This window comes from Vidua macroura, chromosome 6 (assembly GCF_024509145.1).
Source record: "Vidua macroura isolate BioBank_ID:100142 chromosome 6, ASM2450914v1, whole genome shotgun sequence".
In the NCBI taxonomy this organism is placed as follows: domain Eukaryota; kingdom Metazoa; phylum Chordata; class Aves; order Passeriformes; family Viduidae; genus Vidua; species Vidua macroura.
The window spans coordinates 42,421,082-42,493,170 of NC_071576.1; the positions used below are offsets into that span (position 1 = coordinate 42,421,082).

The 72,089-nt window shown below is 36.2% G+C and overlaps 1 long non-coding RNA gene across 1 annotated transcript; it reads left to right on the forward strand.

Annotated features, from left to right (window-relative positions):
- Positions 1-12,271: 12,271 nt before the first annotated feature.
- On the forward strand, positions 12,272-42,240 carry LOC128809610 (uncharacterized). Its single transcript, XR_008437789.1, has 3 exons — positions 12,272-12,350; positions 41,569-41,633; positions 42,123-42,240. It is a non-coding gene; the product is annotated as an uncharacterized LOC128809610 (long non-coding RNA).
- The last annotated feature ends 29,849 nt before the right edge of the window (positions 42,241-72,089 follow it).

Genomic DNA, 72,089 nt, shown 5'->3' on the forward strand with positions numbered 1-72,089 from the left:
AATAGTTGGTTTTTGTTGTTGAGGTTGTTGTTCTCTGCTCTTCTTAGTACCTTGTTCACATGTAGATTATGCATTAGTGTGCGTTATGCAATTACAGGCAAATAAATAGTGACATATATATGTAAAAAAAATGAATCAAACAATTTTTAGTAGTTATTGGCCTGACAAAGCAACTAAAACTAGCAAAAATTTGTACTAAATATAGGAAAATATTAACTGCTTTCATTCTATATAGTTATAAGTAACACCAAGAAAGGAAAATGAACTTTTATATATATGACATGCTAAACCAAACTAGGCAGGGTACCAAAGTGTGTGTTGTAAAGAAAAAGTGAGATGAAAAAAATCATACTGAAAGCATGTGAAAAAGTATGCTCAAAATAAACTCCTAATCTTTTCTTACAGAAAAACTTTGGATCTGAAATGCATGCTTTTTGCCTCCAAAAGCTGAGATTTAGTTTTCTGTACTGATCTCCTATATAAATAATCGTCTCAAAAATAGTAATAGGACAAAATCCAAAAGTGCAAACAATTGAGGGAGAATAAGCTTTAGAAGGAAAATTTTGGAAATTTCTGGAAAGAAGATATAGATACAATTTTTGGACTAATCTCTTTTCTGCTAAGTCAAAAGCAGAAGAAAAAATAATTGAAAGATCACTATTTATTCCTCCTTTGTTCTAAAAGTGTTCAATTTCTCTAAAGAGGAAGATTTGCTGATTCATATGGCATAAAGAACAGAAATGTCCTCAATTTCTGCAGAGTGAAAACATCAGCAATTTTTCAGCATGAAGAGACAGAAAGCTTGACTAAAACTACATAAAAGCACATTTGGAATAAGAGGAAAAACAAGCTAAAAATATTACTTGGATGAGCATAACCTATTTAGGTACTGTACAACCACTGCTAGATTATATGGTCCCATATTTCCAGTACTTTTACAAGGTCATCCATTAACCCTGATTTCTTTTCAAAATGTCTCAATCCAACTGTATTCAGCAGAGCTGTTGTTTAGATGCACACATTTACCTTTAGCTCTTCAGTTCACTTCATCCCTTGATTGCAACCCTCCTCTCAAATGAGTGACTCATCTATGGTGATTGAAATTACCAGTCCAGGAATAGAGTAAAACTCAGCACAAACATTTGAGTTAACATCAGAGAAGTCATGCTGATTTTTAATTTTTTTCTTTCCACTCCTTACATGGTAAGGAGATTGTGGACTTAAACCTGTGTGAGCACTGAGACTGCAGTTTTTGGTACTGAATATCCATATTGTGTGAACAGTTATTTAGATTTTTCTCCTATTTCTTCTCTCCATCATCTCTAATACCAATAGGCAGCTATTTTACAAACATAGCAGATGAAGTGTTGCAGGGGAAAGTCAATATATTCGTGTTTGATTTTTTTTCAGTAAGAAATAAGCCCCATCACAGCTGGTATCACTTCTAATCTTCTGCTGCATTATAGTAAGCTACACAAACCTCCTGGGGTGCACAAACCTTCAGAATACTTTTAGGATATTCAGAAAAATGAAGAACAAAATAAGGTAACAATTCTGGAAATCCAGATCAGAAGGTCCTAGAAAGTGGAGAGAATTTCTATGAGGGAAAGGAATTCTTAAAGGTCTGAGACTGTTTTTCTGAGTTGGAGGAGCAGGAGCATCTGCTCCTGCATGTAAAAAGCACCTGGTCAGAAACTCGGATGCAGAAAAATGGATGTTCCTTGTCTGTCTCCAAGTAAAAAGGCTCCTATTTTGAACTAGCTCATGCTCAAGCAGCTGTTAAAAATCATCTACTCCCTGGTACCCCTCTTGATGTTACTGTCCCAAAAAATGGTAGAATCCCATGCTTCCTAGAAGTCCAGGCCTAAAAGCATGAAGATTTAAAGTAGTTTTCAGAGGCAGATCATCAAATAGGAGATATTTGTTATCAAAAAGTGGTTGTATATTAAAATAATTTTTGATCTTAAAAAATATTATTTCCTTGCAAAATTACAACAGCTACCCTCTGGTCAGCTGATGCTTTCACTGGCTGAAGTGTTACAAGCAGTCTAGGAAGCAGGTGTGTTGATGAATCATGAAACACAGAGGCAAAACTCAATCATTTGAGGCAAATCTACCAGTTTTCTCCTCATTAATTTATCTCCATTTATAGAGAGGATACAGCTTTTTTTTTTTTTTTTTTTAAAGGAAAAAAAGAGAAAACAAACCAGATTGTCTGTGTCCAAGAGAAGGAGTGAATTCTAGATTGTGGAAGATAAGTTATCATTATCATTAAGAATAGTGAAGTTTTATAAGATTGACCCCACCTTGTTGTTGTCTGGCTCTAAAGTGAAAGAAAACAAATGCAGGCTTAAAAAGACTGAAAACTGCTTTACTCCCAGGGCTTTGGTATTTTAGATGTGTTTTTGGGGGGGTTTTGTGGTCTTTTTATTTTCTTTTGTTTTGTTTGGTTTTTTGGGGGGTTTGTTTGTTTTGGTTTTTTTTTTTTTTTATTTGTGGGTGTTTTGGTGTTTCAATTTTTTTGTTGTCGTTGTATTTTGTGGGTATGAAAATGCAGAATTTTCTTACCTGGGAAGGGCAAATTATGAAAGATGTCAAAATCAAAATAGATAAATGCATTTAATCCCTTCCAACACTTAATAGTTCCTGTCTTACTGAGATAGGACCAATCATAGAGACATGCTTTCAATCTTCACACAGCGCCAAGAGATTTTTGCTTGGGAGATTGCCAGCTTCTCAGGGAAAGGGTTATTTTGCAGAATAGATGGAACAAGCCACCTTCATGGTGGTGAGGTAATGTATTCAGAAAGCAAGAGAAACTTTGAGAACTTACAAAGGCTTGAAACAAGTGATATTGTGGAGTTTGTTTGTTTGCTTGTTTTTCAGCCAGAAGCTACTGTTCAAGTTCCTCTGAGCCTATTTCACAGAGCGTCCCAAACCTTAGCTCTCCAGCCTTCAAGTTGAGAGTGCAGCAAATAGCCTCTTTGCAAAGGTAGGGTCCTTGTTCCATCTCAAGGGAATGAGTTTTCCCACTACAAAGTCAGAATGGATTCGGTTTTGTGTGGAATATGGTCTGGAGATAAAGGTCCTTCATGGAGTCTAAACTCTATCAATGCAAAGCACTTGTGCTTCTTTCTGATGAATTGTAGAAGTAACATTATCTTAGAAAGTGCAGAGACCAGTCTCCTTCATTTATCCTTCCCAGGAAATACAAGAGGAGGGATAGCATTAAAAAAAAAAAAAAAAAAAAAAAAAAAAAAAAAAAAAAAAAAAAAAGTCAAAACAAAAACAATCAAACAAAAACCACAACAAAACCAATAAAACAAACTGCTTTAGGCATTTCCCTCCAGCAAACCAGTAACAGATGCAATAATGGCAATAATGATTAGCCATGGTGAATTTCAGAAAGGTAAATGAAACCCTAACTCACAAAACCTGAGCTATTCTTCCAGCAAGTCAGTCCCAAAGGAATATCTATTTGACAGCCTACTGTGACATCTAAATTTCTATACATTCAGGAGTAAAGAAGGGGAAAGAAGCTGAATTAAGATAGGAAGTAATAGAACTGGTGCACACTGACCCCTTAGAGGAGTTTGTAATGCCCAGCATGTAAATCCCCAGATGCTTTTGAGACTTTGGCATCAAATAAAGTACCCCTGACATGTTTCTGGATTGCCATGTTTTTTGCTAAAAATATGTGCCTAAAGTTTTATGCCTGAGTGTCCTGACACAAACAGAAAAAATGAAAAAAAGCAAATACAACAGAAGCAAGAGATTGTTGAGAAATTTTCAGTGGAGATGTTATCTTCATGATGAAATCCTGGCTTACAGGAGTTGGACAGTAATGTTAAGTGGCAAACCATGATGGCTGAATCCACTTCTGATTGTCAGTTGCCAACAGATTTTTGGGTGACAAGAAGAATTCAATCTGACACTTTCAGAAGCATGACTGCCAATTTTGTGAGAAGTATGTTTTGCCTCCTAATCCTCAGCTTTATTCACCGCCCTTCCCAGATAGGCCAGTTTCCATAAAAAGCTGGAAGGATCTCCTTCACTGTCCCAGTGATATTCACCTGTAATCTCCAGCAGATTTTTCTGGTTTGCTGGGTATATATCCATAAACATCAAGCAGATTGCACTTATTTTTTTCTCTCAGTAGTATTAGAAGCATTGGAATGGTTTGTAGAATATTCTCTTGCAACTGTTAGATCAAATTGGTAAGGAGGTAAAGAGATTAGTCTCTGTATTTTTAATCCCTAAGATGAAGGGAGGTATTCCAAAACATACATACAAAAATACAGTAACAAACAGCAATATATAAAGAGGTATATTTTGGATTTTGATTGTTAATACTGCACACTACTGGCATACATTTTTCCCCAAATCAGATATTGTCTTCAGGTCACTTATAGTCTGTGAAATCCTGAAAGTGGAAGATGGATGAGTCAAAATACATCCACAGATTTCCATTTTGCAGCCTGCTTAGCTGATACTCAGCTGCCACTGACAAAAGAAATTCTATAACATTTTGAGCCAAACCATTGACATAAGGGATTATTACCACTGGCAAATTTCCTGATATCTCATTTTAATTGTGGCATCCGTTAAGGTTTTACTTTTTTAAAAAATCAGAGCATCTCTGCATGTTATTGGATAGACATTTTCAAGATTCAGCTGGTATGGATATTTACTGGAAATGCCAATAAACACCACGGAGGAGTAATGAAAACATAGGAACACACATTTCCTAATTGTTAACTCAAAATATTATCTAGTTACACATTCACAAATTGAAAATTATCAAATGATCAAAAAAAAAAAGCACATTTTGTTTATTATTACTCTAAAACCAAATTAAAATGCTTTCCCTTCTTCAGATTGTTTCATATGTAAATTTGATCGATATATTTTAGATGTTTCAATGTGTAGAATGACTAGGAGAAAGAAAAAAAGCATATGAGAATGCCAAAAGCTGTGATGCCTTGATATTTTAAAACAATTATGTCTGCAAAAAATAACACATAGGACCATGTGTAGGTCTATTTGTGGGCAAAAGCTGAAAACTATCGTGAGCCAATTTTTTTTTGGTGAGGTTTTATGGGGATAGAGGGCTTGGAGAAAGAAAAGAAAGTGTTGTGGATAAAGTCTGTTATTTGAAAAGATGAAAGTATACCTAGAAAGTTTTGAAATATGACATCACTTTTTCCCAACTTGAACTTCAGGCAGCATATTGACATTAAATCAATTTGGTAATATGAAAGGGCTTCACTTAAGAAAGGAAGAGAGAAATCTAAACTGAGATTGAAGTCTCCCCAGCCCCATCTTGCTTTATTCTCTACAGCAACAAAGTCAAAAAAGGCTATCAAGAACAAAATCCCAGAAGGGAGTAATTTTGTTTTCCTTTGAAAATTTCTATGTTTATGAAGACATTGTCTGGGTTTCTGCCTTTAGAATATTAACTAAGCTTTGTTTAGGAGGAAGGCACAGAGTGTGCCAGGAAACAGGAATTAGTCTCTTTCATAATGGAATTTATTCTCAGTTGTAGTGATGTGTGAACTTGAAGCAACTTCTCAGCTATGGTCAGCTGAGAGAGGTGAAGTACTGCATTCTCAGCCTCATAGCAAATGTCTGACAAGTAGAAATAGTTTATGAATAATAGCTAATACAGTATGCTCAGCTTTCTTATTTTATCTCCCTCCTTGTGTTATAAATCCACACTAGCATGAATATAATTTTTACTTGCTAAGCCTCCCGGGGAAAAGAAATAAATAAAAATTAGCATTTGACCAAAAGAATCTATTTGAGATCTGCATTGAACGCTTTGTGCTTACTGTGTGATGGATGCACTGCCTCTTTCTTGCTGCTTAGGAGTTATTTAAAGGTCCAGCTGATATGAGTTTCATAATGAAGGAATACATTAAAACAAATGCTGCAAAGAGCCATTGTGCTGTCCCTCTATCTGACTTACAGGAATAAATGTAGTAAAGGAAATATGAGCAGGAGGATGCTAATGAAACATTGACAGGAGATGTGATAAGTAAAGCAAGACTGCCAATAGAATCTTAAGAAAACAATGGCAGCAGGATAAGCAGCAGCACAAGCCCTTCACACTGTTTTTTGGGGGTTTTTCCAGGTTTTTTTTTTTTTTTTATTTTTTTTTTTTACAGCTGGAACTTTATATACTTGAAGGGTTTTGAACATCTTGAAATGCTGATCATTCATGACTTCTAAAAGCCAGTCCAAATAGGAGTTACGTTCATTGCATTAAAACAAAGGAGATGTCTGTTAAATTTTTTTAATATTTTCCTAAAGTAACTGCAAGTTTATTTTTTCCAAGGCACTTTCTAACTTTGCAGCTAAGTGCCAGTTCTATATGATTTTCATCTATGTTATTGGAGTTATTAGCTGAGACATCTCAAAAAGGAGAAAGAAATTAAAATCACAAAACATCTAGAGGGAAAACAATCTAATTGCAAATAAGACAAATTAATTCTTCATTCATGTGTCCTATAGGAAAAATGTGGAATTCCCTAGAAAGTATCCAGGAAAATGCAAGTAGCCTAGAAAGTATTTTTCAAACCAATTACTCAGTCTCCTAATCAAAAATAATGGTAAAATACAAAGTGAAGAATTAAAATGTATGAAATAATTAAAGAAATTAATAATTTTAATATTTCTTCCTCTTCATTAGGAGAAGCTTGTGGATAGAAATAATGATGAAATGATAGCTCACTGATAAAGTTTATTCAGAATAAAATTTTGTAAATGGACAGGGCAGGTTAATGTATGGATCTATTCCCACTGAAAAGCACTAGACCTACCTGTGCAAAAGATAGTAAATGGACTAGCACTAGAGAAAGAGATCATTTCCATCAATAATGGCAGGAGAATAAGGAAGACTAACTAAACATTCAAGTAGAGAAGGCAAGGAGGTACTGTTCTAAAGGCTGCAGGCAGAGCCAGTGGGGAGCTGCATTCTAGGAGTACATTCCCATCCTGTGCACTAATGTTGCTGAATGTCCCTGTCATGTCACATGGTGAGGAAGGAGGCTTAGTCCTGACTTGTGTTCTAGTCCATGCTGAAAGGAAGAGCAACAGAAAGCAAACCAAATACAGATTATTGAAATAAGTATGGATTTCTGAGAGCTGAAAGTGATCATGGAACAGGGAGGGGAAGAGGGAAACCAGGTATTGTCTTCCCCACCTATTTATTTCATTTTGAAACAGATGGACTGAGAAGACTCTTTAAAGATTTTGCAATATGCCCTTAAAAAGGTATTTCCAGTCTGTTTCCTTTTGGGTGCTGGTAATGTGATCAGTTCATTGCCTTTCAGCAGGCACTCAAGACAGAGGGCAAAAATCAAGATCTCATTATTCTGAGAGAGTTATTGTAATTTTTTCCAGCCCATTAGGCACGAATATATTTGTAGACAATTCCATAATTGTAGAACATCACTGAGGATTTCACTAATTAATGTAAAAACAAGACTGTGTTTTATTAATACCATGCAAGCTGTAAAGTTTCTCTTTAATCGAACATGGGGAAAGACTTGTATGTTTTGATTTACATCCATGATAAAATTTTGCAGTGTGAGGTTTTACTGGTCTACATGAGATCTATATGGATGTAAAAAAACCCCAAACTGAACTGAATCAGAGAAAGAAGTGTCTTTGTTATTCCTGTTAGAGAATTTCCTTCTAGAGGCAAATATTGACATTGTGATATCCAGGGACCAAATACAATAAAACTGCTGTCCTGATGAGTTTTCAGTCACACACTTTCCCTTCCTGCAATTCCATGAGAATCTTCATCTCCCATTTTAACTTCAGTGTCCAAGACCATGTTTAGATGTTGCCATGGTTTATTTGGTATAACCTGCCTTAGAAAATCTGTGTTAGGCATAAACTATGAATCAATTTTTTCCTAACATAGAACTTCAAAAGGCTGCACTAGGAATAATATATTAGAATCACTATTGTTTAGGCATAAAAGTAATCTTTTAGCTTGATATAAATACTTGCACGTTGTTTTCAAAATAAGGTACATAAAATTACAATTAGTTTATGGGTATCAATTTGCAATTGCTACTTCAAGTCATTAATTTAAAAAATCACATTAAAATGCACCCTACCAGTGTATAAGCCCTAGCAAATAGACATGCATATTAAATGGGGGAAATTAAAGCTTTATTTTAAAAAAGACACAGGGCTTACTTGCTCTTATGGCATCAGAGTAGGGATGTTGATGAATGAGTTTTGGTCTTCATCTCATCTGCCCAGGCCACACACTCTATGGAATATGATGCCATGGAATTACGCATGGCAGTTCTACCAGCTCCAAAAAAATACTTGTTTCTCCTTAACATGATTCCATCAAAGGAATTAATAATGATTTATCACTTCTTGTAGGGATTTATTCCTTCAGTTAAACTGAAAAGAGATGACTTGAATATGAATCACATATATTTCTCATCTGTAACTTTGACACTATTTCCATTGGTTTTCATTCTGCTGAGTTTGACTTCTTTTTTTTCTTCCTTTCCCTCCTGCTGGTTTCATTTGGCTGATGTTAATCTATCTTTTGTCTGGGTACTGCATACCTGCACTGAAATTATAACTTTGGTTATTTTTCTTTTCTTCATTATTTCACAGATGTGAAAAACTGGGGGTTTACAAATACTTCAGTGAAGCTGATCAGACATTGCAAGGTCCTGTCCTTTCCTCCAGCACCCTCACTGGGGGTGTGATTGCTGTGTTTCTTTGACACTTTGATTTTTTTTTCTTTTAAAGTTTCCAAACCCTAAATTTATCCTGGTACACAATATATTCAAATCAGTTATTTGATATTGCATTAATTTTGCAACTAAAAGAAAAGCTGCAATCCAAATATTTTGCAGGAAAATAAGGAATTGAAACTGGATATGTAGCAACTGTTAACCCTTTTGGGGTTCAAATAAAGATAGAATCCTAAACCCAAAACTTAAAGTAGGTTAAAATATGCAGCTTTCAACTGCCAGCAAACCTGTCTTTGTGCATTTGAGGTATTCTGATTTATGGTAAGAGCTGTGAAACCACAGGATCTGCAGACAGAGAACATATTTAAAGGTTAAGTCCTCACTATGTTGCACTCCTCTTACAACTGTAGCACGGTTTTTGAATGATTTCTATCCTTGCAGCACTTGCTGAACGTGCCAAAAAATCTTGTACAGATATCCTGGAAATGGAGTTGTAGCTAAACTACATTACAGTTGTATCTTCAGCTGTACTTCTATAATGTTTCTCATCAGTTCTCATCTACGTATTGGTATTCATCTTCTGTCATTGAATTTATTCTGTACTTTTAAGGCCTATGGAGCAGGAACAACATTTATTACATTTTTATAATCAGGAAATTAAATCAGATCTTATGATGTGGCCTTGTATCCAAAAATCCATTTTAGAAATATGAGAAAAAATTAAAATAGTAGTAATCACAATAAATAACCAGAATAATTATAATGAAATTCTACACTACGACTGCATGTTGAACATTTTGTGAGTTAATTGTGGCATTTCCAAGTAATAACTGACGCCCCATGTATAGCATGATATGTGCATTTGAATGCTACAGACTGAAGTGAGAAAAATTGTTCGCAAAAGTTTAACCAAAGATACACAAACATTCACAGTCAGTAAAGACAGGAACAATAGACAAGGAGATTTCAGAACATAAATTTGTGATCCTTAAATTTTTTTATAGCTTCATTATTTCTGTATGATAGTTGAAAATCTGTCTGTCTTATACCTGCCACATGGTGCTTGAACATCAAGAAGGATAATCTGGACTTACATAGTACATTTTCCTAAGACATCTTTAAATACTTTACAGGCATTAAAGCACTGAATCTCTAAGATGCTCTTGGAGGCTGAGAATCATTGTTATTCAATTATTAATACTTATTTATTTTTATTTATTTATTATAAATATTTATTTTGTAATTGTACAGTTTTCACAGAAAATCTGTAATATATTAACACTGGAATCTGATGATGTAAACTGTTAGTCCTAAACTTCTCTTCAATAAAATGTAAGTTCTATATTATTAGTATCAATAATATTGCATCTGTCTTTACTATAATTTTAATCATAATTTGTGTAATAAGTAATGTGAAGCAAACTAATGCATGAGTATTAACTCTGTTTTGAAAAGAGAGATGACCTAGTCACTGCCTTGCATTGATTTTTCACAATTCCTATAGTTGCATGTTTCTGTAGAGCTTCAATTTTGTTTAATTTTGTTTTTGTTTACTGTTAATGAATATCAAGAGGGCTTTTTAGATACAGATTCCGTCATGACATTTTCATTTAAAGACAATGATGGAAAGCTTAGAGTGGTTTTGAGAAAAAAAAGCCCTTGAATTTGATTACTGTATTAGAAAATCAATATGATTATCTAGTATTTTATGTCTACAATGGAAAACATAGAATCACTTTCAATCATTAAGATAGTTTCAGTGAAAAAATATGAAATAACACCTGTTTGTCATAGGACTTTTCTTCTGACTTTTCTTCATTTCTTTCTGTGTTTTATAAATTTAAAATATTTTGCTTTTCTTATTTAGTTTAATCCTACCTGAATGGCTTCCAGTAAGCAATGCATTTCCTAAAGACTGTTATGTGTCAGAAAGTTTTTTTCGGGACTGGGACCTGTTTTGAAAACAGTGAGATCTGCCATAAAATGAGGTTCAGCCCCTTGACCCCAACCAATACCATAAGCTTCCATGGAGAACAATCAAATAGGCTCCTTTATTTCCTAAAATTGTCTTATCTTAAACGTTTGTCTGAAAATAATAAGTCTATTCCCCATTCTACTGAAGGAAACAGAAGTGTAAAAGACTCCAAGTGGCCTCAGTGAGTACTGTGAGAGCAAAAAGTCTTGATACTTGGTGAATGCAATGCGTGCCTGCTAATGACAGCTAAATTTAAATACTCTCTCCCTGTTTGAATACCAGCCTTAGCTCCCTTACTCAGCTTGAAATCAATTAAATTAATTAAGTTCAGAACATTAATTCCTAATTTACTGCAGCCTTCCTGTGATATGAGTGAAGCCTGGATTCCTCCTCAGTAGATAATATCTTTGTGCTAACAGTCTTGGGCTTCTGGGACACCTTGACTGATTTACTGTGCTTTTTAGATGTGTTGATGTTTCATTCATTTTCACTTTCAAGCTGAAATGCACGAAGGTCCAGATCCTGTAATACCTACACCCTTGGCTTTTACCAGTCCTTTAAACTGGTAGCTTAAATAAGATTTTAAAGTCTTTGGAATCCACAGATGAAGCAGAGCAATGCTGCAGCAGGGAATGCACCTTGGCATGGTAGCTGCTGCCTGCGCTTTTCCATCCCTCTCCACAGGTGGATAACAAGTGCAAAGTCTTGTCAGGGTAGCATGACCTTTCCTGGCTATTAAGTCCAAGTAGCAATTGATGCAGTAGCTGGTAAAAGTATGGACTCTGAGAACCTTTGTAATAAAAAAGTCATGTTGCATAACCACAAATGGGCATCTTGGGACTGTTTACTATGAGATTTTACTCTTTCCAGAGCTGTAGGGTTTACTTCCTCGTATTAGTCACCAAGTTTTTTTTCTTTGACTCCTGAGGCAGGTACTGACAGTGGAATACATATCACGTTAAATAAAATGAGTCATTGAGAGAACTGGTAAATCCATTTCTTTGTCTCTAATTTTTGCATTGTCCTAGAACATCATTTAAGCACATGTAAAAAAATAGAGGAACACAAATTTGGGCATCATTGTAAATAAAATTTCAGATCATTCTGAAAAGTCTGCATGTTGAGTTCTCTGCTGTAGGCAGATAGATGTACACAGGACGATAGAAATGGGCCAGGAGACCAGCTCCTTTTTAAGGCCTTTATTAAGTGATCAGCTCTGGGTGGGGGCCCGAGGGGTCGCGCACACTGCCGCTGTTCCCTTCGGCAATGCAGAGGAGAAAGTGATCAGTTTTGTTTCACAGTAGAACTGGGACTCCCATCCTCATGGGCGTGCCTAGGAAGGCATCTTCTGGCTCGTTGGCTAGGGTCCTCATTCCAGTCCAGTTACTCTTAGCTGGTGGTGACCTTAAAACCCTGTTGATGGAATAAGGAGGCTTTCCCCCAGCAAGTCCAGTCACTTAGTTTTCCGAATTTTTAGGTTGGCTCATTGTTTCTAGGTTTTGTTTTGGATTTTCTCCTGCTTTGCTTAATTTGCATATTACCGGGACTATTTCCGGCCGCCATTTTGGGAGCAGCAGAGGCAATACCCAAGGGACTCAAGGGACTCAACAAGGGTACAGATAAAGGGGGTACAACCTGAGGTATATAAGGGTTTTTAACAGTGGGGAGGGCACAAGGGGGGTACAACCAGGGTGTGTAAGAACAAAGGGTATATGTAAGGGGATTAACAGTGAGGGGTACAACTAGAGTGTGTGTGGGGGTGTTAATGGGGGGGGACACAACAAGAGTTTTATCATTTATTAGCTTTTCTCAACTGTGTTTCAACAACTTTAACTATACTGAACTTGTTCATAACACAGGACATCTGTCAAAATGGTGTTACAGTGCTTAAAGTGTTAATGTTTTTGTAGTCTTTGGAAGCAGAATTATGTTTTATAACAATGTTATGAGGAAATCCAGTGCCATCATTGGTTTTGATGCTTTAATCTCAAAGAGATAAAACAGCAGTTTCCAAACTTTATTTTTTTTTTTTTTTAATCACATCTTGCATTTGTTCTGTAACTATTATTTTAACAGCCTAAGGACTAAAGGCTGGAATTGCTTCTGTGTCTCTTCCTTTGGTACCTGTTGCAGGGGTTTAGTCAGCATTGTTTGTGCCAGCATCATCAGAGGGTGCCAGATTTACTTCTCAAAAGACACTTAGATGGATAATTTTTAATTTGGTAGGCCAACATGTATTTCCTGCAGCTTTTGTCTTCTGTACGTAGAGGATCAGACAGGTATAGAAACACTGATTCCTGTTTTTACCGGTGGGAGGTTTCAACAGGTTCAGGCTTCTGACTTTAGCCAAAATGTTCTTTGATATGAAAATTGCATTGGCTCTAAGATCCTTCAAGCAGTCCCATTCTGCAGCTTTACTGGTTCCCACCTGGCCTTGATTCAGTTTCTGACTCCCAGGTTGCCTTCAATTTTGCGAAATACAGCCAAAGTTTTTATCATTCCAAGGGACTTTAGGATCATCAACATGCAGATCTTCCTGTCTGTACCTTCTTCTATTTGACAACTGTCTATAATGCCATATTGAAGGAGATGCCATCACACCCACTCTTGTGATCCTGTGACATCTATTGATTCCCTGTTGCCAATTAAGAGAGCCTTGAATTGTCTTTGAGTGCTACAGCTTTGCAACCCTACATTCTGCAGCAAAGTATCTCACCTTCAGGTTACAAACCACATGAGGATTACAGACATTGAATAAAAATGTATGTAAATTGCTAACAAAGTGGGCAAAACTTGTTTGCAAAAATATTTGTGAATCCAGAGAAGAAATTCCAATATTATTCATGTCCTTTTACTTGTAAAACAGTATAATTAAGACAAGAAATACAATTTTCACTAATTTCTATAAAATATTTTAATGTTTTGAGTTTTGTCTCCATTTTATATTCAGACATTGCTCTATGATGTACTTGAAGGCACATTATTTTTTAGAAACGTGGTGATTACTATCCAAATCCAGCAACTGTTATTCACTTGAGCAACTATTTACATGAAAATTATTTGTTAAAGACAGCAAAAGCTATTGGTTTGAATTTATTTTAAGGAGCTGTTTGATGAAGAAAAGCTTGTAGCCATAAGTCCAAATGTACAACTAGATGAGCAGTATCTTCATTAAAATATTTGGTAGTTTGAATGCAGATGTTTAGAAAAGCCATGTGATACTTTATGTAAAGTCACTTGTGTTGTTCTGGAAATTCTTTAGAGTAGTCATATTTTAAATGGTCTTTATGGGGAAAAAGTTAATTTCAAATAATTGCTGTAATTTTTGTACATGTCTAGGCTAGCATGAGGTCAGGATATTGACATATTTTATGTGTATGTAAAATATAAGAGAGACTAAGGCACAGTACTAGCAAGCTATTTAGTATTTATTAGTGTCTATTTACTATTTATTAGTGTCTTCTCTATTTAGCTTTGCTGTGTGTGAATGGAACTCTTCAAGGCAGTATCTTTGTATGGCTGAGAGGACAAAGCATTCTGAACAGGCAGTATGAACAGGTCTACTGCAAGTTTTACTCACTTTGTTACTAATTTGCTTATATTTTATTCAATATTATTGGAAATTTTCGCCCCAGCTAACATTATAAGCCTTCACACCACAACCAGTGGCAAGCAGCACTTTCCCTTAGGCTCATGCTATTAAAAATGTGTTAATGCACAGTGACAGTGCCCTTATATCGCTACACCTACAGGACTAAGAGAGTAAAATAGGACTAACAATAACTTAAAGCCAGAGCAGACGCAGGGATAACTTCTGTCATGAACAGGAACAGCCTGTGCCACTTGGACTTCGGGAAATAGTGCCTGGCCCTGTTCTATTTGTCACTGTAGATATATTCTCACCTTTGCACTATTAATCCCATACTTATAGGCTTGTGGTTACTTGTGGACTACTGTTTTGCTGCATTATGAGGTGGAGAAATAGGAAACAGACTCTTGAAATGAGTATACAGCTACTATCTAAGGGACAAAGTATGCAAGCTCCATCTGCTTTTAATAGGGTTGTTAAAGAAATCACTTGCTCGCTTATGAAAAACATAGAAAAATAGTCTGTTAGAGGAAATAAATAAATATAGCCAATTTTACTTCTGAGCCAAATAGGGTACTTCCAGGTAACTTAAGGTACATGTTCTATGGAGTCGTTGTAAAAAAAAAAAAAATTAATTGATTTTTTAAAGTTTTATTCTCTATGGGTTTATTTTTATTACATAATTTATGTCCAAATATTCTACTGAAGATAAATGCCATTTTCCAAGCAGACATGTAGGCTGAAGAAATAATTCAGATTCTTTCTCATTTGGGGTTTCATTACACCTAGGGGGTGACCTAGTTCAACCCTACTTAATTTTTAATATCTCATGAAAACACTGCCCATGGTGTATGGCTGAATGCACCGTGAAGAGCTGAGTTGGCCTCTGATTTGTGATTAAAATTATATTTAATGCGAACAAACAAGTACAGATGAACTTGATCAGAAAAAATAGAATGAATAGATCAGTCTTTAGCTAGTCTGTGAGCCAATGCTTCCAGCTGCTTATCATGCTCCCTGGATTTAATTGTGTTTCTGACCAATTTACCTCTGCTTTTAATTGCAGCACAATGTAATATTCCAGAATCTTTATTTATTCCCTCACTCTCAAAATAGTGCTACTGATTTCCATGAGAGTGTACCTATGGCAGGGAATCCTATCAGAGCTGTTATAGTACAGGTATCAGAAACTATTATCTAGCATAATTTTTGAGATAGCCTTCCTGTTATTCACTTGTCAGAAATTTTGCTTTAACTGCCTCTTCTTTACTTTTCATATAAATATTTTTAATATAATGTCCTAAAGTAACCACCACTGTCAGAGGTGCACTTTGATCCTTATGTGTTCCTTCCAACTGAGGACGTTCTATAATTCTATAATAATATTATGTGTTCCTACACATTTATAGTCCATAATGACATTACGATGCAGGTAGTGGTTTTGTTGGAAGAGGATCAAGAGGGGCTTTGGGGAGAAGGTAGCATGGAAATCCAGGTTTGATTTGCGTAGGTATTTCAGTGGCCCAGTGCACGTCACTGCAATGATCTAAGCGCAGGCAATGACCTCTTACTGCACAACCCCATCATCCACCCTCCCCCCCGCCCCCAAAAATCCCTAACCTCATTTCTCATAAATAAATTGGAAAGATGAATAAATTATTATCAGCACTCTTAAACCATCCTGGTTTTACATGGCTTATCAAGGTCTTCCCTATCAACAACTTCCTTCCACTGTACTGGGAGAAAGAGGGTCAAAGAAAAGCAAACAAGCAAAAAGGCTCCACACTAGCCTGAGGCTGAAGTAAATGTATTTTAAAACTATGCCCAGACACTGTGACAAGAGCAATGTTCTGTAAAGGGGTTGGCAGCATCCATCTGGAGGAATTAAATCTTGCTTGTCTGGCAAACAATAACTTTTTCAAGCGCTGATGGAAATGCTTAATCCAGATCTGCCTGTAGGATGTCTGTTACCAAGAAAGGAATATTTAGGAAGTGTTTTTTTGTCTCCAAACCAGTTGGGTATGTCCTGACTCTAAAGAAATAGAACTTCAAAGTAAAGCAAAATAAAAGTTTTGGCACAGAATTGATGTTTACCAACTCTGGGATACTACAAAGTGCTAGTACTGAGAATCTTTCACTGAACAGAGCACTCAGGGATCAGAGTTTACATCATTGCAACTTAAACGTTATCTTAATTATATTAGAAAATGAAATTATTTCTACGCCCTTACTATTATATGATTTATCTTCCTGTATGAATCCTAGGTCATTCTAACAAAAATTCTCAGTCATGTGTTATGAACCTAGAAGGTGAAAAAACAGTTCCTCCGCCTTGTGTAGATCAGAATTTTCATTTTAGAGCAGGTGACCTTCTTATTGCACAGTCATTGGTAAAATCATATTCTAAACATTGAGGGGACGAAAAAGTGTTAAAAACCCCCAAAATATCTATAAAAGATTTCTGATACTTTTATTACAATGGTACTGTGCTGCAGGTATTTAACTTTAAAATAGGTGCCTTTAATTTTGTTTCTATTAAAGCTGTGGGCATTTGGGAAAGCAAGCCTGGTGTGTTGGTTATCTTTTGTTATATAAATAAATTCCTGAATTCATTTAATTAAATGAAGCTCATAAGACATAGCAGCAGCTTAATTAGAAGCAATGGAGGAAAAAAATATTTAAAATTAGGTCAATGTGAAAATAAATCAGAAGAAAGACACTACAGAAAATAGAAACAAACATGCCTACAATAATCCAAATTTTAGACTGAGTGTAGCTAATGCCAATCAGAACACACAAATCGTGAGATCACATTTACATTTTCTGTGAGCTTGAAGTTTGGAGCTCACAATGGTAATGTGGACCAACTACAAATCAGAGCAATATTTGTGCTGAACTTTGGAATACATATTTAAACAAATATAAATACAGATTTTTCTTTCTTGATATATTCCTTGCAAGGGAAATTATTGTGACAAGGACTTACTATAGACTTTATTTAGTGCAGAGAGTATTACTGTAAGGTGTACTTAAATTCAGATTTAGGTCCTCAGGGTAGAAAAGAGAACTAACTCAGTTTTCTATACTGATGCAAAACCCTTTAGCAAATATTTTGTGGCACTTTTTTTTCAGGGGTATTATTTAATTAGTCAGGAAAGTGGAACTTTGGACTCCAGAGTTTCATTGATAGATGTGGTAGATAGGGACAGGCGAATGGAAAATCTCGGGATGTGACGGAAAGCAAGACCCTTCCCCCCTCATCCTGCTATAGGTAATCAATCACCCCTGAAGCATGCAGCCCCTCCTAACTCCAGTAGTTTTCCACTCCTTACTAACCCTAGCCGGACCCACCATCCCCCTTTGACGTAGTAAGACCCCCTTGACTATTTAACCTCACGAGATGAGATAAAAAATGCCATTTGACCATCCACCACATTGGTGTCTGTGCATGTCTGTGGCCCAAGTGACCCGGGCGAGGCCGGGTCGCCGTGCTGTGTCTTGAAACCAGGTCGCCTGCCTTCTCCGTGGAAGGCAACAGATAGATCTGCCAGTGGGAGGCTAGGTTATTTTCTGTGAGTCTTAGCACGTGAAATTTAATTGCCTGTTCTTAAAAAGTGCTTCGAGAACTAAAGTTCTCATGCTTGGTTGATTATTTCTGGCTCTCCAGCAGAATTTGTAGCCTGTACACTTGTGTCAGCATAACTGTGTGCAGGATTGTGTTGAAAAGCAGATTCACAAAATGATCCAGGTTTAAAAGAAGCCTCCAGAAGTGTTTGTTTATTTAATTCTGATCATAATTTGAATAATCTAGTTTATATTAAGGCTCTTAAAATTGTTATAAGATGAAGAGGAAAAAACAGTGATACTGGGATAGGATTGAACAGTTGGGGGTGAGATTTTTGGGAATTTGTAAAGCTGACTTTTCTGCTAGAAAATGTTTTGAATAAATCTACAGAAGCTTTTTTCATAGTTGCTTGAAGGATTTCCCTATCTTCTATCCATGGTCCATCAGGTGACAGGCTGCCAGTTGAAAATATGAAATTGTGTATTACTACTGAGTGCATCACTTTCAGGGAAAGAAAAAAATAACCAACAAAACAAAACAAGTAAATACAAACCTATAATTTTTTATTTTCCCTACCTGCAGATACCTTTTGAAATGATTGATGTCATTTCTTAAAATCAAATACTTGATTTCATTAAAACTTCTAGTGTCTCTGAAATGCAGACAGTTCTAAAATTTTTTGCTCTTAAAAATGAATAAAGGAACTGATAAGTAAATTGTTACTCTTGAATGCATATTTTTGTAGCAGTGTTTTTTCTCCCAGATAGACCCATGGGAAAGTAGAATTGCCAAATTATTGTGTTGTGTCAGAGTATCATCAGTCAAAAAATAAAACTACAAAAAAAAATGCTATTTCAGAAGTAATAGAAGCACCTCAACTTTGCTATGAGATCTGCATTTTCTTTCCTTTCCTTTCCTTTCCTTTCCTTTCCTTTCCTTTCCTTTCCTTTCCTTTCCTTTCCTTTCCTTTCCTTTCCTTTCCTTTTCCTTTCCTTTCCTTTCCTTTCCTTTCCTTTCCTTTCCTTTCCTTTCCTTTCCTTTCCTTTTCCTTTCCTTTTCCTTTTCCTTTTCCTTTTTCCTTTTCCTTTTCCTTTTCCTTGTCCTTCCCCCTTCCCCCTTCCCCCTCCCCTTCCCCCTCCCCTTCCCCCTTCCCCTTTCCCCCTCCCCTTCCCCCTCCCCTTCCCCCTCCCCTTCCCCCTCCCCTTCCCCCTTCCCCTTCCTCTTCTCTTCTCTTCTCTTCTCTTCTCTTCTCTTCTCTTCTCTTCTCTTCTCTTCTCTTCTCTTCTCTTTCTTCTTCTCTTCTCTTCTTCTCTTCTCTTCTCTTCTCTTCTCTTCTCTTCTCTTCTCTTCTCTTCTCTTCTCTTCTCTTCTCTTCTCTTCTCTTCTCTTCTCTTCTCTTCTCTTCTTCTCTTCTCTTTCTCTTTTTTTCTTTCTTGAAAAGAAGGCTTGGGCAAAAGAGGGATTGTCAGAGAACATTGTTGGATAAAGCTTTGTATTCCCTAGGCATGGAAGTGGAAAAGAAGAATAAAGAAAGGAAACACAACCTAGATGTGGAATGAAGGAACAGCAGGCACATTGCTGAAGCTAGCAGAGGACAACCAATAAAAATGTCATCCTTTGGCACCAGTGCTCCAAAGGTTTTTTTTGTAGTTGCTCCAGAGGACCAAATTGCTGAGCCATGATACAGTATTTATTCAATTAAAACTAATAATAAGAGGCATCTGTGGTGATATAAAAGCATATTGAGATCTGATGACATCGGTGCCAAAAGAGACATATGGATACTAATGTCAGAGGTTTTTCTTTTCCCAAGTTAGTTCATGGCCACCAAGAGATTCTTAAGATGTTTCCCACTAGGCAGCATGAAAGACACTGCTGATAATACTCATGGCAGAAATTAGTTCAGCAGGCAAAATAATTCAAGTAGTTCTGGTAGTTCTTTTCTTGTACTGCTAACTTGAATTTCAGGTTTTAATTAGAGCAAGAGCTCAATCAGAATTCATCTGAAACTGCTGTGCTGCAAAGCAGAAACAAAAAAATTGTGTTGCTTTCATCTGTACTGATAAATCCCTTTATGTTGTCCAAAATTAGAGTGATTTGGCATACAGTATTTGTATATTTCTGGTGTGTTTTTTCAGACCAGGGTTGAAATTGAGTTTGTGCCTGCATTTACACAGCCAATTGAGTTTGTGCCATTTGCACAGTCAATGCACTAATCCTGTCTCACTGTCCTTCTTACTTCTGTAGTGCTTGGGTCAGGAAAAGGCTGGGATGTGATTGCAAGCATAATAATTCTGGTCTCTGCAGGAGTGAAGTGGTACTGTGGTGATGCCTCCTTATTAACAATGTCTATAGGCATTTGCTCTTTTCCATTCTGCTGCAGAAGAAAGGCAAACAGGTCAGGTTAAACTACAGGCAAAGAGAAGAGGGAAAGTGTTCACACACAAATATGTTGCCCTGACTAGCCAGTTTTGATATCTAAGCAATTTTTTCCCTCTGTTTCCCTTTGGAATCAAGAATTTCAAATTAATCATCTGTGACTTACACTGACCTGGCTGATTGTTCTGGAACAAAAAGGAGGACAAGGCTTCCCAAAGGGAGATTAGCTTAGTGCCCTTCATCTCTCCTCCAAGCCACTATTCATGCCCTAATCTTAACAAAGTCAGGCTAGGACTACAGGATCAGACCCAAAGTCTCAGTATCAGACCCAAATATCAGACCCAAATCAGGCAAGTCAGCAAGAGCTCTGGTTCAGATGCTGTTTTACACAGAAATATATGGCAATGTGTTCTTTACAGTCCAGCTTTGTCACGTTTATCTGTCATTTCACCTGATAGAACCTCACATGTTCAACACCAGCTTTCTGATGTAAAAGAAATCAAAAGAAGGTTCTGGCTATGTTTAGGGATCCATATGCATGGAATAGTTTTTAATCTAACCCTTAACAGCTCTAATATATAACTAATGCAGTATTACTGTAGTTAAAAATGCAAATGAATTAAATTTAAAGATAATCCTAACAGAGAATTACACTGATATGATGATACCAATCTAATTATGATAGTATATTTCCCCATATAAGCCCTAATTATTACTTTGTTGTTTTTTTTTTTTTTTTTTTTTTTTTGAAATTTACATAATAAATGAGTTCTGGAATAGATTTAAAAGAATCACTTGTACAATATGCCTTTCCAGGAGTTTCATATCACATACACAAATGCCACGTTCCCAAATTACTTCATTTGTATGTTCAAATTGCCTCTAAACGAGAAGAATGAAAGCAAAATTTCAGTTCTGTATCTAGCATGGCTTCATTGTCAGAACTGTCACTAGTAAAACCTGACAATAATTTTCTTTTTTCATCAAAGGTTTCGGGCACAATCATCTCACGTGAAAATCAATATAAATTTTATCATTGAATTGTAGTGAGGAAAACTCTCTTAAACCTCTAAATTCTAAGCTCTTTCATCTGCTTCTAATAGTGTTCGTATTATTATCTACCTAATAAATTGTTTTTTGAGAAGGGTGAATCCATAAGGTCTAAAGTGTGTCTTGAGAGCTTTATCAGTTCAAAAAAAAAACAGGTTTCTTGGAAGTTAATATCTGTGTGTGGTGAAGTAAAAAGCTCTGTAATTTTAAATTTCTGTATATTCCTATATTTTTTCATGTTAAATCACTAAAAAAAAGAATACCAGAAATGGGGATGGGGAGATAGATGTGGACTGACAGATCAAACTGATCATGAATTATTCACATAAAAAAAAAAAAAAAAAAAGGAGAGATAATTTTAGTCACATACTGATTGCAGTTCAGTCCAATCAGGACTCAAGGGTTTTTTGGTTTTGTTTTTGGTGGGTTTTTTTTGGTTTTTGGGTGGGTTTTTTGTTTGTTTTTTTTTTTTTTTTGTTTGTTTGTTTTGTTTTTTGTGAGACTTGGAAAATAAGAAAAGGTTCATAACGGATCCCAGATTTCTTTATATTTGTTTACAATCAGCAAAGTAATGCTGTCAACATAATATCTTTGGACTCTAAATCTACTCAGACATTATATAGATGGATTTGACATGCATAATCTGCTGCTAAGATTTATGGTGAACATTTATTAAAGTATGAAGGAGCAATGAAGTTGTTCCGGGTTGTGCTACTATATATTTTGCAGCATATTTACCATAAAGGAAGGCATAAACATAGTTAGCATTTCAGCAACTAAAATCAAAAATACTTTTTTTCCTTAATGCTTGCATTGCTTTGGAAATTCTTACATGACCAGATTGGGGGTAGGTGGCAGAGGAGGAAGGGGAAGAGGCACATTCTACTATGCTAGAACTTAAATTGAATTTAAGTGGATTAAAATATTTGCTCTAATATGGATTCCTTCAGTATTCAAGGCATTTAATGTCTTAAAATATGTGAATTAAATATTCTGAGCTATGCCTATAGAAAGATTTAGGCTCCTAAGCCTGACATATTGGTCAGTTCTCAGTTTAGCTGCTATGTGGCCCTGGCAAATGCCCATATTCCAATATTCCAAAAGCATCTCCTTTTCCTCTTAGTAAAGTTCCTTGAGCACCTAAAACTCCACTTCTGAATGCTCCCTAGAGTAACTCAGTCTGCACCAAGCTAGCCATCTAAGGATGCTTACACATTTCCTTGGGCAGGAAAATGATTCTTCTGCCTTATGTAGGGATCACCCACTCTGTCTTCAGCTGTGACTGCTCGTGGGTGCCTAGGATAGCCTCCAAGCATTAGAGAAGTGGGCATTACCACCTCCTTTCCTGCAGCACTTGCCAGTTCTTCAGCAATCTGAGGTTCAGAGACTTCCTGAATTTGTCTTGTATTAAATAGCTCTTGATGTGCATATTTTTCTTCTAGACTTTTTAAAAAAGCTTTTGAAGAGTTTCAGCACTCAAAATATTACTGTTAAACTATTGCACAGATTAAAAAGCTGTTGTATCAAGGAGTATTTCCATTCATTCATTTTGAACTTTCTATAATGATTTTTTTTTCTTTAGGAGATGACTCCTATTTATTTTTTCCATGCCACCTCCAATTTTACAGACCTTCACCATGTTCCCTATTCATCCTTCTCTTCCAGATGGAAAACTATAAATTATCTGGTTTTTCATCATACAAAAGCCATACCATATCTTTGAACATCACTTCCAGACTTTCCTGTATCTTTTCCATTTTAGCATATTCTTCTGAAATAGAAAGGCTAGAACTGAGCAAGAATTCCAGATTCAGATGTACCATGGATTTAGATATGGCATGCCAAGGCTTCCTCTTTTGATTTCTGTTCCTTTTGAAATAGCTCCGGGCCTTCTATTTGCTTTCTCAGTAATTATCCATAGCTTCATACTTTCTGGAATTTATGATTATAAATTTATATCACAATCATAAATAATAATAATTTGTTTAGATCCCACTTATATACAAGTAAACTAAGAATATGGTTTTCTCTATATGCATTGCTTAATATTTATTAATATTTCATTTTGTCTGCTCTTTTGTTATGAAGTTACTCAGTGTTATGAAGTCCTACTTTGCTGCAGACCATCATATTTCTTTGCTTTAGTAATTTATTTGTTACCATAACTTGGCCACCTCCCTCATTTCATCTCCTTTTCTGATTAATTTTTGATTATGTGAAACAACACAGATACAAATGTAGAGCCACATATGAGATGTTCCTCTGCTTTAACCGCTGATGTTCTCACCATATTTCCTATATGTTACAGAAATTGTATCCATGTGCAAATGTTTCTTTTCATTTAGACAGCCTAATTTCTTTAAGAGGCTTTGATGAAAGACTTTGCAAAATGTTATTTGAAAATCAAAGCAGACTACACCAGCTAAATGTCTCTTGCCAATATGCTTATCAACTTGTTCAATGAATTTCACTGAATTTTTGTGATGTGAGTCATGCTGATTCTTCACCAATATATAACTTTTAATCCATGTGGCTCTTAAATTTCATTTTTAGAAAGCATTCTATCAATTTACATGATAAAGAGACCAGATTTACCCATTTGCAGATAAAGATAAGTTTAGGAGCCTAGGAGGCCAGAGAAGAAGAGACCTTAAAAGCATGTTATCGTGATGCTAAAGCCCTTTGTGAAATTAAGCTATATTTGCAGGAAATAAAATTCATACAGGATATACAGATATTTTTAAGCTGAAACAAAGTTTTGATGCTTATCTCTCAGGATATTTCATGATTCAGACTTTTCATATTAGAGCCTTAACTGGTTATTACTATTCGAACTGCCTAAATTTACTTTCTCTTTCATTCCGTGTATGAAAGTTATGTATTATCTTGTCTTCTTGGCTGCTAAGCAACCATAATAATGCCTCTCACAGTCAGCCTAACAGATAGCCCTGACTGCTGTTTGCTTAGTCTGCTGGTGGTAATAGTACATGAATGTAAATAGGAGATGGTAGGGATGGCAATAACAGAACAAATGTCACTGGAACTTACGAGAAATCTAAAGTCAAAGCTTAGGCTCTGTAGGTAGTTGAGAGAGTTTCATGACAGGGTCTGAAATTGAATGAAGAGACGCAATCACTGTTGTGGGAGTGAGCTGGCAACTCATTAATTGTAAATTAATTTCTGTATTTAACAGCTTATGAGCACTGTTGTTAATCATATTAGTGTCTGAGTTCTTATAATCAACAGCGGATTTATTCTCAGATCATCTGAGTTACATTAGAAGCATTATTTCCTTTGATTTATTGAGGCACAAAAATCAATCTTGCATGCAGATCTTGCTTAATTTGTCACCTATGTAAACCTCTGTGAGTGAAGAATTAAGATCTTAAAATCCATCCCCACCAAAAATATAATATTTAAATGGTAAGGATTTTGTTTCTCATTGCATTCAGATGACTAAACTTCAATCTCATGACACTGATTTTGGAGTATCTATGTACAATACTAATTACATTCTTTTCTTATTAATAATTTCTTTATTTTGATGACCAAGGCTTTGATAGATTTTCTTCAATGTGAGGAAAAGTTGACAAAATTTCAGCATTACCTTTTGTTTTTTTAGAATACAAAACTCCATCCATACACAAAAATTCCATTATTGTAGAAATGATTAAAAATTCAGAGCTGTAAACTATGTTCTTTACAGTGTCTCTTCAAAAGGAAGACTTTTGTGTGACTGCACTGAAATTGTGCCAGGTATCTTGCAATCCACGCCAGAAGATCAACACCCAAGAGCAAGAATTGTTCTCAAGTGTGTAACGCTTGCTCAGTTGCTGACACCAATATCAGGACTGCCAGGATAGTTCTTGTTACCGATTTCTTACCATTGAAATGAATCCATTTGTTTATAAACAACTGAAGCCCTATTAGATGATAACAAGTTTTGTCTAATAATCTAGTACTTAGCATGTTATAATAACAGCTTTCTTCTTCTTAGTGTTTTGCTAACTTTACCAGAGGAAGCTAGAATTAAAAACAATGGCCTCAAGGTCAAATGCTCTTTTCACTGAAAATAAATTCTCAGAAAGAAAGTCAAAGAGCACTAAAATCAATTAAGAAAGTACAAGGTACTAATGGAACAAAGGTAGGATTTCTTCCTATAGAATATAAACTAAACCTGGCAAAGGAGATCAAAGGCAAGAAGTACTTAAAGGTGGGAACATGCTATTGAAATACCCTGTGTGCTACTTGTGGTTCATTTGCTAGCTTATTGTCTGATTTTAAACAATAGTTTTATCCAGTTTCTGTCTCATACTTCTACCTGTCTTTTGACAAAAAGATCTTGCAATCTTCCCATTTGCAGTAGGAACACAGTAAGTCTGTCTATATACTTACAGTAGTACAAGGATTTTTTTTTTTTTTTTTAAATAGGTCATGTTAAAATTTGGTATCAGTGCTCCAAACAAGAATAACAAGGTAGGAAAAATCTTCATGTTTCAATAGGTTATTTCTGACTAACACTGCCAATATTGATCTTAAAAATGTGACATACTTCTTATATACAATAATTTTATTACAATAAGTACAGCAGAACATTTTAAAAATTACAGTGCAGGTGCATACTTTTAAAATTTGTGACTTTGACCTACAGATGCAATATCAATTTCAGTAAAACTCCGTGGCAGATCAGTTTGTTATATTCTTCACATCATAACATCTGACATGCTGTTTTACACATTTTAGAAAGTGAAAATTTCTAGACATAGATTATTGGAGAGCAAGTTGAAAGTAATCAATCATTGAAAGTAATTAGGAAATCCATGCAACATGACAATCTCCCAGGTACAAAACTTGATAGAAGCATATTAAATCTTTCTAACAGGTACTGCTAATGTTCAAGAGTTGTTAAGGAAGCCCACTAGACAAAATAAAGAGGAATGGTTGGCAATACATAAGGAGGGAAATCTGGAACATTTTTCATATAAAGTGTTGTTTTCAGCAATGAAGTCTGGGATAGTCAAAAACTTCATTGATACTTACAGGAAATTGAATATATGTATGTGCATGACCTTTAACAAGACAGATGTTTATAATTCTTACAAAAATTATGGTCTGTTCTTTACATAAATGACACTGGAAAAACTAGAAGTCATTCCAGCAGAGCCAACTATAATAACTCAGTAATTGAAAACATCACCTTATGGAGAAAGTGATAGGGAGCAAAAAAAAACCCATAGAGCTTGTTTTCTGCAAGGTGCTGGACTGGTCTGGAGCAAAAGTAAAGTCAACAGAATCTGAGGTGCTGAGAAGCTGGAGAGGTAAAATCTCTCTGGCTTCATCTGACAGCAATTAATATGCGGTATATTCTAGATGCTGTATAGCCTTACTGTGCAGATCAAGTCCTCTTATTCCAATTACATATTAAAGATATAAGATACTACATGCCTCAGCATTGGTCCTGAATACTGCTACAAGATTCAATTTATTTTCTGTACATGAAAAGAACGAAAGCTGGGTTTTTATTTTCCCCTAAACTACTCAGGTTGCTAAGACTCAGTGACTAATACAAAAATATACGAGGTAGACATTACTGGACATTTGTCTTTAGAATATTTTTTCTAGGAAAAGAATAGGTTTACCAAAGTAACCAAAGTCTTCATGGGAATGTTTTCTAGAACTGAGCTGGAAATAAGATCTACTTCAGAATGGATTGGTGATTATGGCACTTGAATTTAAAGCTGTCCTTTGCCTCGCCCCACTTCTTCCTGACTCAGCTAATAGTCACAGCCTGTGTTTCAAATCATCCCTGGCAGATGCCCTAAACCCTCCCTTCTTCCAGGCCAGGTTATCAGCCATTCTAATATGCTTATTCTTTTTGCAAGAGAAACAGTTTCTTAAACCTAAGGTTTGCACAAATTAAACTTCTTCCTTAACTTTTTGCAGGCTAGTCACTGTATCAAGTGGGGAAAGGTACATCTGGGTTTACTCAGTCTCCAGTTCCGGTGTTCCACTGGAACACTCAGTGCTCATCTGCGACATTTTCTTCTGTTGCTCTGTTTGTCTATAGTAGTGAGAGAAAACTTCCAAACTCATTTAGGGGTATTTATTTTTAGACAGCTATTGACAGACAGAAATGCTCACATGAAATAGCAGACTTCATACAAAATGATGAAAAATAACAATTGGAACAACTAAATTACAAAACAAAAAAACCCAAAATGCTCACACACTATAGGAAAGAAATGAAAACAACAAATGTTTTATTTTTTCTATTTTTAAAAAAGCAAAGCTGATGCAACAGATCAAGCTCTAGTGCACTTTGCTCAGTGCCAGAGCTATGAAAAGTAAAAATGGATTCATGTAAATTTTCAGCCTTCAGGTTGTCACTTCTGGGCTACTACACTCACCAATGATTAGTTCAGAAGCTTGGCAGACAGTAGCACTTTGCCTGCAACTGTGCCAATGGGAATTACTCAAGCATAGAGAATAATCTCAGATAAAGCAGCTGCGAGGAAAAGTCACAGACAGAAAGCCTTTTAGGGACATACAGCCAAATTCTTAGTTCTTGTCATTTAGCTAGCACATCACAATATGAGTAAAGAACATATATATATATACACATATATATATATACAGACATATATGTATGTATGTATGTATGTATGTATGTATGTATACAGAGTGTGATATTGGTGTTGGGTTTTTTTATCCTTGAAAAAAATGTGTAAGTTGTATTTCTAAGCACTCTACTATCATCACAGAAGACTATTTTTAGGTTATACCCTCACTACTGGAAATCTGTATTTTCTATGGAGATATGATGAAAACCTCTGTTTATTATCTGGCCTCTTTTTTTTAAAGGTCATAGTCGGCCAAAATAATATAAGGATTACACATGAGGTGTTTTCTAACAGAGAGTAAACAGAGTTCAAGCCGATTTTGGTGCATTCACTCCATCTAGAATATATTTCCTCCGGCATTTCCTACAAGAAAGAAATTGACAGAGTCAGAACTCAGCATGAGAGGGAATTTTTGAATTCTCTTGCATTCTGGAGAGCATGTAGGTTAAACACTACCTTAAGATATTGTGTAGGTAGCACAGCCAGACTGTGAAGCACAGAGATCAGAGGTGACTTCACCCCATGTGAAATGAATGTAAAGGAAAGCAATAACATCTGAAAATTTAGGTTGAAGTGCCCGGTTATAGTATGTATTGCTACAGCTTTAAGGAGGAAGGGAAGGTAGAGAAATTGATAGAGCTATTAACTTTTGTCTCTTCATGTATTTTCAAAGACCATATGCTCTCATGCAGTTAAAAACAGCTTCCTAACAACATTACTATCAAGGTGACTTTGATTCTGGCTGCCCCAGCCCTCTGTGGCTGCTTTCTGCAGTGCTTTAAACCAATAGGGATCTGTGACATTATTTATTAGAGAAACCACTGTTCTTTGGATTCTTCAGATCTTTGGGAAGACAGTTCAAAGCTATCAATCCCTTTAAGGGAGAAATTTAGAAAGGTAAAAAGAAAAAACAACATACCCAGGGAGTGATAGGAAGAAAGTAGATGTCAGGGCTCTTCCTTGACTCATACAAGGCATGGATAATTTAGCACACCTGCTATTTCCCACAGAATAAGATGAGTAATTAGGTACATATCTATTTGTAATTTTGAGATGTAGGAATCCACTCACTGCTTCTTTGTGACTTCTAAAAACATCATGAAAGCTTCTTATGCTTATTGATTGTACTGCCCCCAGTTCAGAGGCCATTGCACTATCTATGCCTTTAAATTATGTCATTCAATCACTAAGGAAGCCTTTGCATCCAGTTTCCTTAACTCTGGCACCTGTTAAGTGAGGCTGCAGTGCTTACTGGAATATCTGTTCCCATAATTATCTGTGCTTACTTAAGCTGTATAATGTGATTCCATTAACTCTTAGCAAATATCTTCACCAAGGCATAATGAAATGGTGCATTTTCACAAAGTTCAGAAGAGCAATGTGAGATGTCGGGATAAAGTAATCAGTAAATATGCCTTTTCTCCTCAGTAATATTTAGCACTTGAGGAGAGGGATGGAATGCTTTAACATAAAAATAGAAATGGTTATTTTTCAAAGCATGACATTATTGCTTTTGCTTGCTGTCCAAATACTTCTCACTGAAAAGTGCCAGTAGCCTAAGCACTCTACCTCATAATTTTTTAATACTTTCCTTGATATCACACAACTTCTTATGATTGAGAGTAGTTTTTAAAGAGTGGCTTTATAAACAGTTTAATTTGATGAAAGGAAAGAGGGATAGTATTCCTTGTTTCTACCTAAAATAATTAGGACCAAAACTAATTTTCAGCATTCATAATGCTCATAATACAATATATACAGACTATTTTTTGGATTAATAAAATTTAAAAATGCTAATAGGAAATAATTGTGGTTTTGCCAGGATATTATTATGCCTAAGATGATCCAGTTCTGTTTCTCCATAGCATGCTGAGAACCTACTGGCTTGCCTTGCTCTTTTGCATAAGCATAAAGCTTAGCCTACAGCATTTGATTTCCTTTTACCATTATCAACAAGAGCATAGCTATAAATATTAACTTTCCTGAAATACATTTGTTGCAGAAACATAACCTAAAAACTTCCCTGTCATCTTATGTTATATTATTACTTGCTCTCTACACCAGATGTTTTTCTGCCTGTGAGACTGTTCTTTTTTGGGGAGACTTTTAGGACCTCATGGAGTCTGATAGAAAGGTGATCAGAGATAGGAGGGGGGTTCATATTAAAGAGTTTCAAGATAGTCAGAGGCCAAGACATAGATATTTTCTCTTCTTTTAAAAAAGGGCTTATTTTATTCCACATATATAATGAAGTAACTGTGCTAAGTGCAAGGATGATGAATGTTAAATTACAGACAGAAGTTTCAAGCTATCTCTTAAATATCATTCAGTTTGTATAAACCTCTTCAAATTTTTCAAAAGAACATAGCTATAGGATCCTCAATTATCTTACTCAGGAAGACTTTCTCGCTTTTCTGTACAAAGTGCCTGGTTAGGAATATTTAAGGCAACAGTGACAAGTTAAATATCATATAATGTGTCAGAGCTGTGTTGTCTTCTCCAAGCCCTCAAGAAGTGAATCACTCCAGTGTCTCTGACAGACCAAGGTGTGCGGTCAGAACATTGTGAGTATACAGGCTCAGTGCAGCAGAGCAAAGGCAGCAGTGTTTTGGCAGCATTTCCTGTGCCAAACCACTCAGGTGCAAACCAGCCTGTGCCCTTGCGGGCAAACAGAATCTTCCTGTAGCATTTTAGGGGTAGCTTGGTGTGGCAGAACAGAGTACAGCATAGCCTCAGCTCAGAACCTCCAAAGCAGCAAAAAGCTGGAATTGCTGAACCTGAAGGCTTCAGCAAGAGAAGGCACGGACCACAATCCTCTTGAGGGCAGAAGTTTGACAGAAAAGCAGTCTTTTGGCACAAGGTTTTAACTTAAAAAAAAAAAAAAGCCCTTCAGCCCGATCCACTCTGGCCAAAGTAACTCCTAAGAAAATGGATAAGTGCCTTGCAGTCAGGTATTGACAGGTTTTCAGCAGGCAAGATTTATTCAGAGCCTTCCTGAATTTTTGTCAGGACATTGGTAATGTTGAAAAGTGGTCTGTTAAATATTTGATTTTGAGGAATCTACATTCTCCAACAGAGGATTTTTCATCTGAAGAATTTCTGTCGGGTTCTGACAAGCTTTCCTTTACTTGGCATATTTGACCTTTCAGCAGCTTTCCTACTAGTTCTGACACATATGGCTCAACTCAGTGCCATGAAGTGCTTCATTTTTACTAGCAAAAAATTTGTTCCTTTATAGTGAGAGATGGTAACATAGCATTTAAAAGCATTGTCTGCTCTAACTCACAGCATACCTCGGTTCAGTTTAAGTGTACATCATTTAATTTTCACCATTACTCACCAGGAGTGGACTGGGACATCAATCCCAGTTCATGAATTTTATCAGATGATAAAAACCAGGCAGAAAATTTTTCTTGCAAAATATGAATATTATCTGCAAATATTCATCTTGTTTTTTAATGCGGTTTGAAAAAACAGCAGCAACAACTTGGCATTGAAATAAATTTAATTTTGTTTCTAATTAAGCAGAAATAAGTACAGCAATTCAGTAGAAGCAAGCAGTAACTGGAGGATTGAGTCAGTTACCTTTTTCTATTATACTATAATCGTGTTATATAGAGAGGCTTTCATGACCTCTAGAGCCACTTGAGAATCTAACAAACAGCATCAAGTCCCACTCTGTCAGCAGCAAAGATTTTTATCAATGTAGTACTGTTACTGCCAGTAAGATTTCGTGCTTTTACATGTCATTTTGTTTTAATCTAGAATTTTAAAATGTTCTACCATTTATTTTTATACCATACACTAAGCTGTTGCTTAGCAAAGTAACTGCAACATTCAATATATATATATAGTGCATGGACTTCTGCCACTAACCTCATCTTGTTTCCATGGTTTTCTCTGGTTCTCCACACATCTAGTCTGTTTTCAAATTGGGTGTTATACATATCTTTGGGAGGAGGAATTGTCAGGCAGTAGCAAACAGAACCTGAGAGAGCTGGGGACTTCAGTTTATATTGCTACCTGTTTAACCAGCTACAAGACTGGGAATCTGGATGTTAGGGGCCTATTTATGCTTCTGTCACCAAGGCATTCTATGAAATGAGGCAAATCAGTTTACCTCATTAAAAAATGGTATAAGTCTTTTGCAGAGCCACCAGCAAAACCCTACTTCTTCATGCATATTTCTGGTGAATTATTTTATTTTCTTGTAGAAATTGTTTTTTGAAAATAGTTGGTTTTCATTTGTTTGGTAAAAGCAAAATCAAAATGCATTTTCCTGCCAAAATGTTGGCTTGAAATGGGAAAAAACCTTATTTCCCAGTAAAAAGGAACTTAAAGGAAGAAAATAATAAGGTATTGAATAAATCATTTTCTGCTAGGGGAAAGGTGCTTTGGAGTAAATATTTATCAGTTCTGGTACTATATGTCTGAGATGTCTTACCAAAACAGGCAGCTGAAAATGAAATGTGGGCAGGTGGGAGGTGGGATAAATTATGCTAGAGGTTACTTAGAGTACCATTGCATCATTGCTCAACGCTTAGGGAAAGAAAAGATTTAATGGTCCAAATGATCTCAGATTCTCTCTACTCACTTCCAAATTTGTTATAATATTTATCTCTGGCTTACAGAAGCATGAAAACCACCAATGAACATTTGTAGACATTGTACAATAAAAATTCAGATAGTCAATTTGCATTTGGCAAACAATTTTCAAATATCAGAAACCATGACCAAAAAATCTGCTAAATAAACGATTGATCAGGAGTTGTCACATTTCTCATATTTTAAGTTACAACAAAAAATTGAAAAGGCTTAAGGGGAAGAATTTTCCTACATTTCTATCTGTGCCTGTAATCCTGGCCTACACTGTGGGGACAGATATCAGTGCATGACATCTAGTGGTTGATGAAAGAGATCCATCAATCTGTGCTGTCAAGGAAAGGTTCTTAAATTACTGCAGCTATCTGTACCCAGCAAAAATGAAAATTACTCCTATCTTAAACCAGGTGATCATATAAGAAAAATTCATTATTTAAGCATCCCCAGACAATACATCCAGACTGCATTGGAGAATCCATTTCGAGATGTTGGTCAGTGTTCTCAGCTAAGGGAAATATTTTAGCTTTCTGAGTTTCCTTCACTAGTATTTTATTTTTCTCCCTCCCCTTCACTTTCCTTTTCCCTCCAGGCTAACAAACACAGTTCCTAAAAATGGTTTTATGTGTCTTTTCAGAACTACCTTTCTGAAAAATTGATGATTTACTAAGAAATATTTTTCCAGAGGTTTTCATAATTTTTCTAAAAATAAGATTTCCCTAAATGAGAAAAAAAACAACAACAAAATCCCAGCCATAACTACAATAACAAAACCTAAAAAACCTCCAGCTCCAAAGTGAAACTTCTTTCTCAATTCTGCAGCAAGGTACCACAAGTTCAACATGGGGAAGATGGAAGAGTTTTTAATCTGGAAAAAATAATACCCATAAAGCACCAGATTCTCGTATTTCAAATGAGGTTCCAGATGAGTTGGCCTGATAACAGAATATTAAAGGGAAACTCTCAGCCCAAAATATTAAAATCAGCAAAAGTGTTGACAATTGCAAACTGGATTTTTGTTAAATAAATCCATGAGGAACTATAACTGGATAGTGCCAGTCATGTCACTCTAAGTCAGCAAGTATACCTGTCTCCCATGCATTTCTCTAATATAAAAGTGCACCTAAGCTCTTTCAGAGTTAGAATATTTGGAAAACCATATGTCAGCCACTGGGTGGGAATGATGTGGGTTTCTTTTCCTTTGGACATTTTCATGCTAGTCCTTATTTATTCTGATGTATTAAACAACCATAAAATGGAAAATATTTGATAGAATGTCCAGCCTTGGAGGTGTACTGGCTGCTTTCCTCCAAGAGCAATGAAGCCCAGAGCATTTCCATGTTTCCAGGTTTCGCAGGTACAAGAATCTTGTGATGTTGCAGCCCTGTGTATGCATGGGGAAAAATCAGGGCTAAGCTGGGCTGATGGAAACAGTTGAGACTCAGCTGTTATTCAGACAAATGTCTATGTAAATAGACATGGGCATGAATCTGAATTATCATTCTGAACTCTATCTCCTGGACCATATAGCAGTAATAACCATTAACCTTTTCTAAGGTCTGAATACAGAGGTCATCCATTTAACATAATGGCAAAGACATCACAGGGACAGAATACAGCACATAAAGAACACATATGAACTGTGAAAGGACAGTGCAGAAAGGAATTTCTACTCAGCCTTCCTCAGTAACAATGACCTTGCAGAGTCCTTAGTTTTACTGAGAGTTCATACAGCTGCTGAAGAAATGTCCAGAAATGTTTGTTATATAATGTGAAACAATAATACAGCATGAGTTACTCTTGGTAAGCAGTAATGTCTAATTAAGCTGCAATCAGTGTGTCTTTTGAATCACTTTTTCTAGTACCTCTGCAAGGCAGCACTAAAAACATCCTTATGATGATCTGTTTAGAAAGGGGCAAATATGATAAAAATAGTAAAAATAAGACCTTTTGTACAGAGCTACTGTTGGAATTGTTGTCATTACCCATTTGAAGGATGGGGAATTGCAGCAAGACTGGGTAAAGAAGAACCAGTTGGTAACTCTAGATGTAAAATAGGCCAGAAAACGCTTGTTCCTGTAGTTCCTCCCAATTTTTCTTCCTTGATCCATCGCCTGCCACCCCTCCCCCCCAATATGCATGCTCTGTCTCTCTTTTTCTCTCTCTCTCTCTCTCTCTCTCTCTTGCAGTCTCCACTGTAACAGCAGTGCTGAGATTTTGCTGCTTTGCTGCTGCTCCTGCATGCCTTGGATGCTTCCTTTGCACAAGGAACCACTCACCCAGTCCTGCTGGGGTTTATGCTGACAGGTGCTGAGGACAAGGGCAGGAGCTTTCTAACACTTGTATGTTAGGCAGAGGGATTAAATGCATCGAGATTAATTTGTGTAGGGAGCTACCAAGTCAAGAAATAAAGTGCACCATATAATGAGTCCCTAGAAACAGGAGTGTCCTCTTTTTGAACCTGGGAGACGAGGTACACAGATGATGAAGATACGGCTTGCAGTGTCTGCAGGTAGTAGTCATACTACTTACTGCAACAATCTACAAATCCCCAAAGATACACAAGTCAGCTCTGATGTACCATAAAAGTCAAGTGTATAGAGAAACAATCTTGCCCTCTTTAGGCTTTTGATGGCAGAAGGAGCTAAACGTGCAGAGGAAATAAAAGTCTTCTGTTTCACCAGATCTCATGGAAACTGATGGGAACTGTTTTGACTATCTGCTGGTAAGCACCTTTCTGAGTTGGGAAGTGAAAGCTGGGTGATATTTATAAAAGATCATGGCTAAAGACCATCACAGAAGATTCATGAAGAAAGAAAACAATTGTATTCCATATATTTTAATAATACTTAGCACAAGTGTCTACCTGATGCAGGCCAATAATTTTTGTGTCAGGAATTTCTCTCACAAAGTGAGATTTTGCTTAGTGGCAGTGGTGTATTACTCATTATGTTATGTTATCTAAACAGGTTTATACAATTAGCATTGGTCCAATGCAGTTCTATTACCTTTAATTAAAAATGCTTTTTTTTCTTTTTAATATTCTACCTTCTAATGAGGAGAGAAATCAGAACTGTTGCATGATGGAAAGTTGGCCAAAGTATGCACCTGGAAATAGGAAAGCTTTAACTCTGTTTACTAAGAGGATAACTTCAGGAAGCAGAACAAGAACACTAAATCCAAACACTGGATCTAAGAACTTAAGTAATGCTAGCTGGAAGTCCAAATTCTGTGTTTATAACATAATAATAGCAATAATAATAACAACAGCATTTTTCATTCGTAACTTTTGTATAACACTTTGTCCTACAGCTGTGTATCCACAGTCATCACTAAAATAAATTTAGCTCTGATATAAATGTTGCCAAACAAAAAGATCAGGGAAAATCAGCATGCAGCCTAGCAAGAGAAACAAAGACAAATTTTGGTCAAGGACTCAAGGACAAATCCTGCTGGCAGTGAAACTGCCATAGGCTATTTAATGTCCATGCAGCATAAAAAGACCAATGCGTAGTAAATGCTATGGCATTCCATTTATTTGCTCCATATATGCTGTTTAAATGCTTACCATGAAACACAGTCTTTCCAACAGTGCTCTTCTGCATTCACCATTCTAGTGCAGAGATTTTTTTTTGTTCATTTGCATGTCAATTGTCCACATCATTCTTTTAGCTATTTCTCTCATATAAAGCTTTAGATCTTTTTAGCTGTTTTCTTTCAAAAGATATACAGTCAGTCAGCAAAGGTCACTAACTAGCCTATCCACTACCTCTATTCCACTATTTCTACTGTGACACCTATTACTGAAAACAAGTTAGGAGGCACTTGTCTTGTGCCTAAAGAGCTAAGTTAATATTTCATGCACATGCTCAAAATAAGATTTGTCTCAAAATCTTCAGATGAGAGCTGTTCGTGTAATCATGTTTCTGTTAGTGTTAAATCTCTCTTGCATGCTTCGTCCACTTATTCTCATTACACTCTTGAGTTGCATGTTATAATTAATGTTAAATAATCTTCCTGAGTCAAGTGATGTCCTTTACTAAGTTTATAATTCTATTAAGCTTCAATCCTAATGAAAGCATTAGTGTGTAAATACACTTTTAAAATAATCATCAGAGTTAATTAAATGTATGGATAGTGATGCGGGGGGTTTCCCACTTTTTTCCTTTAGCTGTTTTTTTTTTAATTAGAGCTTTTTTCTTTTTTTTTTTTTTTTTTTTTTTTTTTTTGTGAATTAGATCATTAGAGAAGCATATTGCTCAAGCTTAAATGCCATCTAACAAAAGCAGCTGAGATTTGAATAAGTAAATTCAAACAAAAAACAGAGGAGAGACAGACTTCACTAATGTATGTGTGCCCACTGGAGAGTGGTTGGACTGTGAACAGGAATGTAGTGAGCATGGGTTGTGGCATGAAATAAAGAAGTAAAATCTAAAAGGGGAAAAAAAAAAAGGAAAAAAGCAGAAACCCCTGCAGTCATTGCATTTGACTTTCTAATAATGTCAGTTTCAGAAGAGAGGAGAGATAGAAATGAGAAAGGGTGCACTTGCAATGCAGTCATTCTTGTTGTCATTGCCTTTATGGCTTTTCAGCAGGCCACAAAAGGCCAATCCACTAGAATATGAATGAGACACAGTCATGGCCCCATCAAATAAGTAGGAGGCAGGAAACCTCCCTGTTTGGGTCCTAATAACTTTTTCTGGCTCAGTAATCTCTCACTATAAAGGGAAAACAAGACAAGACAAACAAAAAATGATCCTCACTCCCCATATCCTGTCTGTGCTTGCTTTTCTTTGAAAATTGTTCTGAAGGGCTTCAGAGAACTGGAAGATTAATAGTCTACAGGGATTTGGTAAAGTAAACCACTCTGAGAGGGAGTTTTATTCCCATTAACTCATCCTCTGTATTGAATATGCAATATTGTTATTCTCATTATGTGTGGAAAGATCTGATAGATAGGCATGGGGAATAAAAATGTTAAAGGAACAAACAATTTAAACAATTGATGTTTTCCACTATTATGTATCTGAAATTCCTTAGGAGAAAAGAGAGGTGCACTGGGAGGAGATATTTTAGTTGACACCACCCTCATATCAAAGCCATATCTACTCTCCCTTTCTTATCAATTAAAGACAGCTTGCATTGAATTCAGCTGTGATCTTTGAGCTAATATGACACATTACCAAAGACATATTTGCGATTCTGATATGTCATTCTGCCGCTCTCGGAATTTGCACAGAGTTCAGAAATCGTAAATCACAGCAGAAATTTCAGCTGCCAGAGGAGAGCTTCGTGTTCCTTGGCAGACCACTGTTCAGAGTACCTCAAGCAAATTCACCCTAGAATCAATAGTATAGCCATGTGCTGGAATCATTTTACTTATGAAGCCTTTTTTTTATGGAGCTAGAGAAAGCTCTTTCTGTTTAAATGTTTATTGTACCATACAGATGTGCCGGTTCAGTTGAAGGTAGCTGAAGGATATGTATAGGATCCACACTCTGGTGTGGTGTGGGGGTCCACAGTGTACTCTGCAGGTGACCAGGGATCCTCTGCAGGCAGTGCTGACTCAGGAAACATGAAGGCAAGCTTTTCTCTGGCCCACCTGCTCCTGTTGACAAGAAGATAATTGTATACTAATTACAACTTTAGCTAATTAATTCTGTCATTAAAGTACCCAAATATTACTAGTCCCATTAAGGTCAAGAGAAAATGTGGACAACAAGGTTAAGTAATTTGGACCAAGGCCATTTCAGAATGTTAGAGCAATGTTTATGACACAAAATACTTTGCTAGATCATGTTAGCTTTTAGTCTCTGCTGCTGCCAGCCTTATGAGCTAACAGGAAGCAGAAGTGACAGATCTACAAACTAGACTGAATTAAGTGTGCATGCAAAAAACAGCCACTGTTTGAAATACATGTGACTGAAACTCTGCATATACTTCAATGATATTTATTTCATTATACAAAAATCTTTGTGCCTGTGAAAGGCAGAAATATTCCTTGACATAGGACTTCAGCTAATATTACTGTCAGAAAATCAGTTAGGATTTTTTTTACTACAGTTTCTTTTGTATGTCTAAATTATTTGAGAGAAGATAGTTGAATAAAATATTTTGGGGATTTTTATCTTGATTAATCAAGAAGATAGTGGTGTTAGAAAAAATGAATCTTTGTCAATGTACACTACCCTTGGGTATTTGGATCATACATTTTGACAAGAAGGATTAAGTTGTTTGACAAAATGTTTTTCTTGGACAATGCAGACTTGATTAAGGTGATTCCTGATGCATGAGAGTCAAAACAATTTAACTTAATTCTAGAGCAATTAAACTGAGATAATTGATCTATATTTTAAAAAAAGCATTCTGCAGGGCTATTATGTTCACTGTCTGAAACTAAGAGGACTTACTGCTATCTACATAGGACAACTACAGGCTAAAAATATGACTTTTGAGTTTAAAATACAGGTCTTTAGTTCAGCCTAAACCTTGCACAGTATATATTCATTGCTTTAAATATGAAATAAAATCTTTAGTATCTAATTCTGACTGATCCAGTTTTTAGAAGGAAAAGAAGCAGTATAGTATTTTTTCCTGATGCACTCAGGGCAAGGCAAAGGTGGGAACAGAAGCTACTTATTCACTTTTTCAGCAATAACTGTCTCACCAACAGCATTGAAAACCATAATCTGATTCTCAAGTCATCTTTAATGAGGTTGTATATCTATATCACTATGTTCTAGAAAAACATGCTTTAACCCACTAGTCAGTGGTGTCTTTGCCACCATCTGTTTATACTTGAGTTTTTGGTTTTGTTCTTGTTTCATCTCCTTATTTCTGAAATAAATTAGATTATCCTATCCTTCCTTCCTTCCTTCCTTCCTTCCTTCCTTCCTTCCTTCCTTCCTTCCTTCCTTCCTTCCTTCCTTCCTTCCTTCCTTCCTTCCTTCCTTCCTTCCTTCCTTCCTTCCTTCCTTCCTTCCTTCCTTCCTTCCTTCCTTCCTTCCTTCCTTCCTTCCTTCCTTCCTTCCTTCCTTCCTTCCTTCCTTCCTTCCTTCCTTCCTTCCTTCCTTCCTTCCTTCCTTCCTTCCTTCCTTCCTTCCTTCCTTCCTTCCTTCCTTCCTTCCTTCCTTCCTTCCTTCCTTCCTTCCTTCCTTCCTTCCTTCCTTCCTTCCTTCCTTCCTTCCTTCCTCCCTCCCTCCCTCCCTCCCTCCCTCCCTCCCTCCCTCCTTCCTAGATAAAGCTATCCATATAGCAGCAGTAGGAAAGAATTACAAGAGTATTTTTTGTCCAGTTTAGATTCTCCAATGCATCACTTTAATATCTTATCACCTTTACTCATATTTTAGGGAGCGAAACATGTAAAGGCTGAAAAAGAAGCAATAAAATTGTAAATTATTCTTATTCTAGGTTCATATCTCCCACCCACACCTGTTCTACTTCAACATCTGCCCTCCAGCACCATCAGGGCAAGACTGAGTCATGGAAAAACTGTAATAGTATGACAACTACAGATAGGAACTCTTAAGTTACTTGATTTAGCCCCTAGCAATGTTTCCAAGATTAAAATAGTGTCTTCCTCTGTTGCATGATGCCATCAAAAAGTTCCACATACAACTTTAATCAACAGGATGCCCATTTTGCAGCACTAACCTCTCCTACCCGAACCTTTCTAGTTTTCTATTCTTGAGTCGCCATGGAGAACTTTTTGTCTTGCTGAACTGTGCAATTTGCAAGACAGTCGTTATGTCCCTTTGTGCTCCGCCAATATACAGAACTTCAGGAAACTTAAAGGTACATCCATAGCTGTCCTAGTTGCAGGCAGGACAGGGTTGATTTTTACAGTAGCCAGAAAGGTCCTGGCCTAATCTTATTTGAAACATTTCCTGAACCAGGAAAGAGAAAACAATTACTTTGAAGCAAAGTAATCCAGATTTACAGCTTCTCCACAAAGCTCAAATACAGAAGACAAAATATATGAACAGACACTTTGTGTGTATGTCCATGTATGAAGACAATATGAAGAATGTATGAACATAGTTCACTTTATGATGAGGTGGAGAAAAATACTTGAAATACGATGTTCATAAAAGAAGATGAGTTCTACCATAGTATTTCTGTCACACTGAAAAATTGAACTTTTCTAAGTATGGACAAGTTTGAGATAAACCTACACTTTATACTAACCAGTGTTAATTTGACATTTGAGGTACAAATCCTGAATTGCAATGAAGGAAAAGAACTGCTGAGTGAATGTTTCTGAGGAAAACTACTAAATTGAGTAATATTTGGTTTCATTTTATAGTAATAACTTGTTACTGAGAAGTGTTTGGACAAGGTCTAGAAAAATACGTACCACGAAACCATAAGCTCTGAGTTTTTGATCACTCCTTTCAACTGAGAATTTATCTCTGAAATTCACTGAAAATTGATATTCACCAGTCAGAATTCACTTATTCCAAGAATCCAAAATGAGCATGCATAACCCAAGTAACCAAGCACATCTGAAGTGCTGAATGCTACATTGCTTAATGTGCATTCAGCAAAGTATTTCACACCTTTTGATTAACAACTCTCAGTCAACTTATTGATTATATACAGATATATATAGGGGCTAAAAGAGTGTGGTTTTTAGACAAGTTACGTATCAAAACAGGGTTGTTATAGTCATAACATTATTCATTAAGAGTGGCTTGAATAATTGACCTGAAATGCATTATTTAGCAGGAATAAATATTTAAAACCAATGTATCAATGAATCCATTGACAATTGTCCTTTCTTGTTGAATGAATCAACATAAGGAACAACTGCTGAAGCAAAAGGAACCATCATTTATCATAAGAACAATATACTGGATGTGTGACAATGTTAAATTCACCCTAGAGACATCTCATCTTTATTAAACCAGTGCATTAAATACAATGGAGAAATAATTGTAGCAATAGAAAGAACAATCACTGAAATGTTATTGAAACAGTAATTAGTCACAGAAAAGTTACTAGATTGAAAGATCTCTATTCATGCCAGATACTTTTTATCCACTATTTCTTTTAAGGTATGAAGATAATGGAGAAACTAGAAAAATAGAACAGAGAAGATAAAAAATTGTTTAAAAAAACAGTAAGTAGCAAAAGGATATAAATCCAAGATTTAAGTCTGTCTTTTTTTGCATTTTAATTGGTCTCTGGCCAGTTTTATATGCTCTAAGGAAGATAAATATCTGAATCCCACAAATTCAAAGCTTTTGGCTCAAAAAATTGACCTTCAAGTTTGGAACATTGGAAAAAAAATTAAATTTATTTTGGCCATTTCCATTTTATAACCTATAACATATAAGGTACATGCAATACAGGTCACAATGGATCTATATATTGTCACTACAGACATGTTTTTGTATGAGTCTGGTGTATGTGAAGGGCATAATGTCATGTTTATCAAAACCCAGTCCAACAGAGGTAAAGGCATGCCATGGTATTTCTGTGGAGTTTTAAGTTAGAAAACCAAATAAGGTGGTCTTTTGGTCTTTTCTGGGACATTTGCAAGTTGGGCTTTTTTTGGTGTTTTTGTTTTTGTTTTTTGATTTTTGTTTTTTTTTTTTTTTCTTAACAGGTTATGTCTTGGTTTACTGTAAAGGTAGAATGGAAGTAAGAAAGAAAATATAGCTCCACAAAGTTTTGTTGTTCAAAGCTACCTTTTTTATGTTTTGTTTTGTTTTTTTTAACTAAACCCGAATGATCAGGGCAAATATGTATTGCATTAGTGATTTTCCTCAGAGATGGCTGTGAGTGATGGCTTTGAGACATGAGATAGCAACTAGGATGAAACAAATGAAGTTGTATTGATGAAATAGTTGAGTCATGATGTGAAACACTAGCTGGTTCTCTACTCAGCAAGTCAGAGAAGGAAATAAAATGTTATGGTCGATGAGCTTTTAGATATCATATGAAAATCTCTCTAGAGTGTCTGATTCATTTACCTTGCTTCTATGCTCAGGATTATATTGTTCACTTAATTTAGAGTCAGACAGGAACTTCCTTTTTGATTAGACTGATAAATTTCTAATGCTGGTTTTGCTTTTACTTTCCAGCCTTTATGTAAAATATCTAGCACATTTCTTATGATCATTTGGATAGCATCTCTTGAGAACACCTCAGGTTTTTTTCTGCTGATTTTCCCTCAAAATGTGCTAAGAATACAAAAGTACAAGCCTCTGAGTCATAAGAAATATAATCAACATTGTAGTAAATGAAAGAAATAACCTGTTGGTGTGTCTTTTTTGGTGGTAAGTATGTGTGTTTCTTAACATAACACCAACCAAATATAAGTAATAATGTCAAAAGTGTTCCAGATGTTTACTTCAAATTCTGTCTAGTGCAAATCTAGCTTGATTAAAAATATCAGACTTAATAAATTGGACTACATACACTAAGTGATAATTTATGGTGAAACTAAATGATCTAATGGTTTCTCCTGGACCTAAGCACACTTGAATGCAGAAGTTGGTATGGTCCTACAATGAGGGAAGAACAGCTCATTTCTTTTTCACACAGCAGCAGGGTCTGGCTCATAAATAAATATCAGACATGAGACCTATTTTTTAAGCATCTAAGGTCTTTTTTTCTTTGCTATCTAAATTTGGAATAACTTGTCTACTTGTAACATCAAGAAGTTCATATCTTTATTTGTTTATCTAAACTTTCAGCTCTATTTCTTTCCCTTCTCCAATGCTTGTTCTGCTAAATTAGTGTATCTCATTTCATGCAGGCAAGCCTATCCTCAAGAGAAAGTTTTTTTCCTGTATGAACCAAGACAGAGTTACCTTCTTCTGGTAGGTTTTATTACACTGAACTCCCCCGAAGGATCATCAGGGAGAAATATTTAGCCAATCCAGCTTTACACACTTAACTCGGTGGGATATGGTGGTTGACTAGAGTCAGCACATATGAACGTTTGCTTGCATTGCTCCTAGCTGAGGATGCCCAGTGCAGCACCTGACATTGGATGAGTTCTCAGCAGCAGACATTCTATTGCTGCAAAAAGTATGTATATGGTATAGATGTACAGAATTACAAGAATATGTAAAAGAAGAAAAGAATCTGTTTGGTTTTAATAATCTAGGTGCTAAAACCTTCTCTTGTGAATTTCCTGGCAGAAATCAGCTAATTCTCCAACAAACTCTCTAGTAACACTCTAAATTGTAAGAATAAAAAAGGGATTTTTTTTTAAAGTGCCTGTACTTCAATGATGCTTTCATACATTTCACAAGTCAAATAGGCATCAAAACAGCTGTGATCCCTTTGTCTTCGGCAATTATCAGAGGATTTGTCTTCAAATTTTGATTATTTTCATTATTTCTGCACAAATTTGGCTATATGACTGAATTCTATGGGGGTGAGACTTCTTTATAGGATGCATGAAAGACTCTAATCAGCAGTAGACCCCCTCAGTGCTGTGCCAATACAGAATTTGCAGTAAATACTTGCAAAAAAGGATATACAAGCCCTCCTAGAGAATCAGTAGATCTCTGTTTTCACTCCCTTTCTGTTATGTAATTTTGTTCATTCAGGTAGGGCTTGAAAAGGAATAAAACTGAAAATTACAATGGCTAAAGAAGGAGGGTTCCCCTAACAAGATGATGACCATGTCCTTTTCTCTCTTTGATCTTTAACCTCTGTATGCTGAAGTCCCTTTCTACAAATCACTGTATGCAAAAGAAAGCCCTTTTATTAATTTAATCTATTTTATAAAGATGTTTTAATGCAGTCATACATGACTGAAATAATACATTTTTTCAAAAGTGATTCTTCATATGAAAATAACATTTCTGTAATAAGTATTAGATAATTTACACTGAAGGGCATTGCAATGTAAATTATATCAATGATAAATTTAATTACAGAATGACTGAGCTTAGTCTAATTCTTTCTGACTCCTGATCTTTACTTTCTAATTCTACTTTTAACCTGAAATATAATTTCAATATAAATTTGACTCTGTTTTTGATCTGGAGATTAGTTAGAACACCTCCATCCCCGAATCTACGTTTCTATATTTGTAGTTGCATTTCTGTTTCCTTGATATCCAGTCTGTAGAACCTCCCAGGGTTTTGATTTCAGGTCAGCTCATAATGCAAACACAGTTCTAATCTAAGTCTATAAGAAACAAATAAATTTTTTCATTTCTGGTGTTCCTAGTCCTTTGTGAGGTTTCTGTTGTGGTGTGTAGTTGGTCTTGGTGCAGACTTAGAATAGCTTCATCAATATGATTTTTTTTTTTTTTTTAATATAAAGGATCACAAATTAATTTGCTGACCAAAGAAAATAGATAATTAAGGATTTTAGGTGCTTTCTCGTATTTATATGGACATATAATTATAATGAGCCACTTATTCAACTGAATAATTAGATATTCCCCAGAGAAACTTAATAGTCTCAATGGCTTTGCTCTGCAAAGATAAACCACCCAGTAAGGGAATAAAGTGTTGCCATGCCCTTTGTGTGAGGAACACAGGGAGCTGTAAAAAGCCAAGAGAATATGTATACATTTTTTAAGTCACTAGGTGGAATTTGTCTCCAGTCAAAAGAAAAATGTCTTTCTTCATATGTTGCATACCAGGTTTGGGTTTAGATGTCTAATCTATGTTAGTTAGCCAAGTCCTGTGTACACCCGGGCACCCCTCATGTTTCACCCCCCGCGGTGTCTAGCCCCAGACTGCCTGCCGTTGGGTTTTCTCCCCTGCCTCTCCTGTGACCACTCCCCCATCCAGCCCCAGGAATTCCGTGTCCGCCCCTGTGGTGTTCCGGTTGGTTGCCGGAACACGTCTCCACGTCATCACCACGGCACCTGCACCGATTGGGCAGGAAGGTGTCTGCCCTCCCTATCACACCCCTTATATCATCCCGCTCCCTCCCGGGTCCCGGCGCCATTTCCCCCACGTGGCATGGGAAGCGTGGGTCGCTACCCCCCCACTGCATCTCTCTGTGACAATAAAGCCTTCCCGCCTTCCTCGTGGATGATTTGGACAAATTCCTTCCCTCTTTGCCTCGGACCCTCGCGCAGGCAGCAGAACCCAGCAGAGCCTGACTAGCGTGCCAGCAGCAGCGACACATGGGAAAGAAGCGGCAGACGCGAGCGTCTGGGGGGAGGCGACGCTGAAAGACGCCAGAGCTGCCTGGAGCCAGGAGAAAGAGCGCAACGCTGCATTCATATAGCTTCCAGAAACAAAATTTCAGCCAGAATATTCTTGGTCATAAGTATTTAAAATTAATATCTTCTAAATTAACATGCTCTGTTTCCTTTTACAGAAACACTGAAACAACCAAATTCTTCTGACATGAAAATCAAAGCTTTACCTGGGATAGAAATGGTGTAAACAGGAAAGGTGTAAACAGTATGTTTACAGTCCTTGTAAACTGAAAGAACATTTATAAACTAAAACTTATATTTTTGTTTTTAAACTTTTAAATTAATTGGCCATAAATGGGAAAGAAATTTTGCTAAGACTGTACTTGTTTTCAAAAACAGTAACAAATGCAGGCACTGCTTTTTTATTAATTGGAACAGACTTTAAGATCTCATTTAGGAAGCTGAAGTCTATAATCTTTGTCTCTTTCTTTATTAATTATTCTTTATCTGTTTGCTGAATTGAGAGGTACTTCAAGGGAAGCAAATTTCTGTAATGAAGAAGAATTTCACGACTCATAGCCATAGTTTGATGGGCTAATAAATTTAGATACCATAACTGTGAAGAAAAGATTCACCTGTTTATAGCTAATGATGATATGCAATTAGGGTTAATAAAGACAGAACTAATTCCTATAGTGGATTTTTTTTGTCTTAAATTTAAAAGGCTTTAGTTAAACTATCTCACTTCTGCTGAAGAGCAAAAACACAATGGTTCTTGCGGAGATTACAGATATTCTGTGACAGAAATGTCTGTCTACTGATGCTTTGGACTGCAGTAAATCTTAAGATGAAAGATTTTCTCTGAAATGGAGTGTTGATGCATGCCTGTTTTAAAAATGTATACACAAGCATACAGGTTTTAAATTATGATATTTTTTCTTTCAGTATTGAAAGATTTAAGTCATTACCATGGAAACTGTTTTCATCAGATTACTACTTTTCTCTCCAGCTATTTCAGTATCATTAAATCCTTGCTAATACTTTATTATTCACTATCTTTTAAACCCACGTGAATTTCAGTATCTAATTTACTTAACAAATTGTGTCTGACAAAAGAGAAAAACTTATAGTACAATAAACAACACTATTAATTACTCTGTGGAGCACTGAGCCACTATGTTTGTCACCAATGTTACGCCTTCAAAATAATGGCACCCAGTAATTAGGTATGAACATATTCTATTATTAGAGCATATATCCTTTTTCTTCCATTTATGTGTAATAGAGAATAATGAAGTTTAATTTATTATAGCTATAGCCTTTATCCTGCTAAAACAAAGCACAAGGAAAAGAAAAAGGCATTCAGCCTAGGAACATATAAGAAAAATTATGTCTCTATGGCAACCAAAATGTCATTTGTTATACTTTACTCATTAAAGCTTTGGAGATTATTAAAAGATAAAAAAAGTCCTCTAAATTTAGAAGGTCATCAGTTACAAAGTATTTCCTTCTGAGAGACCAGGTGGTTACAGTTTGAGGGCAGTATCTTAAACCTCTTATTTACATAATCAATCCTTTGTGTAGAAATTTTCATTCATATTATGAAATCTTCCTGCTTAAGCAATTCCTACAGAGAAGATATTGGGATCAAATCCCTCTCTTGGAAATATTAATTTAAGTAAACTTTAACCTAACTGTGTTCAGCATCACACCAAAGTAACCAAGATGTTGATCTTTACTCAGAGAAAGCTGAAATTTGCTTTAAATTTGCTACATAGTGAAAATTGCACATAATAAGAAGAGTGAACAGTTCCTTAACTTCCCAGTTTCTAAAGACTATGGAGTATACCTCTTTGAATATAGAAAATTTACTTTGGAACCAAGTTGGATTGTGCATTCTGGAACCTGGCTGTGCAGCTAAAGGGATTGGAAGGAGAAATCCTTGGCAAGAAAAAGAGAAAAATCACCAAAATGTTCAAATTTGCTTTTAAGAGTCGTGAGTTTTTTGTTTTTTGAGACCTGGTGAGAATAATGTGCTACATCTATTCTGCTCTAGCAGGTACCTGAGCAATGACAGTGAAATGCAATGACATTGGACTGGCTCACATAATTCATAGCCATGTTATTCAGGATTGTGATCAGTAACAGTTCTCTTAATGCCTTTAAATGCATATACATTTACGCAATTATTGCTATGATACTGCTTTTCCAGCTTTATTCCTTATCTTTATGATAATGTCTATCTTGTAAACTAGATGCTTCATGGGTTGTGATACTTTTTGTTCCCTTTAGAAAAATATCATTTTCACCTTTTTCAAGAATAAAAAGTAAACAAATGTTTCCATTTGCATCATGACCCCTAGTATTGCTGAGGGCAACTGTTCTGGCAGAGTTATCCAGGCCTTTTGAGAGACCCTCCTACCTTTAGTGAGCTGCCTTTAAGAAAGTCACTTAAGTTGGCTCCAATGCTAATACCTTTCCCTGGATTCAATAGATAGTGCCACTGTTAAGTGTATATCCCAAACCCTTCAAGAAAATATAAAATACCAACAGTGTGCTGATTTTGTTGTGATCTTGTAATACAATTGTCCAGGAAATATGAATAATTTAATGCAGAATTTTCTCAAGACCCTTGTTTGCTCCTTCTTTATGCCTGTTTGGTAAAGCCCTCATGTTTATTGCCACATGGCTACCAGTAACCTCAAGGAGCAGGGATTGTGATTAAATGTACTCATGCATTTTGTCTTGTGCTCTGACAACACAGAATGAAAAAGGTAATGAGGAGGAAGCTGTCACAAGTTAATTTACTTAAGATCTTATGTTCTTTAGTGCTTAGTCACCTCTCATGATAGTTCTATTCACCTAAATACTAAAATAGACATAATTTTCTAGACAGATGGGCCCAAAGATCAGAAATTATGCTGATGCCTCCATGAGAGATCAGTATAGAACACTGTATTCTAACTGTTGCTTTTTTTTTTCTCCTTCAAAAATAACGTGAAATGCGAAAGGGAATTCACATTCTAAAGGGAAAATGCCATTTTCCAGATCCTAAAGGTTTGTCTTAAGTACTGTCAATATTTCTATCTCTATCACTGTAGTATTTTCTGACAGAAAATGAATCTTTGAAGTGCTCAAGCAATTCGTTGAATACTTTTAAAGAAACCCATTGGATTCCTCTGCTGTATTTTAATGCCAAAAGCACTAAGTTGACCTCAAAATTAATGTGTCTGGTCTGGATGATTGTCCAAGCTGAACACCAAGTTTTGGAGCTGCTATTAGTTAGAACAACTACTAAGTACAGAGAAAATCTCATAAAGTACTGCGGCGTGGGTTTTCGCTCTCCCTGGCTGCACGCGGCTCTTGGGAGCCTGGCTGTGGCGTAGCTTCCACGTGCTGCCGGGGTTTGCTGCCGCGGGTTCCCGGACACGGCTCTGTGTCTCGGGCGCGTGGGCTGGCCAGCCTCTGTTACCGTGCGCTAGGGACCCGGCAAAGAGGTAAGGAATTTGTCCATTTACTCCGTGCTTGGCAGGAACGGTTTATTGGTCACGTGGCGCGGTTCGATGGAAAGACGTGACCGCTCCCGACACTCGCATGGGAGAAAATGGCGCCTGGGTGCCGGCGGGATAGGGTTTTATGGAGGGGCGGGGCGAGAGGATCCACGGCCTGCCGCCCAATAGGGGCGGCTGCCGTGGCGGTGACGCCAGCAATAGCGACCAACCAGAGAACCCCGCAGGGGCAGGCACAGAGCCTCGGGCTGAGCGGGATCGTGTGGCTTGGGGCGGCAGGCACGGGGTTTCCCGGGGCCAGACAACAGGGTGGTTACAGGAGCGGCAGATGGGGAAGACCCGGCAGCAGGCAGCGTGGGGCCAGAAACCGCGGGGGGGAACAACACGGGGGAAATGCGGGATTACAGAACTTGACTTATTTTAACATAAATTAAAAACCCTAATCTAAACCCAAACTCCAGGATGCAACAAAGTACCATGTGATCATCTGTGCACCATCATTTGTATTGCTGCTGATCCCTTTGTGTTTTGCTTCCAGACTTTGCAATGCTGTTTTGGAGGCAGAGGTAGATGCCACTGAAAAAGCAATGATGTCAACCCTTTCCATCATTTTTGTGGATGCAGACAATAGGGATTTATAATTGAAAGCTGATTTCACTTGCTTCCTTTTTTCCTGGGCATTCCTGTATCAGCAGCCTTGAAGGTCGCTTTGTATTTGAGAAATTAGGGATCTAGGGCAAATTGTATCTGGTCTGTTGGGTATTGTTCTTGGAGACCCCTTCTTGAAAGTATTGTCACCTTAGAAATCTGTGCATAAATCCCCCATTTAGTGCAATTACTGTTATAGGTGGAAATGGACTTTTAATAAGAATTTAGTTTTTTGATAGCTCAGAATAGCTACAGATGGACAGTTGCCATCAGCAGTACTTTTCTCAAAATGTTTTTGGTGTATAAGAGCCCAGTTTTTCAGAAACACATAGTTCACACACTTGTGAGCTATGCTGGTTAAAATTGTCTTGAAAATTCAGCACTATACCAGACATACACATTGTTCATTCCAAAGACCATCTTTGTTTCTTCAGTAGTCTGCCACACATATATAAATACTTGGAGTCTATTATGTAATTGTCATGATGATAATGATATATGAGCAAATAGAATCCTGTTTTGAAAGAATCAATCAATCAGCTATAACAAAATTAACGCCTGCAATAAGACAGCAATTATAATAAGCACTAAAGTTGGATAAAATTTTCCTCTGATCCACATAAAACATGAATTCAGAGTTTGCTTTTGGTTTTGGATTTTTTTATCAAATCAGTTTGGCCAAAAAATAAAGATGGTTTTCAGCTTAAATATTTTTTTATTTATAAATATAACTTATGTTCACACCCTTTAAGGCAGGTATTTAAAATGGGATTTACTGCATTTAACTTTGGCCAAATAAATAATAATGTTCAGATACCTAATCTATCTGCATCTCTAGGAACACTTATTTTTATTATAAGCCCTGAAGTTACTGAAAAGTGAGAGACTTATTTCTAAATATTTTTCATCTTTATATAGCTGTTCACAGAATTAGGATGAATCATCTTCTGAATAATCCTGTTTCCCGTGATTGTACATGGAGCACATGTTGCTCAGTCTAAGCATTTGAATCTCAGGTTGCATTGTTTTACCTGAAATCCCCCTCATTTCCCCCCTTCCACCCCTTCTCTTTTTTTGTTTGGCTTGTTCAGTCAGCAATCCAGAAACAAACAAACAAACAAACAAAAGCATCAACAAAACCAAACAAAAATCCCTCCAAATTGACCTTTTTTATAGCTCTACAAATGTTAAATATGCTAAATATTCCCATCACAGGAATATTATTTGTCACAATCAATTCTAGGCCTGTTGTGTAGGGCTATGTACAAACTGGCTGAGAACAATAATCCATTCCCAAACTGTTTATTGTCTGTTAGCTAGGGCATAACTCATGGATAAAGTAAAACAAGGAATAGGGAGGATTCTACGTCAGTCATAACAACTGAGTCTTTTAGTAACGGCAGTCACAAAAGAAATAAAAGCAAATTGGCCGATTCCATCTGTGTTCAATGGAATGCAGAGGGGAAAGAGAGAAAAATAAGAAAAACAAATAATGTACTACATATATAAAATGAATGATTTCACCATTTATAATTAAGAAATATGAGATGCTCATACTGTAGGCATGTACAACTTTTGCAATGTAAACGTAGTCTGAATTCAGTGAATCTATCTTTCCAGCTAGCCTAGTCTAATATCTCAGCAACATTCATGATTGTAGCAGGCTAGCAATCTTGAAATACATAGTTCTGACTTTAAAAATTGCCAGATTCTTAGCAATGGAGTATTAGAACTCTAGAGGTAATTCAGATTAATCTGAATATTAATTTTTGATAACATGGAGACTGAGAAATTAGAATCAAATGTCCTGTAAAAAGCCCCTTAAATCAGAACTTGTTAATTGGGTTCAGCTTTGGGCACAGGAGGACAATGCAGAAAATATCATGGGTTGGTCCCAGTGATGGCTGTACTGTAGAAATCAGATAAACCAAATTTCAACAGCACAACAAATAAGAAAGTTCTCATCCATTTATTATAAATGTTTTGAATTTTGTCCTTCTGACAGTTTGAAAGGATGATGCTGTCATCCATTTTCACCTCAGGGAATTTTTAAAAACACCACAATAATAGATGCCATCTGTGAGAAAAACATGAAAGATACTATGTGCAATTTCCCTTGGGATATTAAGGATATACTATAATCCTCTGGTGGCACATTTTTCCCTGGCAACCCTGAAACGGTGCAACATATAATGAAGGAAGAAGTCAAACTATGATTTCAACAAGAACATTTGTGTGGAAAGGGTTTAATTTTTTTTCTCACCTTACAATGCGTTCCTAAACAGAGCTGAGGTGGCTATGGTCATGGGCAAGCAACATGGTAATGGGAAAGAGGATGCTACCATGGGGCACTTGGAATGGGCACCCAGTGTGGCCATGGGGCACACAAATTTGTCATTAGGGCTCAGGGTTAGGGTCCAGAGATTTTTTGAAGGGAATAACTTCAGGGACTTACCAGAAAGACTATGCATAAGAAACTAGCAGTTTTGCAGAGAGTTTGTTCCTAGTGGTCCAGCTGTTTTCATGTTTGATTGCCAGAAACAGATCCTGTCATCATGCAGACATAATCCTCACAACTTCCTTCTGTGCTTGTGCCCTCCACTTCCTACTGGACTTCTAGAAGCAGGAACCAGCAGGCTGCAACCAACTGTCCTCTCTCTTCTGAGTCTGCTCGGATAGTCCAGGCTTTCTAGTCTGATGCTAACCTGGTCAGGTACAAACTGAATCTAATACAGAAATAATAAATGAAATCAACTAAATTGCTATACCATGAAGGACTGGCTGCAGAATACATAAAAAACTTCAGATTATTCTTGGTTTTATCATTACTAATGAGGTAATTTGTGTTTGCAGCTGAATAGTGTAAGTACTGCTCCAGATCACTGAACCATTTCAAGTTATTGAATTAGTGCTACAAAAGTGGTGATTCAGATAGTGGATTGTTACTTGAGATCTCCTGGAAAGGATGAAGAATAAATAACTAAAGTGACTTAGCATTTGTTTTACTATCTGTTGGTGTTTTGTATTATGATGCACATTTTCCCATGTCAAGTATGGAGAAGTAGAGGTTACTGTTGCTACAGAAGAGGATGGTGGTTCTTGCTCTACCATTTCTGACTTGTGGCCAGCTGAACAGCACACAAACAAAACTGAACTGCTTACTTTTATTTAGCTTATAAAAAGGCACTGATGACACACATAATTGATACTTCCTGTTGAATCCCAGCTCAATTTCATCCTGACTTTTCCACTCCCCTATAATCTTGGAGTGTTTATGAGTGACAATTGCACTAATTTTATACAAGCTACCACCCCCAGTCTAGAGCTACCAATGTAAAGCCTTTTTGACACACTGTTATCAGAATGATATTTCTGTATATTCAGTGAGATCTGGTTTAAAAGAAATATGAAAATGTGTTAGTTGTTAACTTTACTAATTAAAATAGGAATTCTGGTGGAAAATCAGGTTTTAATATTAAATTCCTTACTTAGTGAGTATATTTTAGCCTGGTAATGCTATAAGTTCCCTCTGCAACAAAGAGAAAATTAGAGCCCTCCAGAAACTCATTTACTTACTCTGAATTTGAGCTCAGAAGAATTTCTCACTTTTATTCACAACAGAAATTACATATGTAGATTAATCTCTCAATCTGGATTTAACATAAGAATACTCCACAGCATGTGATTTTTAACAATAGCCACACTACTAAACCAAGATCAGTTATAAAATCAGGACCAACAGGTAGATCCAGAGACAAAGGTAATACCCCACTGCATCACATACATGTGTAAGGGGCACTGGAGTCCTAAACTGTGTTTCAGTCCTCAGTGAAGCACTGCATTGCTAAAGGAAAAAATGTAATGGGCTTCTCTTTTCAACTATGGAAATTTAATTTCCAGTTGGTATACGTGTTCTCTCAAGTATATATTACCAGGATTTACACAAAAAGATTTCAGCCTAAAAGATAAAAATAATAAAAAAAAAATGTGAGCATGCTGAGACATTTGTCAACTTGGAGTTGAAATTTAATAGCATTCATATTTCTCTTACAAAATCTCTACATGTAGAAAAGTTCTCTTTGACATAAAGTTTGAGTCTCTGTGCAAAGTCTGAATTTTATTAATTGTTTCCTATACATGGAAATGTATGGTAGAAAGCCTGAAAATATGAATAGGAATATTGGCATCAGTAACTACAGCAGCACAAACAAAATGAAGAGGGATATACTGGATATAAGAGAGATATAAGGTCACATAATATTCTGCAGAGCTTTGAAGGTGAGAATGAGAGCTTTAATATGATGGCAAAGAAGGAAATAAAGAAAGGAATTACAAGGATGAATTTATAGATAATGACTGACAGGAGAAGAAGATTATTACAAATACCAAGAAGTTTTATTTTAAAATTTTTGCCTCCTATTTTGAGCATACAGGTTTTGTTATTGCAAATATGTGTACTAGCTTTTCATTATTTTTCACGTGCATGTTAGAATGATTCCCGTTATGGAAAAAGTTCATATGAAATATGTTCAGGCTTATGCATTCAGAGTGTTTCTTAACTTTGCCTGCAGATGTGACAGAAAACAATAGCTTTACAACACTTACAAAGGTAGTGGCTTGAAAAAAAAGACGTGAATATCTACACTCTCTATGAATGAAAGACTGTTTAGTTTGTACCATAATGGCTTGTTTTGAGCCTTTCTAATGACATGTATTTTGTTTAGCACAAATTACCTGTCATGTATATTGGCAGGAGCTATGAACAGTCTTGTAGGTGGTCTGACATGGTATTTCTGCTCCTGCCCCATTTTACCCCACTGATCTTAAGCTCCAAGAACAGCCAAGTTCTGGACTATGGGTCCTGGTCTGACTCAAGTTAAATTCTGTTACAGGTATTCTGCATGATTTTTAGTCATGAAAAACCCAACAGATCTCTTTAATTGCACCAGATATCTTCCAATTTAACTGGCCAAGAAAAACAGCCACCATGTCCAAGTGTGTCTAAATTCTGTGACTTTGAAAAATTGCAGTTTTATTTCAATTACATCTTTAAATATTGTGTCTATGCAGTGGAACACAAGCAGCTAAAATTCACTGAAAGGCTTAGTCATATTGATGTGATTTCCATACACACGCAGACACAAAGCAATCAGAAGCTGTTCCATATACTCCTTAAAGCAGCAGTAGCATTTTTCTGTCTGAGTCTAGCACATTATATGCAACAGTGAATTCTCCAAAACCATGATTTAACTGCATGGTTTTCATTTTTATCCCACTCAAGCCTACCCAATCTTCTGACTCAAACACCTACATCTATTGTAATGAATATGGTTTAAAAATGAAGACAATACAAAATACTGATGTGAAAGAGTTAGCATAAAAACATCATCAGCACCAGGCTCCAGTGGTTGAGTGCTGGTTCCCTGGTTCCGGTTAGAGGTTAGCAAAAATCTTCTGCTTTGAAACAGAGAAAAAAATGTAATTTGAAAACTTTGATGAAGCTGTCAGGCTCTGAAAGTCAGAGACTACCCTGGGGACAAAGATAATATTACTAGGTAGAACAAAGTATTTTGGTGAAGAAAGATTCATTCTCTTAGAGGTGTGGGCTGAGGGTAAAAATTCTTTTAATGTATTTTCTGATGGAATTATGTTGTCAGAGGTTTTGTCTTTCTAGCTTTTAAAATATACATGGAACAAGGACATCATTAATATGACAATTTCATAATTAACTTTTCAGCTGTTCTCAGCTGAAGAAGGGCAAAACCTAGTTCCCTAACTTACATTCAAATACACTTTTAATTTAATGGGTGGTAACTTTTCATTTTGAATATACTGCATTTTTTCCTTTGGAACATCCAAGGGAATAAGAAACAAGGTATGTAGAACACTTACAGAAAGGTGTTAGAGGAACAGATCAGAAACAAAATTTTAAAGCAAATCAATCACAGAAAAAGTTTAGAAGAAACTTTAGCAGATCATCTAGTTCACTTCATGTTTTTACCTCTAAACTTGACAGATAAGCAATCTAAATATGAAGGACAATGTTACCTCTGCTTTGATGTTACATGGCAGTATTTCCTTCCCTCTTTCTTTACCTTTTACTCAAATGCACAAGCTGTCATGTAAGCAAATCCTCATCTGTGATACCTATCATTTTATGAGTGTTCCTAATCACAGCATTTAGTGAATATATCTGGAATTAATTTGTATCATGAATATTTGTCGTAAGAAATAAACCAAAATCAGAATCCTCTTCTCTGTGTCCTAAACTGCAGCGGCTGAGATATACTGTAGAAACATCAAATTTTCCTAGACTGAAATATCTGTGTGACGTTAGAGTTGCCCAGCCTGACAGGAAAGATGTTTGTTTTGACAGAAATACTGAAGAACAGGATTTGGCAAAGTCTCGGGAAAAGTTTTGGCAAAAACAAATGAAATGTCAGATTTACTAAAATATACTTTTTAAGTGTTATGCCATGGCACTGTGTGGATTTTAGAAAGAATGATTCAGAAATGTAATATATGTCAGTTGTCTGGGGACTGCATGAGGCCTAGATTTCCAACATGCCAATTCTTATTTTTATAGAAGGTTGCTGAGATATTTTAGAACCATTTACTAAGTAAGATAGCCAACACTTTATATGAAGTTGTGACAAGGCAGCTTGTTTTCTTCCCTTTTTTCCTTTAAATTTATGTTGTACACTTAGTTTTTCAGTATACACTAGTGGTAAATCTCAGTTTATTACTCTTGTAGTACTGGAGAGAGAATAATCACTTTATATTAAAATTTATATGTGCAGAGCTTTGACCAGAGTTAAAAATTATATTTTTTAATGATTCTAACAGAGACTCCTGTGGTTTGAGCAACTTTTGTTGCCATGGTAACTGTATGTAATATTTTCAAAAAGTTTTTTATTCTTTCTTTTGTTTTTGTTTTTACATGAGAAAGTGAAATAAGTAAGAACATTTCCTTAGTAACTAAATAGAGAAATTTTTATTGTATATTTTGAACTGTCCAGATGTCAACATTTTAAAATAATATGGAAGTCTTTGATCATCTGAAACATTGGCAGAAAGACAAAGAAGAAGCTATCATGTGGATCATGCTCTGGTCAGAAAAAATAGCTTTTTATCATTTTTGCTTCGCATTCTTTCATGAGACCTGAGTGGAAAAATCAGCTTAAAAACCTGTCATACACTGAATTATCTTCTTTTGTAATGTGTATTCGTCCATCCCTCCACTCTTTTGCCTATAGGTCAACCTCTTCTCCATCCCTTCATGCCATCCTTTTTCATGGAATATCTTCCTACTCAAATAGTAGGCTAGAAACTGCATTACATTCCTGAGCTTTAAGGGAGGTATTCTCAGCATCTACAAGGTAAGTAGGTGGCAGGGAGAGACAGCTGAGCTCTCCAGTTTAATCCAGACCCACCTAGCTGCATACTGACCTTGTTATACTGATGCCTTGAGTTTTAACTTTCACATATTTCAGGTTCTGTGCTGCCTAGGTGTGTAGTTCTGAGCTTCATATTGAGTGTTAGCAAGTTCTCTTCACAGGGTAGGTAGCCAAAACATTCCTTTTCCAGCTTGAGACCAAGGGCAACCATTACAGCTTCGGGCCGAAAGGTATCAACAATGGGGAACTGAAGAGAGCAGACAGAGAGGATGGGACTTCATAACCTGAAGCTGTAATTGGACAATTAACCCCAATATGCAAATAGACCAAAACTTATAAGAGTGTGAAAGCTCGTGACTGGTTGTCCATTTTGTGACCATTTTTGGTCCATCTTGGCTGTAGCCATGGCTGGGCTCTTGTACTACCCAAGATGTATCCTTCAAGGCCTTTTAATAAATACCTACTTTATTCTTTTAACTCTGTCTAGTCTCTGTTTTAAGTCAGCCCCTCAAGGCATCAATACTCTTCCAGTGCCTTCCAAGTGTTTATCACATAGTGTTCCAAATTTTCTACAGCCTCAATAAAGCAGGAATCTGGACTGGAATCAACAGTAGCTGTACAGTAGGTGTACAGCCTAATATGAAACTAAACTACCTGACTTGTCCACTTCTGCTACATAATACAATTATTTATCAACAATGGACACTACCCTTGTTGTTTCTAAATTGAATGAATATTCATGTAACTGCCTTCAGGACTTTCAACTTGGTCATATATTTAAACAACAGAATTTGAGATGGTTTGGGTACTTATACAGACCCAAGATATACAATTTGGCCATTGTTAATTCCCAAAAGGTCATAGGCAATATAGCTAATAATACTAATAAAAAAAGAAGATTAGTTTTATGTCATATTTAAATTTTATTTATTTATTTATTTATTTATGATTTTTAATTTGCTTGTCCAGGATTGGTGTAAGCCTTATCTGACTATAAACAATTCATACAATGGGGAAAAAAAATGTCACCTTAAAAAAAATAATAAAAATAATCCCAAAATGTTTATGAGACTTTCAGAGAGAAAACTCTTAGATGAAAGAAACAAAATGCACAGTAGAGGCTGCCCCTTGTTTTGGGTTTCTCTCCTGTTCTTTAGGTCTGTGTCCTGAAAAGCTGCCTGTGCATATCCTGTGTCCCTACTACTCTGTTGGTCTGGGTGCCAGCAAAGCCTTCTGCCTTTTGTCCTTGTGCTTTTATGCCCTGCTATTTCAAATTGTTCTCTGTTCATACTGTCCCCAGTGGTTATACTACAAATCTCCATGCCAATAAGAGCTAAAAGGCTAAAATTCATATCAAAGTCAAGGATAAATACCTCCTAAAGAGAATTTTATCACCAGGTAGGGAAGTCACCACATTTGATCATTGAATATCTGCTAAGTTCTGTACAATTCACAAAATAGATTCAATGGAAACTTTCATGCACTGAGGCTTTGTCATCAGAAAAAGTAAAACAGAACTGAAACTCAAAAATGTCAAACTGTTGTGAAGAACTGAAGAATTCTCTCCTGTTTGAAAGCACAGTGTGGTAATGGCAGCCTGCAATACTTTTACAGAGTAGCACCTAAAAAAATCTTTGCTTGCTCTCACCTAGAAAAACATTAATGTTGCAATCTGAAAGGACTGCAGTCAGGGAATGCAAATAGAAACTGAATAATTGAAGTTTTACCATCATCCCTAAAGAGGAAAATTAGAAGATACTTGCTTTTCTTTCTGATAAGTTATGCTGATAGATGAATACAATATGAAATGTGCAGAATTCAGGTTTTGTAATGAAGTAGCTGAACTACAGAACTGCATGATAGGATAACAGAACTTACAAATTTTTCTTATTCAAGTTTTAAAAGACAATAATAACATATGTACTTTCATTCTGATAGAGCATGAATCATCTGTCCAAGGCTACATTGAATACTAATTAATATATTCCTCTTCTGTCACCCCTATGCAATGTTAGCAAGACTTCATGATAACCATTAAGTTAAAAAGATGCCCTGTGAAACCTTTTCTAAATATTTCAGATTATCAAAGATACGAGTAGCTGTAGCAACAGTGGTACTGGCAAGACAACAAATGAATCAAACTTTTTCAATCTCTGCATTACTGTGAAATTTGAATCAGTTTAATAGTAAGTCACTTTTTACCTAGCACGTTGTCAGTACCTTGTGTAAGGGTTAATTATGGATCCATTTTATAGGCCTTAAAAAGCAGCATCATTCATCTGCTTCCTGCAATAGCATAGCAGTTAATTTATTCAGTGCAAAAATGAAAATTGAGCATTAGCATACATTGAATGATAGAGAATGATATAACCAAAGTCTAATTTTATAGTTTTTATGGTTTGCATGGGAAAGGGTAGAAACCTTACAAATTCCCTTTTATGGATAGCTATGTCTTTTTTTTAATCAAATCTAGATTGAATTTTTCACAGCTGAAGTGTTAGTTACTTGTGATGAAGCCCACCTACTTGAAACATCTATTTTGGGAAGAGATTAATCACTTCTTGTTGTGCCTCTCTTTCTCTTGACTATGGATGAAGCACAAGAGAATATTCATCTAAAAATAAGACATCAAATCTAAGCTAAAGTTAGGTCAGAGTAATCCTAGGATAACTACCTAAATATGTAGTATCATTTAGTGCTTAAAAAAAGAAATCATATTGGAAAAGTGGAGCACAACAGACATGCTTTTGAAATACATCTCGCAGCAGATATTAGGCATCTTAACACCTTGGGAAGTAAAAAGGCTTCAGGAATGCATCCAAAGCTGACTTGCGACACCTATAAGTAGGACATTCATTAGGTAAAGTAATATTGGTATTACTGAGCCTTGAAGACAAACATAAATATAGATTGCAAATAAGTCTATAAAAGTATTTTACAACACTGTGATGGCATAGCCACCCAGAATCTATTAACATTTTGCATAACCGTGAGCATGCAACCAACAAATAGGAAAAGAAAGATAGATGTGATTTTACACAGAAGGCACACAGGTGACAGGAGTTGTCAAACAGAGAAAATAAATGGATTGCAAATTGTTGGGGCATCTACCTGAAGAAAGAAAAATGGTGATCAGTAGTGTGGGAAGAAAGAGAACCCATGTTTTGGGAGCAGAGAGCAAATAACATAAAAATGTCAGGCCTTTCCAATAAAAGAAAATCACAGGAGAAAGAATAAATGGCCTGGCACTCTCCCTCTTTTTTTTTTTCTTTTTTTTTTTTTTTTTTTAATCTTTGGGTACTTGGAAAGCAACATTTCTGAAACACAGATAACTGTATTGCTGCATATTGCAGACTAACAAACTTAAACCACAGAGTCTAGGCTTAAAGTATTAATAAACTGTGGTCACAGGGAAGCATGTGGTAAAATGACACCATTGGCAGGATGGTCATGCTGTTCAGTAGCAGGTCATGAAATACACATAGGCATACACATATTTTGAGAAAGACAAAGAGGCATAAAAAATAGTACTTTCTTGTTTTGTACAGCCTTCCAACAACTTTTCTAAAGCAACTGATGTCTTAGTTAAGAAGCTGAACATATAACTCAGTGATCTGGACCTTGCTCTTGCTCTGCCTTAAAATACTAGTCAGTTTAAAAATGTGTGAGGCTTTATTAAACACATTTTTCAACCAGTTGCAGCTGTAGAGAGAGAGAATTCCACATCCCTAGTGTTTACATAATAGCCACTTTCCTATTTATTTGCCTTCATGTTTTGTAATCATTTATAGCTGCTAACACAGAGATGCAAGAAACAGTCACCTCCCTGCCCATGTACAGGAATAAAAGCTCTTTACTCAGAGGTAACCTTTCTTTAAGAAATCTGACAGCAGCACTATCCTGACCTAGATGGAATTGTTACTAATTAACAGTTTTTTTCTATCTTTTTATCCTCTGTCACACTGCAGGATAGATAAGAGATTATCCTTTTGCTGCACTTCTCTGCCTTTGGTAAAACCTATAATTTTAGTAAACTGTGTTACTGAAAGGAAAGGAAATAGCCATTTGCCATAAAGAAATGGGGAGACCAGGCCAAAAGGCCACAACTCTAAGTTCTGTTCACATTAATGACCCAGTGTGAAAATAAGTATATCTGATTAAACAGGAAGCAGGGAACAGAATGTCTAGTGACATTCTTGTTGCAAGCAAATATGTTAGGCAATGCATGCATCAGGGAATTAGATATCACTGGGGTGGAAGTGTAGAGGACTTATATATCACATTAACATCATATTTTAAAACAAAATTTACCAAGTTCACTCATCACAAAACCTTTCTATGCTAAAGTAGTTGTGAGTATAGAATGTTAAATGACCAGATGTGTGGTCCTTGGTGATTCACACTAGCTGGTGTTTACACTGCTCATATGCTTACTTAAAACATTTATCCATTGTGTCTGGCTATGTTATGACAGTTTTATAAAGTACTTGTATATAGTTGTTAGTTAAAATTACTTTAGGATGCTTATATTTAGGTTCAAGGCACATTATTAGTAATTTTTTCCTACTTAGTGGAAATGCTTACAATTGATATACGTCACAGGTCTCCTTGGCTGCACTGCAATTCAAACAGTGCAAATAAAAAATCTAAGACTTTGAGTTAAGCATCAAGACTTGGTTTTCTGCTTCCTATGCTAAATTATGAAGATTTAATGCCAATAATAATTTTGCCCTGAAAAAATTGTTGTCACTAGATGTTGCCTCACTAGATGCTGCCTGGATATGGTAAATGCAAAACTGCAGTTTGATTGCCTTGCAGTAACAATCCTACATTTTTGATCAGTGCCATAATTCCCTCCCTCCACTAAAAAAAGGAAACTAAATCATAAAGCACCAGAAACATTCTTATGTTCATTTTTTATTACTTTAGGTATGTAGGAATTATAGTCTACAGAGAAAGCAAGGTTGCTCTGTAATTTATTTTTTATAGATACTGCTTCACTGGTCTTAGCTCAGCTCCCTGAGTCCTATGGAAAAGCAGTTTCCATGAACCACAGTTTGGAGTGCACTGCAAATTCTGAGGTTGTTGGGTCCTTTTCAGCAGATGGTATGAACAGAAATTTGATCATGTGTTAAGTCTTTCTATTTGGTGTCACAACTCAGTCATTCCTCTTAGGGTTTTTCTTATGTTGTACTTTAACCCCAGACAGCAACCAAGTACCAGGCAGCTGCTCACTCACTCCTCTGCACCTTGTCCTGGTGGGGAGGAGAATTGGACGGAAAGGTTAAAGCCCAAGGATTGAGAGAAGAGCAATTTCATAATTGAAACAAAATATAATAACAATAACAATAGTAACAATAACAACAACAACCTGATCATACCAACAATGACAATAATAATTGTAGTACTGAGGAGAGAGAGTGTAGCAGAACCCAAGAGAAGCTAATGTTGCACAATACAATTGTTCACCAGCCCCTGACTGACTGCCCACTACCTAGCAGCAATTATCTCCTTTTTGGGTAACTCCTCCCAGTCTATATACTGGGCATGACATTCTGTGTTATGGAATATCTCTTTGGCCTGTTTGTGTCACTTGTTCTGGCTGTGCTCCCTACCATCTTTTTGTGCAGCTCCTCCCTGTCAGAACACAAGATGCTGAAAAGTCCTTGACTTAGGATAAGCACTACTTATCTGCAAGCAAAATTCCAGGGTGTAATCAGCATTATTTTCATACTAAGTCAAAAAAACACAACACTACACCAGCTACTCAGACAAAAATAAATTCTGTGTCATCCAAAACTGAGACATCCTGGCGTTTATGTGAAGCAGATTGGCTACAGAATAGTACTTAGAAGTGTATGTCTCTAGGCCCAAGATAAACATATTTTTTTCATATCTGATAGTTATTTTGTTAGAGAATATACCTAGATATGAATAGAACACAGATCTTCAGCCTTTCTAATGATCAATTGCCTATGTGCAAAAAATCAAGCAAGTCCTTGTCAATAAACCAATATATGTCCCTAAAAAAGAAGCCGTATGCTGGCCTGTCCTGTCACATACTGTTTGCCATCTTTTACTGAATACAAGAGCTATTCATTAGACAAACACCAGTAAGCATTCAGGAAGACAAAAAAAAAAAAAAAAAATAGATAGAGAAAAAGCTGTAAAATAATTCTGTTCCATCCTCTATAAATCCATTAATGTTGATTTTGATCTTCCAGTACTGGGGCTGCCATTACACTTTGATTTCATTTTCAAGCTTTGCTGCCTTTGGGGTTTTCCTATAAGAGTAGCATTTTTGTGACATAATTTATAAAGGTATCTGTATTCCTTGACAAGGTATTTGTGGCAGTCCACCTGGGAGGTGAATGTGCCTAGAGCAATTCTGCAGCTAGACAACAGACATATATGGGATGTCCCAGACCAGGGGTTTCAACAACTTGCTGAGTGCTTCCACTCTGTCTGAAGTATACTCTGAACTTTTCTCATGAAGGGCCTGACATTAGACAGCTTTCCCCTTACTCTTATCACCACTCACTTTATGTCAAACATATCCACATATTATACCCACTTTTTACTGTTATGGGTATGCATTATTATAAAAACCAACTGTGTTTCTGAAAACTTACATTGGTATTTTAATAAGTAATAATCATTAAAGTCAATCTTACCTTAAAAATGGGTTGAGTGCCTTGGAATTTCCTCAAGTTTCTTTTGGCTCTGTCAGTGTCCAAAAAATATTCTGAACTATTTGGATCAGAACTAACATCAGAGTTTTTTCACAGTATTCAGGACTAATGCTTACAGGATTCAATGCCTGAAATATTAAATTTGTTGGAGAACGCATCCCTGCCATAATACAGAAAACAAAAAGCTCCCCCAAACCAAAATTTCATTCTAAACACATTCTAAAATTAAATTTCTTTGCATTCATAACACTGGAAAATATTATAATTTTCTTCCTACAGTCAGTAATTCTGCTTGTCCCAATAAATCCAGCTAACTTGAAATGGGACACTTGATTACCCCAGCATAACATGGCAACTTGAAAGAATGAGTATGCCAAGCAATTATTCATAAAACCTTTTCTGTGCCATCCAAATAGGAAACATCTCTTCATCAGAGAAGAGAGAATGCCAGAAGCTCATAAGGTCAGTGACGCTTTTCTATTTTTTTTCTTTTTAACAGTCGTTCTCTTGTATATAAAGCTTGTTGGTTTGGCATTGATACAATATGTGCTCTTATGTTATAGAGAGGAAATCTGTCTGCTTGTCTCAGTGTTTATATTTATATAGTCGCTGCTCAGCCCTAAAGCTGTTCTTCAGATCTCTAGCTAAAATAAATGTCACACACTGCTGAATTATTATAAAAAATAATTCTGTTTATTTACAAATATGACAACAAGCTGGTAACTTACTGAGATTCTTGACAGGATTTTCAGTCTTTACAGAGATATGTTCCAGCTAGCCTATTTCCATTCTCCCTGAATATCACATTCTAAATCCAGATATTAGCCACTTGCCAATAGATGTGTCAGTCTTAGTAGCTATGTATTATGATGGATATAAAGGACATTATTAAGTATTGGGAAAAGACTCTTAATGAAAAATAAAAGTGCTCTATCCCTTCTCACTTTTTATAACTGCACTTAGAAGCAACTTTTATCTTGTCTTCCAGGGTACAGTAGGATTAAAACACGATGAGAAAATGAGAATAAAAATTGAGAATGAGATTTTAAATTAAATAATATATGTTGAGAATGTAATATAATAACAATGAAATGCAGCATATTTTTCTTAGTGCCAGTGTCTATTTTCTGCACACTTAACAAAGAGGATCCATTTCCCAATACACACATTTTCTTTCAAAATCTGCAAAACCAGCAAAATGTTTATCACTGCACAAATAAATACAAAAGCAATATCTCCTGTTTAAAACAAAGGTATTTGTTCCTTATTTCTCTTGGGTAATTAAAATGAGCAAGAAGAAATTGCCATGAGAGAGTGAGAGAGAGAGCACATGAGATTGGAAAAAAAAATCTAATGATTGAATTATTGTTTATTTAAATGAATTATTGTTTACTTAAATATTTTTGAATATTCAGTATGACTTTATCTACAGGTCTACATCTGACTTGTTCCAAAATATTTCAGGCAGTGAAATAATTTCATTAAATATTTCCTCATGGTGATCCAGAACAATATATAGATCAAGGTAGACTAAATAATTTTAACCTATATCAGCCAATATTGATAAATCTCTTCTGCAGTAATTGGCATGTAATATTCACATTTTTAAACAGGTGAATAAAACTGCTGAGAGTGTAAGTGAAAAAGAACAGAAGGAACATATTTCTGACAGCTTTCTTTCCCCTTTTTTTTAACCAGATTGTATAAATTATCAGCGCATGTACATTGTCTGAAAAAATATATGAAGCATTATTAACAGTTATGAACATAAATGAAGAATAATAATAAATCTACATACAGAATCTCTATTTTGAGTTAAGGCACATTTACAAAAGCTTTGTCCAATGTGCTTCAAAACATAGAGCTTTCCAAAGGATTAAAAAAATTCTATTCAGTATAAAAGCCCTTCAGGAGTTCAAAACATTTGGCCTTAAAGAAAGTGCAGGCATCTCATTATGGAGTGTATGTCCTCAAAAAGAGACACAGAAATGCATGCAAGCTTATTTTCTCCATAAAGCAAGAATGGCAAAAGGTATGTTCTCAATTTATAATGAAGGCATTTCAGTGAGTATAAAGGAGAGCTTTTTCCTCCAGAAATTAATGTTAGCATGCAGAAATCACATAGGGGCAGTGACTACATTGCATTGGGTATTCTTATTTAGAGCAAGTAACCAGGATCAATTTGAAAAGGTAAGGTGTACATACATCACTTCAGTCACACATTGAGCTCCTTCTGGTGTTATAAATAAGGATTTTATATTGCACTGTCCAATAATATTAGTAAAGCTGTTTGATGAAAAGTAGAGATTTCCATCTAATGTCAAGGGATTTTAGTAGATGGAATAATAATTCATCCTCTCCTTCTCTCTCTAATGAACTCATCACCTTGATACCTGACAGCCATATTAAAAACCACAGAAGCCAGAAAAAGCAAAAATCCTGACCTGAGTATCCCTTCAGCTTCTGCCTCCAGCACTGATTTATACCTTGAATGTAAGAAGTAGTGGATTGATTTAGATTTTCTTCTTAGATTTTCCCACCCAGCTCCCTTCTTTGCAAAATTGGAATTACAAAGAGAAACATCTTGCCTTGGTGTGTGACTTTGTGCTCCACACTGGGAGCCCACACTCAGGACAATATCAACAGCTGCAGAGGTTTTGGTAGCTTCTGCAGAGAGATTTGCTTCCTTCCCTTTTCCAAACTTAGTGGATTGCTACAGATCTCAACTCTGTAAATTAACAAGCAGCTCTTTTCATAATTCAACTCTACCAGTGCAAATGTGAAATTGTTGAGACATTGCGTTAATCTTCTAACGCTGAAACACAAGTTAAGAAATAATTCCCCACAGGATTCAGGTAAGAACAGATGAATTACTGTGAGATGTAGTTAGGAAAAAAAAAACCTAAAGAATAATGCTAGTTACTAAACTGAACTCTGAATAGAGGTGATGGAAAAAACTGATATCCTATGCATTTTTAAATTAGTTTCCATATTATCAAATAATTAAACAGTCTAACAATACAATTGCACTCATCTAACAAAAGAAAACAAAGGCTTTTTATTATTTCTCTTTTAAGTGGAGTTCAACACACTGATTGGATCTCTTTGACCTCATTTACATCAACACTTTAACTGTCCTTCTAAGGAGCTTTGGATGCTTTGTCCAAATTACAGTCTTCTAGCAAATGTGTGTCTAAAACATGTGATGACCACAAATACCCAGCACTCCAATAGAAATGAAAAAAATACGTGTCATAAATATATTTTTCTCTCCAGAGAACAGAATCTGAGGGTAGTAGTAATTTAGATTTGCTCTTTCTTGTAGAAAAGAGCTCTAGTTTTCCATAGCATGGCAAATAACTACATCTGAACTAAAATATGAGAAGGGACAATACATTTAATTTGTTGCAACATTTTTCAGAGAATTTCAGAAATAACAATAGTCCTTGTATGGAGAAAGGGGAAAGAAAAAAGCCTTTTGACTACACTAGAGTACAGAAAAAACATACACAGTTTAAAAACAGGAAAACAGTATTTCTTGGATGCCAGAGATAGTAGGGGAAAACAGACGCCCTGGGATCTGCCCACACATCAGCAAAAAGCAAAAACATCAAGCTGTCAGCCACAATAAATTACTGGTGTTAGATTGGCTTCAGGGAAAAAACAACCAAAACCAAATAATATCACTTATCTGTACTTCTAAGTTTCAAACTGGATTTTCCAAAGTGGCAGAAAAAGTCATCAGCACAATGAGTCAGCATCAGAAAGTTTAAAGAAAAGTGATTGTCCCAAGGTCCCATTAAAAGAATTTTACACATATCTCCTAATTTGGCCAACTTTTTAGTTCTGAGGTTGAAATTATTGATGGTATAAAAGAAGCCTGACTACCTAACAGTTTCTTTGGCTAAAAACATGAACTATAACCTCTAGAAGTGTTTAGACCTATACTAACAAGGAAGACAAAAATATAAATTATGGTAAAGGTGTTATTTTTACAATAACTTAAATCAATTGACACTTTGGTTGTTTTAAATGAAAGAAACAGATTCAATTAATATGACACTTTTGTTGCATCCCGGAGTTTGGGTTTAGATTAGGGTTTTTAATTTATGTTAAAATAAGTCAAGTTCTGTAATCCCGCATTTCCCCCGTGTTGTCCCCCCCCGCGGTCTCTGCCCCCATGTTGCCTGTTGCCGGATCTTACCCCTGTGCCGCTCCTGTAACCACCCTGCCGTCCGGCCCCGGGAAACCCCGTGCTGGCCACACGATCCCGCTCAGCCCGCGGCTCGGTGCCCGCCCCTGCGGGGTTCTCTGGTTGGTCGCGGTTGCTGGCGTCACCGCCACGGCAGCCGCCCCTATTGGACGGCAGGCCGTGGATCCTCTCGCCCCACCCCTCCATAAAGCCCTATCCCGCCGGCAGTCAGACGCCATTTTCTCCCATGCGAGTGCCGGGAGCGGTCGCGTCTTTCCATCGAACCGCGCCGCATGACCAATAAACCGTTCCTGCTAAGCACGGAGTAAATGGACAATTCCTTCCTCTTTGCCGGGTCCCTAGCGCACGGTAACAGCGGCTGGCCAGCCCACGCACCCGAGACACGGAGCCGTGTCCGGCAACCCACGGCAGCAAACCCCGGCAGCACGTAGAAGCTACGCCACAGCCGGGCTCCCAAGAGCCGTGTGCAGCCGGGGAGAGCGAAAACCCACGCCGCAACTTTAATTTTTTTTTTTGATGGGATTATAGAAATGTAAAACCATTTAAAACATTTCTGTGACATAATTCTGATGTGAAAGAGGGACATGGGGAAAGTTACTAGTTTGTGTGTTTTCTATATCTGGCCCTGCCATTCCTCAACTAAATTTAGAACACAAACAGTAGAAAATCATTATGGACAAGTTTTAATCTGGGATTTAAATAAAGAAATATTAATTCATGTCAAAACTGCAAAAATGTTGAGAGATTTTTTATTTGAAATTCTAAAACATCAAACTTTTTCCAACTGGGGACTTCCTTTATGTCTTTACTGATGAACCCCACTGGAATTTGCAAAAAAGTATAAGAATTTCAAAGCCAAAATTAAAAATTCTATGTGAGAGCCCATAGATACTGAAGTCTGTAGGCTTGTATGTATTCTCTGTAATTTTCTTATATAACTCATGGTTAAGAATCTAGTGCAGCAGATTTTGATTTTATAAAGCACAGAACAGGCTTCAGTATTGCAGTTAAGGAGACATACTGATAGTCCTACAAATTACTACAGTAGTTCCTCCTAATTGAATAAAAGCCTGCTGAAAAGAGAGAAACAAAACAGGCTGGAGATATGCAAAGTAAACAGAAGCTTGCAGAAATACAGGCTTTTTGAAAAGATTCACTGTTATTGCCTCAACTACTTTAAAAATAGACAAGTGTACAAAGAACTAACATATGTAAAATTTTACATTAAAGTGAGATTGACTCGTTTAGAAGCAGTAATACAGCAGGAAAGCAGCCTGCAGCCAGCAAAAGTGCTGCACAGTGGGAGGCTTATCCCAGCAAACAACAATTCACACCTGTTAATTACTCTGAATAGGCTTGCACACAATGCTAGGCACGGCATTTATCCATTGTTTGGAAGCAATACCAATGTAATCTCTTATGCTATTGTTATAAGTGAAATTAAAGCTTAACATGAGTCATTTCCTTGCAAATCATCAATTAACTCATCAAAGCATTTGCCAGAGGATCCTCAAAGATCCAGAATGATGAAGCTATGTAAATAATATGTATTTTAGGTTTGCTGACAATTATTGTAAATTGTTGATGGTGAGATTGCATAAACACTCTATTTCAGGTAAATTATTATTTAAACCATGATTAATTACTTGAAGTCTAAAATACATGTTTGTGCCAATAATAATTAAAAAAAAAACTCACAGAAGTTTTACTTGCAATTCAAACATTTTCTAATTAGAAAACGTGTAAACATCAATTAAATTTGAAAGTTTTAAAATAATATTTAAGTAACTTGAACACTAGTCCAAATCTAACCATTTAACTTGACACACTTGAACAACTTAAGGCTTTTACAATTTCATTTTAGTTTTTCATGCTAATTCTTGGATAAACTCAAAACAGAAGGCATAAAATATTTTGGGAATTCTTGCTTTATTAAAATTATTTAATTTAAAATATTTTTCTACCTGTATCTACTTGTGTACCAAAAACAGTTTTGGAGCAGCATTAGCAGTTCTGTCCTTAATACTAAACACTAACACACTCACTCTCCCAGCAACTCTGAAGGTGGTTTTCAGTACTGAAGAATTGTAAAAATATTGTCTCTTCTTTTTATGTATTCAAAGCATTCAGGCTGAATATATTCCCAGGCATTCTGCCCATTAAAAATAGTAGACTACATAATCATATTGAGAAACTCTTTAAGACAAAGCAAAGTCTTAAAGGAGAAAACACACCAATAGAGGTTTGATAAAAATGTTATGTTTATACAGACTCTGAATAAAAGGAGGACTGTTCTGATTTTTTAAAAGTTACAAAGCAGTAAAAAATCCAAACCAAATAATAAAAAAACACAGCAACATTAGAGGGGGTCAGTAGGGAGAAATTTTAGACATACCATCTGTCCTCTAAAAGCATTAAAATTTCAAGATGATATATTTTATGCTGGTCTTCTCTCTTTCCACAGAAAGCAGAGATTATTTCTGATTCCACCTATATTGATATTAATTTCACTTTAAAAGCAATTCCCCGCTGATTTTAGACGATCTCAATGACCTAAATTACATAAGATCCTTAGCTTTTACTGATCAGGGAACATGAATCCTTTCTGAAATATTTGTATTTATTAATATTTTTCAGGTATCCAAAAAAATTTGAAGGGATCCTGGATAATATATTTACTATTGGTTTGGTTTTGCCCTTCATTTGAACAAGGAGTTTGAAGGAGTAAGCCTGGTAGACAAAGTTTACAGTCACTATGATTTCTTTCATCAAATAGCTTTTTGCTGGGGTAACTAACAATGAAAAGACCATTATTTGTTACTAAACACAGAATGACTGAGGTTGGTAGAGACACCTTAAATTCTTCTTTTCCAGATCCCTGCTAAAGCAGGATCAGTTACAGCAGGCTGCCAAAGACTGCCAGTCAACTGAATATCTCCAGGGATTTAAATTCCACAACCTCCCTGGACCTTTTCCAGTGCTCAACCCTCATTATAATAAAAATGTTTTATCTCACATTCAGGTGTATTGTCCTGTAGCTTTTTTGTGCTAAAGTTGGTCCGCAACAGGTGATCAAGTTTGTTCAAAGACAAAATATATTCAGAAAACTTTTAAGTGATTATAATTCCAAGTGTTCTTCTGCAATGATGATGAATTTGGCTTGTACTTAGCCATATTTATAAAATATTCAATTATACTAATTGAAATTCCCAATGCTAATAACTTTTCATGGTGCAACCCTCATGTATGAAGTAGACTTTTCTGTACTAATGCCTTATTGATAAACCAATGTATAAATAGATAAATTGAACAGTGGTATGACTAACGGCGAGGTTTGCCTGTGGCATTGATGTCAGAAGAACTTAAAAAGTCTCACAGCAATTATGGGTAGGTCTTGAAGTCATGACAATATGGTGCCAGAGCAATGGAGCTGTGAAGAGTTCCCAGGAGAAAAAAAATACATTGTTTTTATTTTGTTGACAATTAATTCTTCAGAAATATTCAAACAGAAATTAATATAAAGTTAGATAATAGCTTGGTGGTGGCTGATAGGATGAAAATACCACCTTGGATTACCTTAGATCATTATAATGTTTAAAAAACATATGCCTGAGAGTAATTTGTGTATGTAAATTATATTATAATGTGCTGGACCAAGACCACTAGGGACTCGGGGTGCTGACTGGCTCACACACCATATGAAAGGGCCCTGCTTTAAGGACAACAGTTTTGGTGACCCAGATTGTATAGCTATAAAGCCTTGAACAGATCATCCTACTGTCCCAAGCAGTGGAGAATGGGATCAGACAGGATTCCCATGCACACCAACCAGTTTATCAGGTGCTCCACCTCATTCTCTCCAGTATCGAGGTAGTAAGTGACTCAAAGGAGCAAAGCTCTGGAGACATGAGCAAAGACAAAATAGGTGTGAATTCCTTGACTGGCAAGTATATTTCATTTCTTCCATGGGAAATAATCAATGGTGTGCACAA